The sequence below is a fragment of the Nomascus leucogenys genome, chromosome 1a, assembly GCF_006542625.1.
Source record: "Nomascus leucogenys isolate Asia chromosome 1a, Asia_NLE_v1, whole genome shotgun sequence".
NCBI lineage: Eukaryota > Metazoa > Chordata > Mammalia > Primates > Hylobatidae > Nomascus > Nomascus leucogenys.
In genome coordinates, this window is record NC_044381.1 from 73629337 (window position 1) to 73701425 (window position 72089).

At 42.9% G+C, this 72089-nt stretch overlaps 1 protein-coding gene and 1 non-coding gene across 4 annotated transcripts; one reads left to right on the forward strand and one right to left on the reverse strand.

Moving 5' to 3' along the window:
• Positions 1-32065: 32065 nt before the first annotated feature.
• On the reverse strand, positions 32066-42633 carry OTX2 (orthodenticle homeobox 2). Of its 3 annotated transcripts, none has more exons than XM_030815225.1 (5): positions 42530-42633; positions 42310-42373; positions 37521-37736; positions 36350-36501; positions 32066-34522 (listed from the first exon to the last, which is right to left on the reverse strand). In XM_030815225.1, exons 3-5 carry the CDS (start codon positions 37615-37617, stop codon positions 33902-33904), a joined length of 870 nt encoding a protein of 289 aa, XP_030671085.1. In that variant the 5' UTR covers positions 37618-37736; positions 42310-42373; positions 42530-42633; the 3' UTR covers positions 32066-33901. The 3 variants fall into 3 exon arrangements, with proteins under 3 accessions (XP_030671085.1, XP_030671086.1, XP_004087190.2); XM_004087142.2 differs by having other exon boundaries at positions 32874-34522; positions 36350-36525; XM_030815226.1 differs by lacking the exons at positions 42310-42373; positions 42530-42633 and having other exon boundaries at positions 37521-37828.
• Positions 42634-57142: 14509 nt separating this feature from the next.
• LOC115836260 lies at positions 57143-57249 on the forward strand. Its single transcript, XR_004031222.1, has one exon. It is a non-coding gene; the product is annotated as a U6 spliceosomal RNA (small nuclear RNA).
• The last annotated feature ends 14840 nt before the right edge of the window (positions 57250-72089 follow it).

A 72089-nucleotide genomic window follows, 5' to 3' on the forward strand; every position in this document is an offset into this window, starting at 1 on the left:
GCATGGACTGTCACCAGTGCATTACTAATTGAACATGGTGGGTGCTAGGTTATTAAAGAGAAAATTGCACTCTACTTATGAAATGCTGATTGGCATAAGCAGCACATGGGCTTGCTTTCTCTTGCCCTATTCAATAAACATTTCATTCGAAAAATGAATTCTGTCACTTGGGACATGGAGTTCTAACTCAAACTTCTTACTTGGCATGTAATATTCAGAGGAACTTGATATATATCCCATGGTTTGTGCATTGCCATATTTATTTGAAAAAATTCCCCAAGCAAATCTTGATATCTTTCCCTTTTAAAATAGGCGAAGTAGGCCGGCGCAGTGGCTCACGCCTGTAATCCCAGCACTTTGTGAGGCCGAGGCGGGCGGATCACAAGGTTAGGAAATCGAGACCATCCTGGCTAACACGGTGATAACCCCGTCTCTACTAAAAATAGAAAAATTAGTCGGGCGTGGTGGCGGGTGCCTGCAATCCCAGCTATGCGGGAGGCTGAGGCAGAAGAATGCCGTGAACCCGGGAGGCGGAGCTTGCAGTGAGCCGAGATCAAGCCACTGCACTCCAGCCTGGGTGACAGAGCAAGACTCCGTCTCCAAATAATAATAATAATAATAAAAATAATAATAATAATAGGGGAAGTAAAAAAAGACAAATTATTTAAGGTATTGGCCCAAGGCTGTGAAGAGCAGCTGACCCAGGCCCCTTGGGCAACAGACCAGAGCCCAGCTTCCAGGAGACCTGGGAGCCAAGGCAAACTCCTCTCAGAACAGCTTGGCACAGGCCAACTACAAAAAGCCTAGAGGCACCTAGCCCTCAGCTCCTGGCCTCATCTCTGGCTACAGGTGCAGCAACTTTCCAAACTGTGAATGCCTTCCACACCCTGCCTCCCGCTTCCTCTAAATAAAATTGAAGGTAAGCAAGTATAAAGGAAATTAGGTGAATAAATAATGGACTCTTTCTCCTCTGCTGTAATTGATAGCTTTTGGTGTGTCTGCGTAGCTCACAGTGGTTCCCTCACTTCTGGAAGTAGTTCTCCTACCCTGCCTGTCAACATAGTAAGGTGGCTTGTACTTCATTACCCACCAGGACCTTCATGGATTGGATTAAGGGTGGGAGCATCTGTCCCAAACTAATTTCATTCCTTCCTCAGAATCTGGAAGTGGATCAGAAAGGCAGCAAACTAAATTCCACTGATACTTGGAATCATAGCATATACACTCAGGAACTGTGAGGAGGCCATATTCCACAGACCACAGAGAGAAAGAGAAAAAGAGCTGGCCAAAGAAGAAGCAAACAAGAAAATTATTAAGTATAAATACCCAGAAGAAAAAGAAACATAGAAGGCCTCAGGGCTTTGCACTTCAGCTTTGTGACTGCCTCCTGCATCCCTGACTTGAGTCTAAAAGAAAACCCTTAGATCCTGAAATATCCTTCCCACTTTGTTTAAACTAGTTTTAGTTTCTTTTCCATGGAATCCATGAGTCTTGACTAATTAATGTAACATTTTTCTTCCAAGTAGTTCAAAGTGACTGAAAGAGAGTTCCAGAAATCATCAATATCTATGAGAAGCTAGGGCCAAGAAGTCCACAAAAGTTTAGAAGATGAAAAGCAGATGGCCAGGCAGTAACTCTCTCAGCAAAGCAAGAAAAAAAGGTTATTAATAGCACCTGCAGAGGAGAAAGACCAAAATCAAAATCAAACAAAACAGAATAAAAGCAATGTTTATGCCACAGAACCCAATAAGGGGCCAGGATTCGGAGGCACCAGAAAGAATAAAATAGGGGTGGGACCTTTCCACGGAAGAATACATCCTGTAGGGGTCACATGACCAGCCCTCCCTCACATCAGCAGTAGATAGGAGAGCTACTTTCAATAAATCAAACCAGGGCGCTCCAGACATGGGCTTTCCAGGCAAGGAGGAAGGCAGGGCGCATTAAAAGACGGAAGGGGCTGGGCACGGTGGCTCACGCCTGTAATCCCAGCACTTTGGGAGGCCGAGGCGGGCAGATCACGAGGTCAGGAGATCAAGACCATCCTGGCTAACACGGTGAAACCCCGTCTCTACTAAAAATACAAAAAATTAGCCGGGTGTGGTGGCGGGCGCCTGTAGTCCCAGCTACTCAGGAGGCTGAGGCAGGAGAATGGCGTGAACCCGGGAGGCAGAGCTTGCAGTGAGCTGAGATGTGCCACTGCACTCCAGCCTGGGCGACAGAGCAAGACTCCGTCTCAAAAAAAAAAAAAAAAAAAAAAGAAGGGATGACAGTTTGCAAGCTGAGTCAGGACCATTCAAACTTCTTTTCTTGCTTTTCCAGAATGCCAGGGACATGCCTTGTTTGTTTCTTTGTTTTTGTTTGTTTTTTGAGACAGAGTTTCGCTCCTGTTGCCCAGGCTGGAGTATAATGGCGCAGTCGGCTCACTGCAATCTCCGCCTCCCGGGTTCAAGCAATTTCTCCTGCTTCGGCCTCCTGAGTAGCTGGGATTAGGGGAGCCTGCCACCACGCCCAGCTATTTTCTTTGTATTTTTAGTAGAGACAGGGTTTCACCATGTTGGCCACGCTGGTCTCAAACTCCTGACCTCAGGTAATCCACCCACCTTGGCCTCCCAAAGTGTTGGGATTAGAGGCATGAGCCACCACTCTGGGCCATGCTTTGTTTTTTAACATGTTAAATGCAGCCAGTGTAGCCCGGGCACCAACCAAATGGAATGGACACTGACCTGAACGTTGAGGCAAGGTCCTGCAGGCTTTAACCGCTTTGTTACTAGGCTGTGGGAAAGAGGTCTCAGTGTGGCTGGAATGAGGCAGTCTGAGCACTTGAGGCAGTGGTTATAGGCCACTAGCAATAGGAGTTTCAATATGTTAACAACCGGTATGGCTGCACTGGTGTGTCCAGTTGACTGTCACCTCTGTTCATCACCCATAGGCAGGAAATTCGAGAATTCTTCTCTGGAGAAACTGAATAGGCCCAGAGAAAAAAATACTGAAAACTTAGAGTCCCCGAGTATAAAGACCAGGTTATGCCCAACCGTCCTATGATGGACTCCAATAGTCAGCAAAACTCTACCTATGCACATAGAGCTTCCAATTGGCTTTTAGTGCCCCATGTTTAAACATAAATGGACATCCAAGGATCGCTCTGCTTTAAAGATGGAGAGCAAACAAACAACAAAAATACAGAACTCAGAGGAAACAGAGACAAGGCAGAAAAAGTGGGGAGGGAAAGCCCCAAACTTAAAAAAATGAAAAATTAATATCTTCAGAGAGCTGAGTGAAAAAAATGCATACCTAGAACAAAAACAACTAAAAAAACACATTCATTCATTCAACAACTATTTATTGAACATGTATCAGACACTGTTCTAATGATCACAATCTATTTGCTACCTCTGAAATTGTTCTCTGGCTGGCTGCCCATCCACCACTCCATAGTTATAGCCCTAAAGCAGTCTTCATCACCTCTCAACTGAATTTTAGCAGCTGACCTCTAATTCTGCTCCTTGCCTCCAGTCTTGCTCTCCTATAATCCACGATTTATATTTAGTATGTGAACTCCCAGAGTCTATGCGATCTCCACAGCCCAGAGAAAAGAGCGCAGAAGACTTAGCCCTACAGACACAGCCACTGTTTATTTGGCCTCTGTCGCTGCTCCAGCCTCATTTACCACTCTCTCCTCAACTCAACAACATCAAAGCACTTGAATTTCCCCTAATATCTTTTGACATTTTTGCGGTTGTGTAATTTTAAGTTTCTTCTGCCTGAAATTGCCTCCCCAAACTTGTCCATCCTTCAGGCCTCACTTTGAGAGACGCCTCCTCTCATCTCACCCTAACACCAGGCAGCATTGAACACCTGCTCCTCACTGCCTGCACAATTGATGTTATGCTCTTCTCCTTGCATGAAGTGGTTGGCTTCCTGGTCTGTTGCCCCATCTAAACAATGTACTCCTAGAGGCCCAGGGCCTTGTCTCATTTGTCCTTTGGGTCCTCAATAGTCCAGGGCTCAATGCCTGGTGGAGAAGTGTTCTTTGAATGAATGGATAGGTGAGTGGAAGAATCCAAAATGGGCACAGTGAAAATGCTACCCTCCTTAGAACACAGGCCAGGTCCTAGGCAGAAGAGAGTCCATGGAGTCTCTAGAACGAGGAGTTTGATTTAGATATGCCACAGAATAGGAAGCCATTTTAAAAATGATGGTTTGTAGGTCTTCAAGTAATTAAAGCTATGAGTTAGAATGATGAGTCTGTCATGAAGTCGAGCGTGGATCCAAAAAATTGAAGGGGGAAGTGTGGAGAAAGCAACATGTATGAACCCCATCTGTGTGTGTCATGCTTTACACGATACCTCAGGCAAGACTCATTCCAATCTGATGAAGTAGGAATCATTACCCCCCTTTTAGAGATGAAGGACCTGAAACAGAGATGTTAAGTAACATTCCCAAGATCAAGTAAATTATGATAAATTTAAATCCAGGTCTAGTTTGCCAAGGTAACACACCATGAAGATCACATTCTTTTCAGAACTTTAACTGGCATAAAAATCTAGGTCATTTCCATACTTGACCCAAAATATGTGAAGTGCTCTGAAATAAACACCATTTAAATGAATTTCTGGCTTTAAGATCGGGTTTATTTCACCTATAACTAAGCAAGAAAACACATGCTGCCATCGCAGGAATACTGCCAAAAAAAAAGAATTAAAAGAAAAAATAAAACACATGTCTGCACATGTCTACTTAACTTTATTGGCCATAGTTTACTCATCTATAAAGAAATAATTACCTCATAGAGTTGTTATATGATTAATGAGTTAATAAACTTAATGTACTTCAACTTGGCTGGGCATGATTGCTTACACCTGTAATCCTAGCACTTTGGGAGGCTGAGGCGGGTGGATCAGTTAAGGTCAGGAGTTTAAGACCAGCCTGGCCAACATGGTGAAACCCTGTCTCTACTAAAATTACAAAAATTAGCTGGGCATAGTGGCATGCTTCTGTAATTCCAGCTACTCAGAAAGGCAGGAGAATTGCTTGAACCCAGGAGGTGGAGGTTGCAGTGAGCCAAGATCATGCCACTATACTCCAGCCTGGGTGACAGAGCCAGATTCTGTCTCAAAAAAAAGTACTTTGCCAGGCATGGTGGCTCATGCCTGTAATCCCAGCAATTTGGGAGGTGGAAGCAGATGGATCACTTGAGCACAGGAGTTCAAGACCAGCCTGGTCAACGTGGTGAAATGCCGTCTCTACTAAAAATACAAAAAACTAGCTGGGCGTAGTGGTGTGCACCTGTAGTCCCAGCTAAAAAGGAGTCTGAGGTGGGAGGATTGCCTGAACCCAGTAGGTCGAGGCTGCAGTGAGCTGTGATCACACCTCTGCACTCCTGCCTGGGTGAGAAGTGAGATCCTGTCTCAACATCAACAAAATAAATAAAAATAAAAATAAATTTAAAAATAAAATACTTAGCTAGTACTTGATATATATCAACACTTGATAAATATTAGCTACTATTGTTATATTTCTTTTATTAAACTGATACCATTCATCTAATAAGAATTCTAACCAACCATTTAAAATGTTCTCTTTGAACACAAAATTTCTTTACAGCTTGCATTAGATATAAGAATTATTTTGCAATGTAACATTTTAAAAGAAATTATAGGAAATATATAACTGAATCTTCTGTGTATACTCTTACTATAAACAGCTGTACTACAAGTATGTTAAAATTACACATTAGAAGTCAGTCCATCAGATTGATTTTTAAAGATATTGCATGAAATATGAAATCAGACACATAATGATGTACTGCTTTTGAACTTCTTATAAGCCCAAAAGGTACCACAACTTGTTTACTTGACAGCTCAGCCATTAATTTCAGAAAGGCTAAAATGAATAACCACCCAGGTTACAGTTGCCTTGCAGGAATCCCTGTGCTATAATCTCATAGTTTTTTCACCTAATTAATTTCCCCTTTCCTTGTACCAGAGTTTCATGAGTGTATCTTGTTTGGAGGAGATTAAGAGTCACACGCTTCATTAGCAAGGTGTAAATTATCAGCGAGGCCCTCTCCATCCACCTGCTTAATCGGGTTAATGAAGCACCTCTGCAGGGCCTTGCTGGGGCCGCCCTCGCCGAGCTCTCTACAAGTTTTACCTCCCTCAGCTGCTTGAAAAACAGGGAACTGTTTAAAGGTGCTACTGGCCTGCTCTGTTTCCAACAAGGGAAATCTTGTCTCTAAAGTTTAGCCTCGCTTTGGTCTTTGAAAGACAAAAGTGTTGCTTGGGGAAAATTACCAACAGGTGTTTTTGCTTTTTGCCTTCTGTCCCTTGCTTTTTTAGTTAATTTGCCACAAATGGGGCTTGAGTCAGCTTTTGAGATTAGACTTGTGATCATTTTGTATACAGTCCCAACTTCCTTCTAGGCCTTTTGAATATCAGTGCAAATGTCAGGAAGGTAGAGCCTTCATCATTATTTCTTCTGGTCATCTCAGTTTTTGAGAATATCAAGGTACCTTTTCTTTTTCATTGCATTTAAGTTCGTGAGGGTTGACTTAAAACTTCTACAGAAATTTTTAAAATTGTGATACATCCCGGTTAGTTATGTTTAAGCTGGTCGTTTCTAAAATATCCTTACGCATAAAGGAATGTCCTGGCATTTCTTTCAAGCCCTCTGGGAAATCTGCACGCTGACCTGGGGCATGCTTATCTTACACCTATTTAAAAAAAAAAAAAAAATGAGGCCAGGCATGGTGGCTCGGCGAGGGCGGCCCCAGGAAGGCCCTGCAGAGGTGCTTCATTAACCCTCCCAGCACTTTAGGAGGCTGAGGCAGGCGGATCACTTGAGGTCAGGAGTTCGAGACCAGCCTGGCCAACATGATGAAACCCTGTCTCTACTAAAAATACAAAAATTAGCCAAGCGTGGTGGCACGTGCCTATAGTCCCAGATACTCAGGAGGCTGAGGCAGGGGAATCGCTTGAGCCTGGGAGGCAGACATTGCAGTGAGCCGAGATTGCGTGGCTGCACTCCAGCCTGGGTGACAGAGTGAGACTCCGTCTCAAAAAAGAAGAAAAAATAAAGAACTACAGGTGTGCAATGTAGACATTTACTGGGAGACTTAAATAGGCTTCGGGTCTACTCTCCACTGCAGTCTTTCCTGATAGGCACAGCCGGCAGCTTCACAGCTTCGTCAGGTCCATGTATAGGCTGAATGGGACAAAAGTGGTGGAAACAAACTCTTGGGATCCCTCTTTGGCATTTCCTCAGGCCAAATTTTCAATGAACTTAAAATTAATTAAAAGTCAACTTTGGATGTTAGTGACTATCTTGGGAATTTTATCAGAGAAAGAAGCCCATTCATTGTGCTTAAATCACTTGGCTTTCTGAATGAAATCTCTTTTCAGAATTTGTCATATCAGTTCCCTCGTGTCCAATGAGAAATGCTCCTCCTCCTCCTTTCTGAAACTACTTAAAGTGCAAGAAAACATACAGGGAGGGAAAAATCCTTTGCTAGATCAAGTTCGCCCTCTGACCATCTGTATACGCTTTGATTTAAAGGGAATCAGACAGAGGGGGTAGGTGGAGGTATAAAGACAGGAATAGAAAGAGATCTGTGAATACATTCAACATGTGTGCTTGTTTTAGCTACTCAGATGGAAACCACTAAGTATAAGCATGCTAAAGCCTTCAGTTTCTACTGTAGTGTTTATGCTCTTCAGTTTATATAACCCTTAACACATTGAAATTTGAGTTTTTAAGATGATGTCTCATTTGGTTAACAGTAGCCCTCAAACATAAACATACACACACATGCATAGAACATATGCAAACACTTACATGGATGACACACACATGCACAGACACACATATACAATTCTGTGCTTCACAGAAATCCATTCTTCAGTCTTACAATAGGGTAATTTAAGGCAAATTATGTGAATGACAGATTGGTCCATCTGTAATGTCAACACTGATAATGCAAATATAGTAGGGATTTTAGACCTGTAAGCTTTTTCTTTTATTATTAATGGAAAATTAATCAAATGACAGCTGAATCTGTTTCCATGCAGCCTTGTGAAACAGTGTTAATATTAATGTTGGGATCTGTTTATCTTCACTGTCAATCCTGGTTACAATTATTATGTTGTTAAGATAAGAAACCTTTACATTTACAGTAGGTTCCTCGTTCTTCTTTTATAATCACTCCCATTACAGACACAACTATCCACTTCTGATGTAATAATTTTTAACTGTGTAATCTCTAGGACAACACTCATTAACATGCACCACGCTGACCTGATTGTGTGTGAGCCACCAAGAAGCATCCGGGGCTGCTCGGCAGTCAGGGGGCAGTAGCCAGCTCTGCCACCCCAAATGTGCTAGGAAACAAATATTAATATATTGCTTCCCCTTTCCATAAGGAAAATTTTTGCCTTTCTTTCCTTTGCAAACAAATGCAGTTTCTCATTGCCGCCATCATAAATCTAAGGAGAGAAAGTAGCCTTAAATCCATACCTGGATAATGGCTGCACACAGGGCGTGTTCTCTGATCTGACTTACAGCTCTTTTCCATGTTTGTGAAGACAAACTAGCATCTCCAATCAAATTAAGTTTTCTGAACCTGCAGGCACTAGTCATGTTTGGACCATTCCCCACACAGGGAACCACATTTTGAGCCCCATGGCAACTTCAGGAACAGTCTCTGGTAACATAGACTGACAACTATAGGCATTATAAACAGTGTGCAAATAATGTCAAAGGATAAGTGAGAAACTGGATCTTTTGGGAGAACCACCTGCAATGTCAGATGATTCGTAACAATGTGATTGTGATCATTTGATGCTGAATGGCTCAGAAACTACGTAAGTTGACTCTATACTGTTATTTTTCATATGTACCTTGTATGTATGTTTCTAGCTATTGAACTTTTAATAGCCACTGGTATTTTTATGCTTTTAAATTTGTATTAATTAAATAAAAAGCAAATGCAACTTTGAAGTCTCCTCATTTTCTGCTACCCTGAAAACATATTCTGACTTTTCAGATAAGGTGATTACTTTCAATTATGATCAAACTCCCTTATATTTCTGATAAGCGAGTCTGTACTAGGAAAGAAGAAGGAAAGAAAGCATATGATTTCTGAGAATGAGACTTTCCCACTAAGGTAACTTTGCAAATGGAAACTGCCCAGCTTTAGCTCCTTTTACTAAAATTTTATAGCAGTTGCACTCAAATCATCTCCATTCATTTATTTATTCAACACTTGACAAACATTTACTGAATGCTAATACTCTGTGCTGAACACTGCACTAGACAATAAACTTATGTAGATAAAAGACAATCCCTACCTTCAAAGACATGGCAGTCTAATGAGGAAGACAGGTAAGTGATTACCACAATGTGGGGGGGGGTACTAGTATGACAGTGGTAGCCCCAGGGTGCTTTGTGAGCACTCAGACTAGGGCAGAAAGGAAATAAGGATGGTTTCCTTGGAGAAATGAAGCTAAGGATTTTAGAGTGCAAAGATATCTTAAACATCTTGTAATTCAACCTTCCTTCTATAGACTATGGAAATTCCTTCTACAAAACATAGGACCAAAATTTCATCCTGCTTCTGCTTGGCTGGTTCGTAGATGAATCGCTCACTGCTCTGCGAGTCCATTCGTTGCACTATTTGGAGGCCTCATTGTTAATAATTTATTTCTTGGGATAAGTCAAAATTGTTTCTCCTTGTAACTTCTATCTATCACCACCCTACTACCTTTCACCACAGAAAATAATTAAATCCCTCTTTCCTTTTTCAATGTCTCCTATATTTAAAGACAGTGATCATATCCTCCCTATTTGTTTCTTTGGATTTAAATATTCCCAGTTTCTTGTAATGTTCTTCAAATGAGAGAATTTACAAGTCACCGTAATTGTCAAAGTCCTTCACGTTGCACTTTTGCAGTTATAATTGGGACACTATATTTCTACTAAATCAGCCTACCATTGCATTTAATGTTCATTGCTTGACTGGGAGGCTCTCACTCTTTCTGTATTCCAGCAGCTTTAGAGCCAAACCATTTTTTTTCCTGCAACTGCCCCCTAAATCTTCTCTTCTTACTACACACTCTCTCTTAAAGGCATCAACATACTTTCAGGCACCTAGACTTGAAAACTTAAAAGTCCTCATGTGGGTATTTATTATATCTCAGTTGGACTAATTAAATGGCTGCCAACTGGTCTTTCTGCCTTAAATCTCTCTCTGCTATAATCCATTCTTCAGCTGCCACCAAAGTAATCTCCATAAGGAAGGCTCTGATCATGTCACTCCAAGCTGATATATATGCTCTATCTTCTTAAACTTCCCCTGCACTTCTGATGGTAATTTTTTTTTTTTTTTTTTTTTTTTTTTTTGAGACAGAGTCTTGCTCTGTCACCCAGGCTGGAGTGCAGTGGCGCGATCTCGGCTCACTGCAAGCCCCGCCTCCCGGGTTCACGCCATTCTCCTGCCTCAGCCTTTCCGAGTAGCTGGGACTACAGGCGCCCGCCACCACTCCCGGCTAATTTTTTAATATTTTTAGTAGAGACGGGGTTTCACCGTGGTCTCGATCTCCTGACCTCGTGATCCGCCCGCCTCGGCCTCCCAAGTGCTGGGATTACAAGTGTGAGCCACCGCGCCCGGCCTATGGTAATTTTTTTAACCAAATATATATTTTTACTTGCCACATTCTATTCGTAATCCTATTATATACCATGTGGGTAATACCTGTGCGATTATATTTACAACCTTGTTTAATACTTCAAGTTCACTTTGTTTATTACTTATATTCTGTGTATTGATATATAATTATTCAGGGTCATAAGTATTGGTTTTTACTCTCAATCTTTTTTTTCTCCCATTACTGGACATTTTTTCTAGTATGATTTTTCTTCAAAGGCCACAACTGTTGTTCTCCATAGTAACAAGGAAAAATATGTGTATCGTAAGAGAAATACAAATAAAGCGCTATGGAAGATTCAGAGTGAAAGAGATTGCCTCCAGCTTGGGGGCCAAGACAGACAGGAGGAGGCCCAGGAAAATCTTCATGAAAGAGGCAGAATTTGAGTTGAGCCATAAAGGATGGATAGGATTTTGGGACTGGGTTAGAGAAAGGGTGTTATTGGTTTGGGAATTTGCAAAAGAAAATAAATGGGGAGTGGGCAAAGAATTTTGATAGGTCTCATTGCCAAGAACATAAAGTGCAATGAGAAAAGGCAGATAAGGCCCTAAGAAGAAAAGAGGGATCAGATCACAATGTAGTTGAATATCAGATGGAGGCATTTGATGCCATTAAAATAACAAATTTTCTTTTCTTTTCTTTTCTTTTTTTTTTTTTTTGAGATGAAGTCTCGCTCTGTCACACAGGCTGGAGTGCAGTGGCACAATCTTGGCTCACTGCAACCTCCGCCTCCTGGGTTCAAGCAATTCTCCTGCCTCAGCCTCCCTAGTAGCTGGGATTGCAGGCGTGCACTACCACACCTGGCTAATTTTTGTATTTTTATTAGAGATGGGGTTTTGCCATGTTGGCCAGGCTGGTCTCAAACTCCTGACCTCAGGTGATCTGCCTGCCTTGGCCTCCCAAAATGCTGAGATTACAGGCATAAGCCACTGCACCCGGCCACAAATTTCCAATTTAGAATGATCAAAATTCCATTTGTGCCTCCAATGCAAGCTTTGGATTGCCTGTCTTTTCAAGGCCACTAAAGATATATACTACGGGCCAGGCACAGTGGCTCACACCTGTAATCCTAGCCCTTTGGAAGCCAAGGCAGGAGGATCGCTTGAGGCCAGGAGTTCCAGACCAGCCTGGGCAACATAGCAAGACCTCATCTATACCAAAAAAAAAAAAAGAAAAATAATGGATGTGATGGTGCATGCCTGTGGTCCTAGCTACTTGGGAGGCTGAGACAGGAGTAAGGCTTGAGCCCAGGAATTCAAGGCTGCAGTGAGCTATGATTGCACCACTGCACTCCAGCCTGGTGACAGAGCAAGACCCTGTCTCTAAAAACAAAAAAGATTTTTTAAATTTAAAAAAATATATAAATACTAGGTGTGGGTTTAAATTGTGTCATGTGTTCCCATTTGAATCAGTCGAAATATGTAGAGGTTAGTAGGTTTGATGACCCTTGCCACATATCAGTGTATAATACAGGAAGACGGAGACACTTCCCAATTTGCCATCACATGATGACTTTAGGCACAGATGCCTTTGTACTATTCAGTGCAGTGTCACTGATCATCATAATGTGTCTCTTCCTCCTGGGGACAGCTACAGAATTTATCCCAATTGCTGAGACTTGTACATAGCCTTTAAGATTCCTCTGAGTATGCTCTCTCCATCCTCTTCTGAGAATCTCTGGGTTCACCCTTCAAAGAAACAGTCTGTTACCTGTTGCATGGCTCTAATGCTGCCAAGTTTCTCCTCCTCCTCCTGTTCCTTGTCCCCTTTATTATACTCATTCACTACATAACTCTTGCCACTGACTTTTTGCCATTTCAGTGTATGTGATTTTTTTTCCATCTGACTTCTATCTAGTCAACCTGAGCACTCTAACCTCTCCAAAAAGGTAGTTGAGGTTCTTTGCCCTAGAACATGGATTTTTAACCTAAAGTTCACAGGGGCAGCCCCCAACACATACATATCCAAGGTGTTTGTGCATAGAATTCTGGGGGTCCATGAAATTGGATGGAAAAAAAAGTCTATAATTTCATTAACTTCTTATGGAAATTGAGCATTTTCTTCCATTTTGAATATAGGTAACAAACTATTGTACTTTTTTTTTTTTTTTTTGAGACATAGTCTCTCTCTGTAGCCCAGGCTGGAGTGCAGTGGTGCAATCTCGGCTCACTGCAACCTCCAACTCCTGCGTTCAAGCAATTCTCCTGCCTCAGCCTCCTGAGTAGCTGGGATTACAGGCGCCCGCCACCATGCCTGGCTAATTTTTGTACTTTTAGTAGAGACAGGGTTTTGCCATGTTGGCCAGGCTGGTCTTGAATTCTTGACCTCAGGTGATCTGCCCACCTTGGCCTCTCAAAGTGCTGGGATTACAGGCGTGAGCCACTGCACCTGGCCTTTTTTTTTTTTTTTTTTTTGAGATGGCGTCTCAGTCACCCAGGCTGGAGTGCACTGGCACGATCTCAGCTCACCGCAACCTCTGCCTACCAGGGTCAAGCGATTCTCGTGCCTCAGCTTCCCAAGTAGCTGGGATTATGGGCATGCGCCACCATACCCAGCTAATTTTTTGTATTTTTAGTAGAGACAGGGTTTTATCATGTTGCCCAGGCTGGTCTTGAACTCCTGACCTCAGGCGATCCACCTGCCTCAGCCTCCCAAAGTGATAGAATTACAGGTGTGAGCCACCATACCTAGCCAGCTGTTGTAAGAATTAAATGAAGTTTTATATCTATGTAATTAGCATAGTGTCTGTTAAATAGTAAGCATTCAATAGAGAAATAATAGCTATTATTAATGATAATTATAGTTTATTATTATAGTTGATAATACTATTAGGTTCATGCAAAAGTAATTGCAGTTTCTGTTGTTACTTTTAATGGCAAAAATCGCAATTAACTTTTGCACCAACCTTCCTCCTCAACTCTGTCAAATTTTTTTTTTTTTTTTAAGAGACAGGATCTCACTCTGTCACCCAGGCAGGAGAGCAGTAGCTCCATTATAAGCTCACTGCAGCCTCAAACTCCTGGGCTTAAGTGATCCTCCCACCTCAGACTCCTAAGTAGCTGGGACTGCAGGTGTGCATCATCACACTCGCTAATTTTGTTGTTGTAGAGACAAGGTCTCACTATATTGGCCAGGCTGGTCGAAAACTCCTGGCCTCAAGAGATCCTCCCAGTTTGGCCTCCCAAAGTGCTAAGGATTACAGTTATGAGCCCCTGCACCTGGCCTAAGAAATGTTTTCTAATAGACTTTTTTCTTTAGAGCAGTTTTCAATTCATAGCAAAATAGAGCAGATAGAGATTTACCTCAAGATATGTTTTTTTGTCTAAAAACATTCATCATTAAAAGTATTCTGCAAAATAGTGATAAGGAGAAATTCAGTTCAATTCAATTCAACCAATATTTATTAAAGAATTATTGTGTGCTGGGCTATATACTGTGTGCAAGATGATGATGATGATGATGATGATGATTATTTTGAGACAGGGTCTCACTGTTGTCCAGGCTAGAGTACAGTGGTATAATCATGGCTCACAGCAGCCTCAACCTCTCAGGCTCAGGCAATCTTCCCACCTTGGCCTCCGAAGTAGCTAGGATCACAGGCACACCACCACCATGCCTGGGTAATTTTTTTATTTTTATAGAGTCGGGGGTCTCCCTAAGTTGCCCAGGCTGATCTTGAACTTCTGGGCTCAAGCAGTCCTCCCACCTTGGCCTCCCAAAGTGTTGGGATTACAGGCATGAGCTACCATGCCTGGCCAGTGCTGAGATTATAAAATGGATAAGACCTGGCTTTCTGTCCTGTGTAGCTCATGGTCTAGCTGGAAAGATAATCATGTAAACAAACAGTTATGATAACTTGTAATAAGTGCTAAACATTAGAATTTGCAAAGTGTTGTGACGACTTGGTAGACAGAAGGATTCTTTGGCCAGGCCAACGAATGAATCCTTGGAGCTGGAAGGCCTCGGAGATGAAGCTGTTTGAGCTGTCTGGAGGGATGAGTAATGGTTTATTAGGCAGAAAGAGTACAGAGAATTGCCACAGAATGCCAAGAGCAACAGTGTTTCTAGAATGTAGGGTGTGGGAACATATAGAGATGAACCTGAAAGGGCATTTAACCCCTGGGCCAGGTCAAGTGTTGTAAAACTTGCTACTCAGTGTGGTTCCAGGACCAGCAGCATCTGTATCACCTAGGAGATTGTTAAAAATGCAAATTCTTGGCCCGGTGAGGTGGCTCATGCCTGTAATCCCAGCACTTTGGGAGGCCAAGGTGGGTGAATCACTTGAGGTCAGGAGTTCGAGACCAGCCTGGCTAACGTGGTGAAACCCCCATCTCTACTAAAAATACAAAAATTAGCTAGGTATGGTGGCACATGTCTGTAATCCAAGCCACTCAGGAGGCTGAGGCATGGAAATCACTTGAATCAAGGAGGTGAAGGTTGTAGTGAGCTGAGATCATGCCACTGTACTCCAGCCTGGGTGACAGAGCGAGACTCCATCTCAAAAAAATTACAAATTCTTGGGCTCCACCCCCGTGTCTACTGGATCAGATCTGTATTAGTGAAATCTCCAGATGATTTATATTCATATTGAGGTTTGAGAAACACTGCTGTAAAACCTTAAATGCCAGGCTAAGATGTTAAGCCTTTATTCTGTGGTCCATGTGTGTTATAGATCTGGTTTCTAGAAAGTAAATCTAATAGCAGCACCAACCAACAGATTGGAAAGTGGAAAGCAGAAAGCAGGAGGCTAGATAATAGACGCTTTCCACAATACTCTATGATAAAGTTTTTACTGGCCATCTTCCCCAGGTGAAACTGGCAACCAGTCCTGGTTTCATGGCTGAGCTCTGCTAATCCGAAGAGATGGGAATGGATAGTTAATGGGGGCTTAGAGCATCATCATATCAGCCATTAACTGGAGGAGAGGCAGTTTTTCCTTGATACTGCAATTTCTTGTCCCGTGCCTGGAATGTTTAAACTCGATATCATTTTGTATTTTATCACTGCTATTTTAGAAAAATAAAGAACAACAACAAGAAGAAGAAATTTTGCAACACACTTTCTTCCATCTCCATTAATATAAGAACTAGTTTGTTAGGCTAGGCACGATAGTTCACACCTGTAATCCCAGCACTTTGGGAGGCCGAGGTGGGAGGATTACTTGAGCTCAGGAGTTTGAGACCAGCCTGGGCAACATGGTGAAACCCTGTCTCTACAAAAAAATTTAAAAATTAGCCAGGTGTGGTGGTGCATGTCTGTAGTCCCAGCTACTCGAGAGGCTGAGGCAGGAGGATCATTTGAGCCCAGGAGGTTGAGGCTGCCATGGGTCATGTTCACAACACCGCACTCTAGCCTGGATGATACAGAGAAACCTTGTCTCAAAAAAAAAAAAAAAGAATTAATTTATTAGATGTTTGATGTAAATTTCAATGGCCTAATGAATTAGTAGCATTTAAAACTAGTAAGTATTAATAATAGTGACAATTCAAAATATATTAACTTTCATTTCTTAGCAGAATACCTGTTCTTCTAAAATGAAAGAGTATTTATTATCTTCAAGAAAATCTCCCTTCTTGACCAACATTGCATCCTAATGTATACCTGTGATTCTTTCTTTATTATTGGTGTAGCCAGCAGAGTGATGTCTTAGAAGTATCCATAACCCCACATTTTATAGCAGAAACATATCAGAAGGAGCCCTACAGCAGTTTAGCCAATGGACACACCTATCCACTCTTCCTACCTGACTACGGACAAGTGGGAGAATTAGAGCTTGGTTACTAAACCAAGTTCTAAATATACCATCACCACCACTCTCTGTCTCGCTCTTGTTCTGTCTCTCTCTCTGTCACACACACACATACACACACACACACACACACACACACATCTTTCTTCAGAAATTTCTCCATTGGTGTCATCTGTGAACAAGGCTAGCCCCATAGCAGATGCAGAAGAAATGAGGACATACATACTAAATTAGGAAAAGAGACAAAAATATAATTTCACTTTATTATTAAAGAAAATACAAACGTGTATAGAAAACCACCTTGTAACTTGATTTGAACATTAAGTCCATTGTTACATAACAATGTATTGGAAGTATGGAGGGAGCATGGCCTGTTGACAGGGTTCAAGAATGTCACTACAGATTGTACCACTTGAGAAAGATTTGGGAACAGACTGGGCACTCCCTCTCCGAAAGAGCTATGGAAGCTAGACAAAGCTTTCTAATGCTAGTAGCATGCCAGGTTTTCCAGGAGATATATTTTCACTTTTTTGTTTTCCTAGTAGGATTATTACTAGTAGGATCTACTAGGATTACTACTACATCATAGAAAAACAAAAACAAAATCAAACCCTGTACTATTTTTCCCAAAATCAAATAGTTTCTAAGTTTAACTAGCAGGTTAGAACTTTGGCATTTACCTGGCATATCACTTACTACTTATAATACCGTATTTTCTCCTAGTTTGATTTTTTTTTTTTTTTTTTTTTGAGATGGAGTCTTGTTCTGTTGCCTGGCTAGAGTGCAGTGGCATGATCTCAGCTCACTGCAACCTCCGCCTCCCAGGTTCAAGCGATTCTCCTGCCTCTGCCTCCCAAGTAGCTGAGATTACACCACCATACCTGGCTAATTTTTGAACTTTTAGTAGAGACAGAGTTTTACCACGTTGGCCAGGCTGGTCTCGAACTCCTGACCTCAGTCTCCCAAAGTGCTGGGATTTGGTGCCCAGCTTCTAGTTTGAACTTTTAGTAAAACTCACCACACAGATTAGTTTAAACATATTCAATATTTTACTAAGTCAGCTCACTTCCAGTGAACCAAGGGTCTAAAAATGACTACTGAGGTTTAAATTGGGACATAAGAATAGTACTTTTTCCAATTAACTTTCTAAGTAGAACAAAGCCATTAGCCACTCTGCTCCTGTCCTTACCTCCCTTGTCTTGGTGACCAGGGGAAATGCCGAACATCCTCTGGTCCTGACAAAGACAGAGTGGGAGAAAGGTGATGAGCTACGGATGGACTGGCAAGTCCATGCCAGCTGTAAAAAGGGAAATTTTAAAGCCACAGCAGTCTTTTTGAGAATCCACTGGTGCTAGGCACCACAAGAAGGAAACCTGCATTGGCAGGTTTTATTTTTTTAACTTGACCCTGACAATACCTGCTGGGTTACCTGCACTTTCTGCCAAAGACGTGTCAAATGAGGGAGGAAGTTTGCACACCTGGTGAATTAAACCTTACAATACCATTTGGAGAGATGAAAGAGAGAGAAAGGCAACTACAGAAAAGAACAGAGCCAAGAAATAGAAACTAGCAGGGAGGAGGAAGAGTAAAGAGACAAACAATTTGAAGGAATTCTTCTATGACATTTTCCAAGATCACATTACACCACAGGGACAGTAATAATTAAGTATTATAGTAGCCCCAGAGTGGGACAATTCACTACTCTGGGTTTGAGTTTTTGTACCTGGAACTCAAAAGCAAACTGCATCAGCCATTATGTCTGTCTCAGATTTTGATGACCTGTTTGGCTGGGCTGCTTCTCTATGGTGTTTCCACATGCATATAATTAAACATTTAAGTGGTCTCTTAATGGACTGTCTTTTCCAAAAGGGCCTTTGTTTAATTTACAATCAGCATGTCTGTAGAAAACACTAAGTAATTGCTTTTGCCCATTCCAGTGACATTTTGGCCATTCCTTTAACAGCCCTGTTTTTCTTTCTTTCTTTTTTTTTTTTAATCAGGAGTCATTTGAGGCAATTGGAGAGGGTGAAGGAGCGGGTAGTTTCAAAGACATTTAGCCAAAGCCAAGCTTGTTAGCAGCAACTGTCACACAACAGGGCCAGGACACATGACACCATATGGAGCTTCAGCAGCCACAGACCCCGAGACCCACATGTGTTCTCAGTGTGGAGCACTTCGTGTGCACCAACCTCCTTCCACACATCCGGGACACCCAGAGAGAAACAGAGACTTGAGTAAGGAGTAGCACACACTGTGCTTCCTTCCCTCCATTAGAATGCTGAATTCTGTTCAAATGTATCTTAAAAAATATGTGTTTTTATTCATTAGAGTGCTGACCAACATGAAGCTTCTGATATTATTTCCATTTCCATACACCTTTAAACCCACTGCTGTTTCCTTTGGACTCAGAAGTTTCTGGCTTCTGTAATCACCACCCATCATTATGTTCTCCCTTAACAAGAGATGTGAATTCCAGGGAAGCTGAAACCTTGTGTGTTCCATACATTGAATGCTGTGTGGTACAGAGAAGACCCTCAGATATTTGCTGAATGAATAGATACATCTTTATCATGGCCTAATTTTCCTAAATTCCAAAGAAAGTTTAAGTGGAAACTTAATTTTGAGTATGTCTGACACCTGAGAACCCTTTCCTGTAGCCATTCTAACATACATTTTAATGTCTCTAGGGCCAGAAAAACATGATTTTTTAACTCATATAATTGTGAGTAATGCAGTTAATGTCTGCTATTTGCAGAAATTTACAGAAGACACGAGAAGTTGGCATGTGTTTGGTTATTCTTTTCAATCTCCTGAGGAGGTCAAAGCTGAAGTATCTTCAAGGCAAATGCTGACTCTTAAGTAACTACATTTCGCATGTAACAAATGCAAATCCACATGAACCTACAGAAATCCCTTTGGCAATAACACCATTAGTGACACAGCTGTCAAGATAATTTTTAAAATAAGTGTTTAAGAAGTATACTGTTAGATAAAATGTAGATAGAAACTCACATCTAACAGGTCATTTAATAGTAAGCCCAAACCTCTGTTAATGCTGGACAGTTCCCCATGGCTTACTTCCAAGAGTTCTTCCTTCCCTAGTTTTGAATGTTCTAAACTGAAGTTTCTGTCACTTGGCCTTGAGGGACTCTTCTATAGCTTGTGAGAGGTCATCATTGAGAGATTTCTTGTTTTCATCTCTTTACTCCAAATTAGCCCCTTGGATGACCCTGGACAATTCTTCTGCCTGCCTGGTGGATGGTGCCTTTTCAGACACTCATAGGTGGTTATCAAGTCCTTGCTCCATTGCAAACATCACAAAAAAGATCTTGCCTCCTGCCTGTGCCCTGGGACACGTTTTGATTTTGCAATCTTAAACAAATTGCTTGTTTGCACAGACCTGTGTGCTGAAGAACTGCTGAAGCTAGCAACTAAAGAAAGCTTTGCTTTTGGCAAATGTGGTCCATTTTGCCTATTCAGAATTTCTTGAGATATTAGCCCCTCTAGCCACCTACTCATTTTCTCTGTAATTCCTTAGAGAGCTGAATTGCCATCTTCAGTAAATTCATTTGAACAAATTCATTACCCTGTTCTCCTTCTGCCGTCATCCATACTAGTTGATTTGCATAAAGTCTTTTTTATTCCCAATTATTTTCTTACTTCATTTATAAACCAAGAGCCCATTTACAAGTCTTCATTACTTTATTACTAAACTGCTTTACACCACTTTTCTTATTAAATGCCAATATTTAGGGAGGAAAGTATGAAATGTGTTAGCAGCTCTCTTTGAGCCACATTTAAAAGGAAATTAAGACCATGTTTCACAGTGTTTTTATAGATGAGAAGGGTAATAAACATTGCCCATAGGCTGAATTAACCTACATTATATGGTAATAAACATGCCAGTGTCATTCTCAATTAAAGAACAGGTTGTTGTTCAGAGTGCTTGAACTAGAGCTACTTGCAGTGATGGAGAAATATTTTAAATCTTAGATGGAGAGGACTAAAGTATGATCTAAAGACAGTGAGGTGGTTTGTTTGCTACAACTTGACCCACTTGTAAAATTTGTCTTTGTTCATACTTCCTTTTTTCCTAATATATTTGCAGATTTCTAAATTCTTATGGTTTCTTTGATTGTTCAACAAAAGATACAGAATAGATGTGACAAAGACAAATACAATACAAAATGAATTTAGCCATGCAGTTATGCTACATATGTAGCTTGATATATGGTATATAATACTATATCATCTCTCTTCTTGAATTCTTCCTACCATATCAGTGTTCCTGTCCTTTTAGTAAAATGAAAGAGTCAGCATTAGTTCATCAAGATTTCTGCTCTGACTCAGTGTAGCTGGCTAGAAACTGACTACAGTGAGAATGACAATAACAATGATAACTCTAGCAGGCAACATGAATTGAGCACTTACAACCTGCCAGACACTTAATCCTCACAACAATCTGGAAATTAGAAAGTGTTATTTTTCCTATGTTGTAGACAAAGAGCCTCAGGCCCAGAGGGCTTAAATAATCTTCATGTGGACACATCTACCATGTTGTAGAGAACCTTGGATTTAAAAACAGACAATCCAACACTAGAGGATGAATGCTTAAACACTGTCCGTAACTGCTCCCCTGGTGAAACTAGAGGCCAATATTTTAAATAATTTTTTTAAAGTACCAATTTACATCTTTTTTTTTTTTTTTTTTGAGACAGGGTCTTGCTGTGTCACCTAGGCTAGAGTGCAGTGGCACGATCTGGGCTCACTGCAGCCTTGACTGCCTGGGCTTAAGTGATCTTCCCACCTCAGCCTCCTGAGTATGTGGGACCACAGGCGTGCACCACCATGCCCAGCTAATTTTTAAAATTATTTGTAGAGACAAGGTCTTGTTACGTTGCTCAGACCAGTCTTGAACTCCTGGTCTCAAGCAATCCACCTACCTTGGCTTCTAAAAGTGCCAGGATTGCAGATGTAAGCCACTGGGCCCAGCCCTAATTTACATGTTTTAAAGCACCTGGAAATCTTATCTTCTTATTAAATATTGTTGTATGAGGGTTTCTATGATGTTGGGAGCCTAGAGATATAGACCAAAACAACATTCAATTTTTATATGAGGTTGGGATAAAATAAACCAAGGCTCAGGAAAAACTCCAGATATTCAGGAAAGATAAGCAGGATGAGCCCAGATTGCACTTCTATAAGGGAAGGTACAGACTTCTATTGGCACCATACCTAATAAGTTATCAATGAAACACACAGGTGTAAAAGTTCTAGACCTAAAATGAAAACCAGCCTCTGGAAAGTGGTAAATTTGCCAATTTGGACATATCTTGGAAAGGCTAAGTAAATCACCTTGTCCAGTGCTCTGCTTATTAGTTAAGATATATGCAAATCATTTCAGTATAGGGGATCAATCATATCACCATCATCACCATCATCATCATCATCATCATCATCATATCACCATCATCATCATCATGAAGATGTGGCAGCACTAGGCCAAAAGAACAGAGGCCTAGTCTCCTCTCCTTCTAGGCTCCGGGCTCTAGCCAGACCACCTCTCATGGAGCAGATACTAAGGAAAGACAGTTCTGAAATTGTAATCCCTTCCAAATACTCTAACCATGGTAGTTTACCTCTTATCTTACCAGGCAAATGCTGTGACTCTCTTTATGCCGAAGCTTATATCAGCAAGACACTGGAGCCAAAGCCAGTGTTAAGCAGGGACAATACTTCAATGTTTATTCCATGCCCTGTTTCCTCACAATCACTTAGACAATCATACAGCGTTACAAAATGCACCACGTTATCAGTCAATCAGTGACTTTTTATCATAAGGAGTGTTCCTTTACCAATTGTATACATGCACCCATACTGTGGCTACTCTGTTTTCCCGTTAGTAATTATAGCTTGTGTTTATTGAGTGTATTATTTTTGGGAGAAGATACCAAACAATGGGGTAGGGTTTGCAAATACCAGTTAATTAAAAAGGTAGGGCAGCAAACAAAGAATCTAGGAATGAAGTTATTGAACAACATAGTGGGATGTCGTTGTGACATCGTTTGCTGAAGGCTAAAATTCTATATATGACAACTTGGTCTTTGATCCTATCCAAAAGAATGTTTTGCCTATTTTTTTTTTTTTACTTCTAACATCAATAACCAACTTCCAACACATGAACCTTAAAAAATGTATTGTTAAAATCGCTGCAGTATTTTGACACCTCTTCAATTTATTTTTTATCTGTAAATCCTCTCTAGAGCAATCTAGCAAATCAAATCAAATCATTTAAGCTATGATATTGGGGTAGCAAGGGCAGAATAATTCCACCAGGCAGTAAAAGCACATTTCTATAACTTCAGGCTAGAGCTGAATACCCTGGGATGTGAGGCTAAAATTGTTCACTCTACATATTTGAAAAGTGCAAATAGTATCAGTTCCCCTGCAGGCCACTTAACCTGCTTTCCCTGCAGGCACCAAAACACAGGACAGTTTTTGTTCACTAGTACTCCCCTTTCCTTAATTCTCCACTGTTCTCCCCACTTTCCCCTTCCCCTTCTTGCCCTGAACTGATGCTAAATGAGCATATGGTGATCTGTACTGACCCTGCCGGTTGCAAAAATAAAGCTGTTTTCAAAACAACACAACCAATTCTAGATAGGACTTTGCATTTGTTTTAAGGTGTATTTTCCCTGTACTGTTTGGCAAAAACATCTACTTCCACGGGCTTTTTCTGGTCATAGTCACAGTGATCTCGTTCACAGTTTATTGGGCAGGGAACACACACAGTTACCTTTCTAACCCTTCTAATTTGTACTGGATTCTAAGCTCCCACATCTTGGCCCTCGGGCATTTTCCTTGATAAAGCCCTCCTACCTTATAGTCCAACGAAGACCAAAGACTTTGGATATGAAATTTTTAAAGTAACCAGTGAAGAAGAGGCTTCAATTGTATTGGCCCAACTGGCAATCTGTGGAAGGCCACATGAATTGCTTAGAGATAACACTCTTGCCTTTCACCTTGTGGTCACCAGTTTGAATCAAGCAGAGATTAACAGTGTCCAAGGGTTGTTATCATCTGATGATGGCTTGGGAGCTGATATGAAATAAATTGCTAGTATATTGCGTCTACTTGCCAGAGGTCACCCAGTTCAGACTATTTTGGGGACCAGATCCAAATCTTAGCTACAAAGTTTACTCTAAATGGAAGCCTCTGCACAAGGATCAAATGCTAAATAAATGCATAGATGATGCTACCTCTTGCACTAATGGAAGATATCCTCCCAGACAAGGGTGGAAGCCAGGGAGTGATGGGTGGGGGCAATGGGCAAAATTTGTGTATTCTGAACAACAGGCTTCTGAATATTTAATTAAAATTCTACCCTGTCTCTCTTAAAGGTGATTTTACCATTTGATCTTGATTTCCTCACCTGGACGGTACAGCCATGCTCTCCTTCTGACTCAGAGCTCTCACCTCTTTTACCTATTGTTTCATCCACCCTTTTTTTTTTTTTTTTTTTTGAAATGGAGTCTTGTTCTGTCACCAAGGCTGGAGAGCAGTCGTGTGATCTTGGCTCACTGCAACCTCCACTTCCTGCATTCAAGAGATTCTCCTACCTCAGCTTCCTGAGTAGCTGGGATTACAGGCACGCACCACTACACCTAGCTAATTTTTGTATTTTTAGTAGAGATGGGATTTCCCCATGTTGACCAGGCTGGTCTCAAACTCCTGGACTCAAATGCTGCCTGCCTTGACCTCCCGATGTGCTGGGATTACAGGTGTGAGCCACCATGCTGGGCCTTCATCCACCTTTGAGAGTCACCAAGCTTTAAAGAAAATGAAAATTTTTCAAAAGAAAAATTTGGGCACTTAGGCATAGTTGGTAAATTTATGTATGTACAGAGAAAGAGAGAGAGAGAGAGAGACAGAACCAATCAAATAAATTTTCTTTTTTTTTTTTTGAGACAGAGTCTCATTCACTACAACCAGGAGTCCGCCTCCTGGGTTCAAGCCATTCTCCTGCCTCAGCCTCCCGAGTAGCTGGGACTACAGGTGCGTGCCACCATGCCCAGCTAATCTTTTGTATTTTTAGTAGAGATGGGTATGTTGGCCAGGATGGTCTCAATCTCCTGACCTCATGATCCGCCCGCCTCAGCCTCCCAAAGTGCTGGGATTACAGGCATGAGCCACCGCACCCAGCCAATAAATTTTCTTAAGCTTTTAATTAGGGCCAGGTAACTGCTTTTGTTGTTATTTTGGCTAAAGAGGGTTTTTAGTCTGAATCATTAAAATACTTGTTTAAATTTTCTACATTGCATTTCATGTTGTTCAAAATCACTCTTGTTTAGTGCTTTTATTAATTTTAAATTTGTCATACATAAACAGCCTCTTTAAAAATAATTCAAATTAGGTCTCATTGAGTAAAATTTAGAAATAAAATTCTCTTTGGGAATTAATTTATTTAAATGAAATCAAAGTCTCAAAAAGTATAGGGTAGATTTACATTTTATGGGGCTGCCATCTTTCCCAGTTTTTGTTTTTTTGCCTTTGTTTTGTTTTTGAGACAAGGTCTCTGTTTCTCAAGCTGGAGTGCAGTGGCACCATCTTGGCTCACTGCAGCCTCCAACTCCTGGGCTCAAGCCATCCTCCAGCCTCAGCCTCTGAGTAGGTGGGACTACAGGTGCTGTGTCACCACACCAAGCCAGTTTTTTGTAGAGACCAGTTTTGCCATGTTGCTCAGGCTGGTCTCCAACTCCTGGGCTCAAGCAATCCTCCCGCCTCAGCCTCTCAAAGTGCTGGGATCACAGGTGTGAGCCCCCACACCTGACTTTTCCAGTTGTCACCAAGAACTACAAAGTTTCTATCTCCAAGTTCACCCAACATAAGTATCATAAAGACAATGGCTCTTAATTCTGGGTTGTTACCAGTCTCTTTGTGAATTTGATGAAAACTGTGGATCTTCTGCCTGGGAAGACTACACTGCAGAAATAGAGAAAACAATTTTTTTTCCATACAATTGAAAGAATTCACCCATCCTATAGAACCTATTCATGGACAACTATCTTCAAAAGATGCCTGAACCACAGGTTAAGAATCTCTGAAAAAATATCAACTCAAGGATCTTGTGTTAAAAATGTGTACATAATCCACATTCTTATCAATACATATGAAGGAAAAAAGGAGACAAAACAAGGTGCATACCCAAAATGGGCAGGAATCAAGGGTAGTGATTTAATCAGCTAAAATCATCGGTGAAAATGAAGATGGTGAATGCATGTTTCTCCCAAGTTTTCCACTTCTCCCCACCTTAAAATCAGAGGGCTGGAGTGAATGGACTGTTTTACGACTAAATGAAAGCTATGTTTTTGGTTAAAGGTAATTAACAAATAGACTGAGAGCTTGTTAGCTTTCTAAAGCTTCAAGTGGTCAAATTAGACTAGAATTAAAAATAGAACCAATTTAATCAGCAAGAAGAGCAGTTGAAAGATGCATTTCAATTAGACTTGCATCAATTTAAATGTAAAAATAATAACGTGATTCCTCTTTCCAAAATTGCCCTATTTCATCTTAGACTTATTTGTTACATACATTTTATATCTATATATGTTTCTTTTTTATTTTTGCCCATATATCTGCCTCTCAAATAAAAAAAATTCCCTAGCATTAAGCAATAGCAATAAGGTTGGTTGGAAATCTCGAACCAAATGTAACTCAAAGGTCATGAAACTAACTCGGATTAGTGGCCATGCAGGACTTGCGGGGGTGGGGTGGGGTGTGAGGTGAGCTTTATGTGTGCAACTGTAGTGTTCAAAAGCTCTAACTCAAAATTCATTTTAGGCCAATTCGTTAAACCAGCCGTCTAAACGGGCCCTGGCACTGGGTATCCGACCGCTCCACGTACCAGCTGGTGAGGCCTGGAGTTGGAACCGGAAGCCGTCTCCAGCCAGCCTCCTAGGCCCTGGGTGCCCGGGTGGGCACACTTCCGCGAGGGCCAGGGGACAGCGCCGGCCAAGTTTTGTGGGCAACGGCACACTCGGTTCCGGGAGGCAGGTACTCCAGGCTGGGAGCCTTGAGGCCAAGCCTGTCTCAATTCCCGCGTCAAGAGGAAGCCTGGGCTTCGGAGCCCACCCTGCCTGGGGCCGCGGTCCGGGAGCGCGGAGGGAAGAGCGCCCACGTCGCCTCCCGGTGTGGTTACAACCACACTCACCACACTCTGACCCCGCAAAGACCACAGAGGAGTGGGAAGAGGGCTGCCCTCGTACTCCCCAAGCCACCCCCGCCTCTAAGCGCGGCGGCACGGTGTCCTGGGGCTCGAGCCCTCGCATCCGCCGGGCCAGCGCTAACCACCGGCCGCCGCCCTGAAGGGGACCCGGCGGCCCCGCCACGTGCGGCCGCGAGTTTCAGGCCCGCTTCCAGGGGGCGGTGGCCGTCGGAGGCGCGGGTTGGGGGGTCGTGAGCCGGATGTTCCCCGCAGCTGGCCAGAAAGCTGCCCCTGAGCCTCTTGAGCAACTCCCTGCCTCCTCTGGTAGTCTCTCTGGACTCTCCAAATGACTTTTGCTGGGGGCACCGGGCGCGGGGAGGGCAGGCCCCCGGGGTGACGCAGGTGTGTACTTTAGAGCCAGAGAAGGCCTAGCTTTCAGGGACATTGGCTTAGTTTGTTGGGTGAGACGTGGGGGTGGAGAATGGGAGCACTGTCTCTTTGCCAAATTTTCCGGAGAAACCCCGGGACTAGCTCTGCCCCTGGTACCCCGGCCACTGCCAGCGGGTCCTTAGCGCTGTCGATTGCGCGCACCGGAGCCCGAAGTCTTCCCCACCGCGGGCAGGAGAGCCCCGCGAGCTCTCCCGGACGTGTCGGGTCCTAAAGGGGAGAGCTGAGCAGCCACTTCAGGGATTGCACTCCGAGGTGGCCCGAGGCAGGAAGGAGCGCTGGCCCCGCGAAGGAGGCCCCAACCTTAGGACAACCCGGGCGTCCCTGGCGAAGGTCTCGATCTGCCGGAGCCACTGCCTTTCAGGCATCGCTCCATTAAAGCCAGGGAGGAGAGGGGCATTGGCCAGCGACCCGCCCTCCTTAAGTCCGGAGGTCACCCCACGCCTACAGGCAGGTTTTTCTGTCTTCTCTGCGGAACACTATGTGGTTGTTACATCGATTAAATGAAGAACACAGAAGTCTCTGGCTCTGCCGGGCAGAACGCCTCTTAAGAATATTGCAGCTAAAAAGTGGGTTGTCTGTAAGCTGATAATCAGGTAGCTGTGGTCAGACACCCACTCCAGAACCTCTGCTACTCAGAGACCATGTTATCACACGCGACGTCCATTAGGCCCCAGTAATCCGCTATCAACGCATTTTAGAGCCATTTGAATGTTAAGGAGATTTTTGTTAATGGTCCATGATCCTAAAATGTGACTATTGGTTCTAGGAACAGATTTTAACAACTCAAGGCTGTGATGAGTGATTTTCTGGTTTCCGTGCAGCCTAAAGCCTCAGGAGATTTCATTTGGGAGATTGGGGGCAAGACCTAAGGGAGCGAGCCCTCACCCCACCAAGGACCTGTCTCTAAAGGGTACGTTCCAGCTTTTACCTGGTGAAACTGAGATAGAGGGGGAGCAGGCCTGTGGCTCCTGAAGGCAGCGTTTGAAGGTCCTTTAATGGGGAGTCCAGGCGGACAAAAAAAGCAGTCGACAATTGTATGGCTACTAGAAACTGGCATCTTATTTTTAAAGAAGCCCTCAGCTGGAAATGTCACCTAGTGATGTCAAGTAGACTAAGAAATTCTTAATCAAAAGGCCCCCTTTGCACACCTGCAGTAGGCAAACTAAGGCAGGAGCAGTAGAGGTAGCAGGTAGCAGAGGATTCTGATTCTTGAATACCTTTTTTCCTTGTGGTGCTGAAACAGAAGTCAATCCAAACTTTGCCCACTTACCATTATATTTTCAGTGGGATTCTTTTTTGTTTTCTTTGTTGTTGCTGTTGTTTTTTCTTTCAAAATACCGTGTTTCCACTAAGAATTAAAAGAAAAGGGGTGGGGAGATTAAGGAATAAAAGTGAGTCATAGACCTCATGCTGTTTGACTTTCCCTCTAGGAGAAAAACAAAATTTGAAGCGACCCTCCCCCTAGTGATAGCCTGGCTTCCCTGGCACCTGCAGTTATCTTTGACCAAATGGGTTGGACTTGGTAGGGATCCTTTATTTGAATTTGCTTACTGTTTGTTTGCAGTTGACAGCAGGTTGGTTTTTAAACATAAAACACACTACTTGCAAGAGAGGAAGTCTGGCTGTTTCTCTTTAGCATTGGGGGGCCTCCCTTGGTTGTGAGGACTGCTGCATAGTAGAAGGCCTTTCAAACGCACGTCTGCTCCCTCCTTTACAGCCACTTCAGTGTACAAAACTTCCTCTAGTTTCTCATTTGGTTCCGTTTCCTTCCATCTGCTGCCATCAGAAAAACTACCCTTTCCAAATAGTGCCTAGATTTTGTTTCCATCAGGTAAAAAACAAAAAAAACACCCCCCCCAACACATTATTATTGAAGGTCTCATGTTGCTATTAACAGGCAGTTTGAAAGACATGCTCCAAGCAATCCTATACAACGTGTCTCAATACACCGGAGCACTACGGTTTCACATGTAATGTTAATTCTGTCCGAGACAAATCCTATAATCTGTGCAGTTTCAGACCCTAATACCAAAAAACATGGGGATGGGTTTTGTTTGGGGTTTTGCTCTCCCCATTCCCCGGGAAAGTCCCAGGGGCTCCCAGTCTTTTCTGTCACACCAACCCGAGGGCGGAAATGGGGCGACTAGGGGAATCAGGTTTTATCAGAGCACCCTGCGCTGACAGGCTCGGGTGGTTTAGAAGAGAAAATCAGAGGTGCTCAGGGCACCTGGTCACAAATCTGGGCATGCAGATGCCTGATGGGGGCTTGGACCCTTTCGTGGCACGAAAAGGTTAGAGACTGCTGTTCATCTTAAAAGTCTCGAATGAAGGCAAAAACCCAGGCGGAAGTCATGGCTGACTCTGATCCTGCATCTTCGCCTTCTGGTTGTTTTCCACCGCGTCTGCTCCCATTTGTTTGGGATGCGCTGGTCTCCTGCCCGACTCTTTTGTGTTCCTCTTTTGCATTATTAAAAACACGTTTCTGTATGCAATAAACCATCACCTAGCACTGACACGCCTGGTTTTGGGTTACAGCTTTGTCCGGGTAACAACAGCGAGGTTCTCCCTGGGTGTGAGATGCGGGTTCGAACATGTGGTGTGCGTGCCAGGGCTGGCCGCTTCCGGTTAAGTGGACGCGGGGACTTGACTGCGGCCCCTGCCCTGCAGGTAACTGGAATGGGTTGCCTGGCAAGTTGGCCCTGCCCGGCACGCCGAAGGGACCGCTTCCCCATTCCAGAGCCGGCCTCTGGCCTTCAGGGCCGCTGAGTACTGCGACAGGTCCAAAAAGAAAGAGAAGGCACTCAGTTTTAAAAAAGAGATCTAGAGGACTGGGAGAAAGGGGATGAGCCAAGGCAAATTGGGAATTGCTTGGCCTTCCCCCGAAAGCCTCAGCTGAGTGCCGGGGGAGACCCCAGCGGAGGGCCAGACTCCCCCAAATCCAGTGGCCGAGTACCTGGATTTCCTGGGAGGATCCCCGGGGGCCTGAGGCAGGCCCTGCTGGGCCCCGTCTGCTCGGGACGCGGGAGGCCACAGCCGTGGCGGGAGGCCCCGCTGTGGCGGCCTCGCCCTTCGCGGCCAGGAGAAGCGGCCCCCTCCCAAGCCGTCCGCGGCTCATCCTACCGGGAGACCTGGAAAACTAGCGGCCGCGGGCCCCGCTGGGCTTTCTTTCGCCGTCCCGGCCCCTTCTCCCCGGCCAGTGGACCCCGCTCGCCGTCCCGTCTGTCAGGCTCGGTTTTGGCTCCTTCGGGCGCAGGGCGCTCGCCTCCCGGCCGGGCCACCCCATCCTCCGATCCCCAAGGCCGACCCGACCCCTGCACTCCGCCAGGCTGCGAGGTTTCCCAGCGACGGGCGCCCCGGCCCGCGGCCGACCTGGAGGCCTGACTGCAGGGCTTGGGCGGGGCCCTCGCTCGGCTCTGACTGGCCGCCCTCTCCCGCGGGCGCACAGGCCTCACCACCGGGCCTCGGCCTTGCCGCGGCCCACAGCGCCCTGGGCCCGGCGCCCCCGAGGCCTGAGGACTAGGCCCAGCGGGGCGGGCTGAGGCTCAAGAGAAGTCCTAGGTGCGGGCCAGGGACGGAGCCAGCCCAGAGAGAAAGGGGGACACCCGGCGAGGCAAGAGCTTCAGTCCCGCCCCTGCCTGGCCCGCCAGGCTGTGAGTGGGGCCCAATGGGCAGAGCCAGGCTGGGGAGTCCGGCGTCTGCCCCGGCTGGGGACCCTCGGGGCAGAGATGTGAGTGCTGTTCCCAGCTAACTCCGACTGGGCATTGGGGAGTTAGAAAAGCCAGCTCTTTAGCCAGAGCTCCGAGGGCGCGGCGGAGAGCGCGGGCAGACCAGCACCACGTTCCTTCTGCCAGTCCCTCCCCAGCCTCCCAGCGTCTTGCGCCTGTGGCGGTGGCAGTACGGGCCTGGGGGGACACCCACAGGAAAGGTGAGATTAGCCGCACCATGTGGGAGAGGGGTTGAGGAAACCCACCATTATCTAAAACTTGGAGGTTTCGAAAGCCGGAACTTAATTGAGTTGATTGAATTTCTCTTCTTATCTAGGAAGGAAAGAAACACTCCCAAGGTGAAATACAAAGGGCCAAGAATCCCTGTGGGAAAGATAAAGGTTTGGGGCAACAGATCTTTGTAAAGCAAACTACCCCCACCCTCATCAGGACCTGCCCTCCAAACCGAAGCTTATATTGCCGGCTCACTTGTTGTTAATTGCCGATACGCAGCTGAAGTAGCTCCCTGACCTCTTTGGAGGACGGCATCATTTCAGTACCAAGTATCACCATTATTGGGCTTATTAACTTCATTAAAACAGGTCTTGACTAGGAGTGGAGATCGGAACTCTCTGGATGTCTTTAAGCCAGTGTTCACTCCCTGCCTCCTTCCCTCCCTCCGTTGCCTTCGGTCAGGGGAATTCATTTCTACTTCCCCTTTGATTCAAAGGGATTTAACTGCGTGGTCTTAGTTAAGAGAAGTTGTGCAGAGGTGATGGAAAAATTAGTTTCAGAGGGTGCTCAGTGCCTCTTCTTTCTGACCTTTTTAAAAAAGTTTCAGGAGAGAAACTGCCAACTGCGTTATTTGCTGAGTAGCCCAATGTTTATCATCATTATTGTTTTTAAAGAAAGGGTAATTTTTCCCTGCCCCTTGCGGGACATCCTGAAAACTGAAGGCAATGGTAGAAAATGGTTATTTTGGTTCTGCATTACTGTTGCAGAAGAAAAGCTGGGCGATTAAGACCCTGAATCTGGGTAAACCTCAGGCCCCAATTTAACTTCGTGTTAACTACAGTATGTTGAAGGTTATCAATAGGTGCTGAAAATTCTTGCCATCAAATTTGGCCTCAAATTTTGGTTGCAAACTATTGCATTTACTTTACCAGTGAACCAATTTACTTATTAGGAAAGATTACACAGAGTTCAAGAGAGCATGCGCAGCCAGGGACCGGAAAAATGAAATAGCCAGAAAACAAAATGGTTGCAACTGCTAACCTTCATTTAAAACGTTACAATCAAGAGTCACTTAATTTTGGTCAGCTGTAAGAGCTTAAGCAGCTTAGAATGAAATTAAATATTGCTTTTACCTGAGGAGCACCATGATCATTGGCCCATTTGTCTTTTCTGGTGAGTGGTTTACAAAATGCAGGTACAACTGTAAAGGGACCCATTTTTTCCCCCGTCGGCACTTTCTTAAACACACACACAAAAACTGACCAGGGTGCCTTATGTTCAACTACTGAAATTATAGGTTTTAAAACTTTTCTGAAACTCTTTTGTTCAGAAATAATTTCTGCCTGAATTGCTTTCAGATTCTGATTACACTCCCTCTCATGTTTACCTCAGTTTTTGGAAGTTAAAAAAAAAAAAATCCCCTTAACCAAGTAAGAGAATAGAAACAAGAAATTCTTGTCATTCGCATGTTTTCAGAGATACTCCAATTCTCCTCCCTCTTAAAAACTTGATATCTTTTGAAACATACTAATAAAGTGCCTAAGAAATAGTTCAGGTTTGAAGCAGGGAGGGAAAAGCAAGGAAAACAAGATCTTATTGATTGTTAGGCTCTCCAAACTCAATTTCAGAGCAATCCTGATGAAAGTCACAAAAAGTCTACATAACACTGTCATTCATATCTAATTTATGCATAGATTAGCAAAAAAAAAAAAAAGTAAAAATAAGTTTGCTAATTTCCTCTCTGTCCTAAGAAAAACGTGTTTTGGGGAGGAAAGGCTGAATGTAGGCTTCTCATTCGTAAATAGTGGTGTAAAATTAAACTGGACCCAATGTTGTGCTAGAACCATTTTAATATAATTATACATATCTGCCAAATCCAGGAAGAAAAGGTTTATGCATATATAACTTTTCCAGTTAACATCTGCAAGCATAAACGACAATGATCTCAGTTTAATAATTCATCAGGGTCAGAGCAATTGACCAATGTCTCTTTACTGCTAGGCTTACCAACAGTAAATTACAGATGAATTAGTGTCCTTTTGCTTCTCTTCTCTGACTCTCCTTGTCCAGAGACATTTTGTCGTAAAGTTTCAGTGCAGCTCACCTCCAGCCAAAGGTAATCTTTTTAGATCAGTACTCAGTTGCTCTGAATTTTGCTTATAATTATAACCTATTTAATCACAGAAGAACCCCTGCAGAGGTGGAGTTCAAGGTTGCATACAATAACAGGAGATCACAGTTTTGAAGTCTAGCACAGATTAAAAACCACAGATGTACCATTTATAAGACACACACTGATTGTCTCTTAAACTACATATTGACTCCTTATGAACATTATTTTTTAAATAAAGTAGTGCATCTAGGACAATCAGTCACACAATTCACACAGCCCTGAAAAGTTTTTTCAGTGCCAACTACCAGTTGGTCATGAAACGTGAATGAGCTTGAGACACTGTTCATTCCTAAGATTCAACCAAGGATTGGCTAAAACATTGGAACACCTCTGCTTAAGAAGGCTATGACCTTCCCTCCCTTCCTTCACAACTTAGTTTTGTTTGATTTTATTTTTGGTGGTGTTTAGTTGCACATGGCTAGAATGCTTTTGATCACTTTGCAAATCAGGATAACCAATGATCTAAAACTATGACAGGATCTTAAGTAGATTGGTTTGTCCATTTCGGGTTGCTGGTTGGTAGGCCCCTCTAAGGCCCTTCGTTTTTCCTTCTATGCCTCTCGGAACTTTGATCAGATGAGTCTGAGCATCATCCCATCTAACTCTTTTAACCAATGCCTGGCTAAAACTGGAATGTCCAGCCCAGTATATTTAAAAATCACCCACAATAAGAGGTTCTACATGTCTTCACAAAACCTGGAATTTCCACGAGGATGTCTGATCTTTATAATCCAAGCAGTCAGCATTGAAGTTAAGCTTCCAGGAGGCAGTTTGGTCCTTATAATCCAAGCAATCAGTGGTTGAGTTAAAACCCAAGCTTGAAGCTCCATATCCCTGGGTGGAAAGAGAAGCTGGGGACTGATTGAGATGGCTGGTGACTGCATTGGTACCCATGGGACTGAGTGTGGCCCCTGGTCCGGGAAGCTGGTGATGCATAGGGGTCAAATATGATCCACAGTCCATGCCCCCAAAGTAGGAAGTTGAGCCAGCATATCCTTGACTATAACCTGAAGCCTGAGTGTAAGTCATGGGATAGGACCTCTGCATGCAGGAAGAGGAGGTGGACAAGGGATCTGACAGTGGGGAGATGGAAGCTGGGCTCCAGATAGACACAGGAGCACTGCTGCTGGCAATGGTCGGGACTGAGGTGCTAGAAGGGGGAGTGAATTGGCCACTTGTTCCACTCTCTGAACTCACTTCCCGAGCTGGAGATGTCTTCTTTTTGGCAGGTCTCACTTTGTTTTGGCCTCCATTCTGCTGCTGTTGCTGTTGTTGGCGGCACTTAGCTCTTCGATTCTTAAACCATACCTTGGAAGGGAAAGAAACTTCTTTAACATGGTTTTGATAATTTCTTAAGGACAAGAATGGCTCCCATATTATAAATCTATCCTACATGGGCGGATCAGCTTAACACACGATTTCCCCTGCCACTGAAGACCTATTAGTGGCACTCTCATATAAACTTCTGGACTTGTAAGAAAGTTGGGGAGGCTCTGTCTAAAAACACTTGAGACTGCCTTATTTCTTGCCCAGAATAACATTTAAGATAATCCCCCAAATCACAGCCAAAACTCCACATCACTTTCCTGTCTTATTTCGCCTCTAACACACACATACACATAGACCCAGCTATATTTTGGAACACTCTCACAGAGGAATAGAATGTATCTATGTCTTTTAGAGGGAAACACATGAGAAGTGAGAGAAAGCAATTCTGTTGTTACATGCTAACAGGAACAGCCTAACTTCATTTACAGTTCATCTTCCAGGGAGCAACTGCTAATATGGAGGTTGGTTGGTTCCATCACCCTTCTGTCTCTCTTAGAAAGACTCACAAAACAAAGCTCCAAGGGGAAGACATGATCTTGTTGAAGAAAGAGGTCTGAAAGCCACTATTTGCTAAAAGCTTCTTTGTGGTAAAAGGAGTGACTTACATGCACTCTGCTTTGAGCTGGAGCACAGACCTGCTAGTCTCTGAGACTCCAGTCTGTGTCTTTAGAGTAGTGCCACTCAGCACACAGACTCAGTCTCCTGTGCTGTGTTTACTGACTTACCACTTCAACCCCCTGCTGCAATCTTGACAATTCTCTTTACCAGCCCTGTTCATATTCTGCAATGAAGGAGCTATGATTGGTGCACGAGGAGGCTTAGAAGAGAAACTACTGGCATTTTCTGGAGGACAAATCCTTAGCTGAACTTTTGAATGAGCTCTCTGTATGGGTGCCGTAACTGCTGTAAAAGTGATGCCACCAAGGCCAAGCTCAAGACGACCAACCATTTGGAGCCATTTGTTTTCTCCTAGTGAGGACTTTGGTTCAAGCCTTACAAGTGCTAAAACTTCCTCTAACCTACTTTGAAAAAGCCCCTTTCCCAATTTGCAACTGATACTGATGTCTGTCGCTTTCATAAACATATTCTAGCTGAAGGAGAGGCCCAGGTGTGTATGTGGTTTATGTGCTAAACACTTTGCAGAGAATTCTGTACAGGGCTCACTCACAAGGCAAGCTGGAGTTGACCTTCCCTCTCCAGTTTAAGGTCAAGTTTAGGGGAACTAAAACAAGAGGGGTGTCACTGGAGACATTATGTAGATATTTATCTGTTAAATGGCTCAGAGCTAGAAAATTCTCTTCAATCCCTAAGAAGTCAAGGAAAATACATTCTTTTTGTGTTGATTTATTTGGTAAAAGCACCAGCTGCGTCTATACCCTGACTCTGCCACCAAACTTAGTTATGACCTTGAGCAAGTCATTTACTCTATTTTTTCATCTGTAAAAATATTTGGACTGTCCAGGAGCTGAGCTGCTTTCACACGTACGAATCCATGAGAATAGGAGAGGATTTCTATACAGAGGAAGGGAAGGGTTACAACACCACGTGACTACTCTTGAAATCTGCTCAAGGATGGGTCTCTGTCCACCAGCATCCCAGGCCTTGAAGACCCTTGCTTACAGGATTAAGTGGTGATAGGCAGGCAAAAAGGGCAGAAGGAGAATAGTTTCCTGGCCCGTTAGTGAGTGAAGGAGAATTTCAAGCCTTCCTTCAGTCCTCTGAAAGACCTGGGGCTCTCCACAGCCCCATACTCTGGGGGAAGGGTGGCATGATCAGGAAGGATGGTTCTGCCTGCATCTGCCCTACCTGCACCCTGGACTCGGGCAAGTTGATTTTCAGTGCCACCTCCTCTCGCATGAAGATGTCTGGGTACCGGGTCTTGGCAAACAGTGCTTCCAGCACATCTAGCTGCGCCCGAGTGAACGTCGTCCTCTCCCGGCGCTGTTTCCGGGGGGTGGCTGCGGGACAAGAAGCCCAGGGCCCTTTAGGGTGGGGGAGCAGTTTCTCAGTCATAGGCGTTTCCGCGGGTTCCCCGACGCCCCTGCCCTCCACCCCGCAGCAGTCCCCCGTTCCTCACAGCCCTTCAACCGGAAGCCTACCAATGCTCTCCCCACCGTCTCCCCAGCCTTGCTCCCCCGGGACCCAGGACACACGCTGCTTCTTTCCCTACTCTTCTTGGTGTTGAGATTGCTCCAATCAGAGCATCACTTGGAAAGTTAACAAATGAAACTTTTTAAAAAGACACACAAAAAAGTTCTCCAAGATCAACCCCCAAACCACAACACAAAAAGGCTATTCCATGAAGTCAAAGGATCTCCGAGGACAGACTGGCAGCTCGAATTGATGGGGGAAATCTGGATCCTGTTCCCATGGTTTTTAGCACACCATGGGCCTTTGTTCCTCCATCTTTAAAATGGGGACATAGTTCATACTTCTGGGAGGATTTTTAAACAGATCTGATCGGAAAGGAAAGCACTCGCATTTGGAGGAAGTCACGCCTCTTGGGATTAAAGCAGGCTCTGGAGGTCATAGGGGAAGGCCTGGGCATGGAGGGAAAAACTGCAAAGCCCGAGGGTGCTAAGGACTTACGGAGGGAAAACTCAGCTTCTCCAAGAGGACACTTCTGAGGAACTGGGCATTGAGATATGGGCAGGGGTCTTTTGCCCAAATGACAAGGACAGTAACCTTCCTCATCCCACTCTGTTGCCAATCCTGATTTACTCGAATTAAGAATAAAGTGACGTGATTGTAACGGTTGCAGACCCACCTACTCACTTTTCCCAACCCCTGTTCTCTGCTTGGTCAGTAAATGCCCTGGGACTGCTTCCTCAGAAGGCAAACCTAGTGGAGACCTAGCCTGAAGCTGGGTGGGGACAGTGTGACTGCCAACTCCCGTGTTCCATGGGAACAGGGTGTTGCATCCCTGGAGGATGGGCGTGGGGAAGGGGGGTGCGGGAGTGCAGCAAGGCTCACTTACCCGGGTAGCCCACGGAAGGGTGCAGCAAGTCCATACCCGAAGTGGTCAGACTCAGCCCATTGACTGCGTAAGGCGGTTGCTTAAGATAAGACATCATGCTAAGGTTGTTTGGAGGTGCAAAGTCGGCCCAAATCGGGGGTACCCAGCTGGAAGATCTTGATGCGCCCGGGGTGGACAGGTTCAGAGTCCTCGGTGGGTGGGTTTGGAGCAGTGGAACTAAGGGCAAAGCAAACAAACAAACAGAGGGGCTGGTTTACTGCTTCGGAGGCAGCAGCTCTTCCACGTTCCACCACTAACTTAAAAAGAGCACGGGCTAGGCGAGGCAGAGGCTTTTAAAGGACTTGCAGACACTCCCCCACCCCCATCCCCACCCCCACCCCCACCCCCAGCTGCTCTGGAACTAGAGGGGATGGTGGGAGACCAGATAAACCTGTCTTCCCCACCCCCACCCTAACTTAAAAAAAAAAAAAGTACCCGAAGAAAGCAATTACAATCTGCCTTCCCCAAGAACAAAACCCCTTGCCTTCAAATGCACACATTGCATTCCTATCACTACATTTGCATAGGACTCATTGGCTGGCACTAGCTAATTGTCTCAAACAAAACTTGATTGGGGCCATTTGCAGAGACAAAGAACTCTTTGGCTAAATAAATAATGCTGATAACAAAGCCCATTGGTGAGAAACAAAGAAACAATTCAAGAAATCTACCTCTCCCCAGACTGTTGCCTTTCCAAGGCAGAGATTTTAATTATCTTAGCTTTTTACCACTTTCAACTGCTGCGAACCTAAAATGTCAGTGCGTTTAACATCTAAAATACCAACTTACTAAATGACAAACTTGGAAAAACCGCTCAACTACTATTATTCCACATTTGAAGTCATTTCCGGTAATCATTTTCACCTAATTAGTAGTCTAGGTAATTAGATTTCGAGGTAAGTAACAGATTTATTAGGGTTTTGGAGAACCTTGATTATATGTGTCTAAGGAACGAAAGCTAAACAAACAAGTATTTAACTTTTAATAGACACCCATCAAATATTTAAGCATATTGCAAAAAAGTCTTCAAGACTGTCACAGGGCTTGCCAGAAATTGTGAAGTAAAGTTAGAATCCCACCAATCAGATAATGACGGGACCCCACATTTGTAGTGCAAGCTGCTTCCATGTTGATTTTGATGTGTGGAGGCTGCAGATCCTGCGGGAGGCAAATTTTCAGACATTTGGGTCCTCGGCAGCTGCAGCAGAGTTTCCTGTTAACTCTAACTGCCTTTTGCACATTTTAGTTTTGAAGAAAGTAGATACACAAACACCCAAAGCTGCGAAACTAGTAGAATTTCTCCCTACCTTTCAAGTTTCCTACAATCCTATAAGAAAAAGAGCTCAAGGGGGAAAAGAAAGGAAGAAAAAGAAAAGTTATTTACTTTCTTCAGCTGAGCTCCCCCACTCCACCCCAGCAAAGAGATTCAAAGTAGATGTTAATATAGACTGGCAGTTTGCAAGTCTGGCCTTTATTTTCCTAAAATGTGGCACTTATATGCAAGGATCTCTACTTTGAAACTTTGACACCATGAGAGATTGCTTCAAAATGGCGGATAAAAGATAAAGGTCTTACTGAGTTTAAAGGACTCCGGGTTTTCATATTTACGTTGCTTAAGACAGCAAGGCATAAAAGTCCATAAATGAAACTCAGTAACTGCAACTTCTTTCTGATTTAAATTCAGAGCACAAAAGTCATGCTTTTCTACCCTAAGATCTATTTTAATATAATTTTATAAATGTCTTTCTTGGAGGAGTTTGTATTATCCTCAGTAAAACTAATTTAGTTGCTCCTACAATACAGACTTTATGTTTTTGCATTGTCTTTTCTTTTCAAAATGCTGTTCTTTGGAGGCTGCGAAAATAAACAAAAATCTCCAGCTTAGAGGCTGTTTAAACACATATACGACTGCTTTAAAATACAGTTGTATATGTGTTTAAACAGCCTCTAAACTGGAGATTGGAGATTTTTTGTTTAATCGTACTACCTTGCAAAGTTCTGAACTACAGTGCTATAGAGAATCGTAAAATCATATCAGATGTACCCTTGAGAAATATGGAAATGTTCTTACATGTCGAGCTCTCACCCAATTAGAAATGCCTGACACATCACACAATAAAGTAGCACATTCCAACATAAAAAGCAGTAACACACAGAAAGCACCAGGGCTGAGATCCTTCCAGGGGCCCCTTTGCCCTTACCATTGCAAAATGGCTAAAATTCTCGGAATAGACTATTTTCACTTTTGCTTCTGGATCCACCTTTAAAAGGAAAAGAGGAAAATCAAAACCCAAAACTAAGAGATTCTCTCCACAACCGGCCTAGGTATGCACTCTGCATAGAAGGCATGGGCCCTTCAATCTAACTTTCAAAGCCCTTTTCCTCTCGAAGCAGGGTCCAGAAGGGGGAAAAGAAATAACTTTTGAAAAATCCACGCCTCACTATGACTGCTCACGAGGTGGCCTCTGGAGAACTCATACCTAGAAGCTGACCGCGGTCGCGCGGCGAGTCCCGGCAGCCGGTTGGCGACGGCACCTCCGGGCGCGAGTGCCTGGGTCCCGCGTCCCTGCCCGGCAGGCCCGCAGCCCCGCAGCTCCGCAGCCCCGCAGGCCTGGCGCCCGAGGTCCCGCTCCACTGCCCGCGTCGCCCGCGCAGCCTTATATCTAACGGTCAATTCGTGCAATCTGTCGCTTCCCCCTCCCCCAAGCCTTGTTTTTTTTTTCTTCCAAGAAGTCCATCTACCAGTTGCTGTGTCCTCGCTCAACAATAATTACCTCGTCCGAGAATTAATTATAATAAATGTTTTCTTGATAAACTAACGAGATAATCCGAGGGGCACACGTCCCTTAATTACAGGCCGCCATGCTCCGCTCTGCTTCTCGTCCGAGCTGATTAATTTTCTGCATGATGGAAAGGAAACAAAACTACGCGGACTGGCGGCTGGCCTGCGGCTGGGAAGATGACGAAGAGGAGGAAAGAAAGAAAAAGGAGACGTGTGGGCACCGCGGAAAACGGCCGGCGCTGGCCTCTCTCCGGCGAACTCGAATGAAAGTTTCTGGCCTCGGGGAATCAAATAACTCTGCCACCCGCGAGGGAGGGAAGAAGAAACGTGCCAAAAGGGTTGGCCTTGACTATTAATTATCGTTGGGAGAAAGCCCCGGTGTTAGCGCTGAGGTCTGGGTGTCTACCTTACTCTGGGGGGAGGAGTTTCCTCTCCTACTCCCCTCTCTGTTGCTAATAACTTTTGGTGCCTGTAAAAAGTCCCGAGCTGAGCAGGAGAAATCCTGACCCCGAAGCTCTAGGATGGAGGCGAGAATTTCTAGGAGCGACTTCCCCTTTCCCTCCCCAAGCAATCCACCACCGCAGGGTCAGCGCCGCTCGGCCTTCGCTGACCGCGCACCAGTTCTGTCTGTGAAGGAAGCAAAAGCCAACTCGGTGGAATCCTGACAGGGGACTTGGGTTTCCAAAAATATGTCCCGAAATCGGGCATCGATTTCAAGAGTCACTTGAACGCAGCAACGCGAAGACTTCTTGGGAGTTTGCAGAGCGACCCCGTCGCCCGCGCCCGGCGCTGGCAGGGACCTTCAGATGGTTCTCACTGGGCCGACCCATGGCACAGGCTGGGCCTCGGCGAACCCCTCGGCCCCCTCCCGGCCGCGAGCCAGGACACCTCATTGTCCTGGAGCCTGGGAAAGGGGTGCGCGAGCGCGCGAGCGAGCCCTGCTTCTCCCTGCCAGAGAACAGCTGAGGGGCCGCGGTCCCAGCGGGAGGATTCCGGTCCCTGCCCCGGCCGCGGCCTCGGGCGGAGCAGGGGCCACTAGCTGCCACTTCTGCCCGCCCCAGGTGCGCGCGGAAGGCTACGTGGGGCGGGCCACGACCCGGCCAAGTCATGTTGAAAAAACACTCTTCACGTTCGCTCGGCCTGGTGACCAGGGTCGGAGACCACGACAACCGGGGGTTGGGAGGCTGCGTAATTACAACCCAGAGTGGTTTGGATTTTGGGGGGCGGTGGGTATTCAAAAGCAAAAAGATCTGGAAGCTTTTGGGAGAAACACAACCGAGCTGTGCTAGGCTGAGGGAAAGGAGGCCAAAGGGAGCGAGCAGTGAGGGCCGGGGCAGACGAGAAGCCAGCGCTCCCAGCCTCCTCGGTTATCCGCTCCGGTTTCCTCTCACGTTCATCGGGGCAGACAGGAGCTCGAGCGGCGGCCCCCGGCCCAGGCCGACCCGCAAGCGAACCGGGCTTCCGGCGCGCGGGCCCAAGGAGGCGCCTGGCTTTTTATTATTGTTGTTTCAATCCATCCATCTAGTTACATCTGCATCTTTTTGTCTCGGACTCTAAAAAGGTCCCTGGGATCCATCCAAACGACCCCAATCCAATCTAGGTGCCAAAACGCAAAGATCGCGGGAGAAGCCCAGAACGGCGTTGACATAAAAACAAAACCACAAACAAAACCTTCCAAAACACCCCAGATTACATTCGCAGCGTTTCGAAGACGTTTTGCAGAAGGGACGACCCCCAGGAGCACGCTCTCTGCCTCTCTCCCACTACCGCTCTCATCTCTAGATCACATTTTTCTTTTTGCAACGATCGTTATTACACCTCAAAATTTGTAAGAGAAAAAATACATCCGCCTACAGAACTCCACGTTCGCAGAGGGGCATCGGTCGGTCTATTGGAGGTACTGGGGTGATGGCCGACAGACACGGGGACACGTAGATATGGATATAGACAAAACAGACGGACACTTACCTTACAGCCTCATGGGAGGTTAGAAAAAGTCAAATATCCTTTAAATTCCAAATAGCCAGCTATCCTAAAAGAAATCAAGAGTATTGAGTTAGAAACCTTGCAGTCTTCACCCTTCCATGAAAAGTCAAACACAACCAAAAAAAAATTTTTTTTTAAAGAACGGAAAATGAGGAAGGCGGCTAGAGTTCTAAACACGCGTGGGCCCCTCTGCAATACATACAAAGTAGATGTGGTGAGTGAGGGCTGCTCTAGCAATTTTTATTTTTAATCACAGTGGAGGCTGAGTTGGAGCTGAGGCCGGTCCCGCTCTCAGGGAGATTTGCTGAGAAAGCGCCTCTCTGGCAACTTTTTGACGCAAACTCTCCAACCAATGGCAGGGAGAGAATGATTGACACATCTAAGCCAGAGGGAAAATAATAAAAACACACAACAGGGGGAGGAAAACAGGCCGCTGCTGCACGGGGGGACGAGCAGGCAACAAATCCAGGCCTCCGACATTACCAGAATGTTCTTTAAAGACACTGGGCTTTGCTTAAAATATACATTATGTGCCGGAGCATGTGAACTAATTGTATAATTAAAATGATGGACAGGGAGTTCTTCTCTTACCCTCTTTTCCCCTGCTTCCTTTACTCCAAAATTTCCTTTCCTCTCTTTCTTTCTTTTTTTTTTTTTTTTTTTTTGTTGTTGTTTTTAGGGAAGGGAAGAAAGGAAACCCATGCGATGTAAGATGGAAGATAAAAATAAGTAAATGCTGGAGAATGGCGGGGGATAGGGAGTGACTGGGTTACCACATTCAACCCCAGCAATAAGTATGTGGATGACAGGCAGAAAACAAGTCAGACTGAAACTCAAAAACACTACTATGCCTTCTCAGACAGGGCCAGAGCACGCTGACGGCCAGAAAGGGTAAAGGAGGGAGGCCTGGGAGTGCGATGTGGGCATGCAGGGAAAACAGAGAGAGAAAGACACACAAGTCCAAGAACAAACTATTTTCTAAAACTCAGTGTCTTCTCTATTCCCTACGCCCTTATAAATATCCTTACACATATAAATAAATGATCCCCGAGTGAGAGACCCCGGCTTCTGGTAGGCTCCTGGGGTTTTTTGGAATTGAGAAGCCCACGACAGACTGCAGGGAACACGAACCCCGGAATCTAATCTCAGGGCCCATTTAGGAGAAGTAGCTGGGGCCACATCGGGCCTCGAGGATGCGAGTGTGAGGTCGACAAGATATCAGGGAAGGGAGCGAACGAGGGAGGCCCCCGTCGGAAAGTTTCTGTGTTAGAACAAACGCCACCAAACGCCCGACACTGCGAGGCCTGGAGGTAACTGTGCTGGCGCCGCCCGAGCCCCGGGCTGCGAGCCGGGAGGCTGGGAAGTGATGGGACCTGGAGGCCCGAGGCGGAAAGTGCGACCCCCAGCCCAACTTTTTTGCCTGGCATAGAGAGCAGAGACCGGACAGGTTTCAAACGGATCCGAGTCCCTAGAAAAGGAAAAACAGACTGGGCGGGGTATGGGGTGGGGGGTGGCTAGTGGAACTGCTGAGTGTGTGTGAATAAGCTGGATGGGGGGGTGGGAGCAGAAGACAGCTCTTGCTTCACAACACCCAGTGCAGGAAAAGAAAAATAAAATCTCTTCCTAAATACCCCACCCCCCGCCACCCACCCACCACCAACTACCATCACCACCACGGCTAGTGGGCCCAAAGAAACAGCTCGCTGCCTTTAATTTGGGGACCTATGTTAATGAAGTTGGTAATTAATTCGTCGCTTTGTTGTCGGTTCTTATACTGTATGTGTAATCAAATGTGGCCGTCCTTGGGATTTACAGCAATTAACGAATTACGGGAGTGCGCACGAGGCAGCAAGCTCTCGGCAGTCGGGCTGGGCTCCGGCTCGGGCTCGGCCTGGGGCTGGGGACTCCGCGGCAGCGGCCCCTGTCACAGGTGTCTCTAGAGCTCTGGGCCCTGGCGGCCCCTCGAGCCCCCGAGGGGCCCGGAGCCCGCCCAGCTCCTTCCTGGCCCTCTGCAGCAGCTCCAGTCCGGAGACCCGCTGGCTGTCGCGTTCCCAGGAGTCAAGACTTTCTAGGGGCCCGGGCGGGGGGAGGGTGAGTACGGACCTTTTTTCTCACCCCACCCCCACTGTACTGAAACACCTGGCGGCCGCCCCCGAAGCCTTTAATGGGGATGGTGGTGGGGAGGGGGTACCAATGTCCCAGGCGTTGTGGCCCTCGTGGCGCTGGCTGTCGGAGGCACTGGTTGGGTGCGCTTGGTCAGAGTCACGATGCTTTCGATGAAGGAAAGGCAAATCCACCTCCATCGCCTGAAGCAGAGTCCCCTTCCTACCCCTAGAAAAGACAACGTTTCCCCCAGTTTGATCACAATGATGTTTAAAGCATAAAAGAGCCGAAAAAGAAAAATGGACGTTGTGGATCTGGCAGAGGGGAAGGCCGGAGGAAGGCCTTGGGGACAGTGGGCATGAGGTGGGCTGGAGAATTATCAGAACATGCGCTTGTGAGCTAAACCAAGTAAATCATTTTGGACTGGGAGATCCATCTGCTGTAGGGTCCAGTGTCCAGGGAAACCTTTCAAGCCCGATGTAGAGGTTTGCGATGTCCTCCCAGATGGCGGAGGCAGCTGAATCTCCCTAAAAATTCCCCTGTTCTATTCGACAGGGGCAGATTTATGCATGGTGGGGCGTGAGAGGGTTTTGCCCTTCCAGCGGCCGGCAGCAGACAGCTCCCGCTTCTCCTTTGCCCTCTAGTCTAATAACTTCGCAGAAATACAGGGCCAATAAACTACGAGTTGGAAATGGACAGTGTTAAATAAACAAGGGTCTCTTTAAAATTCTCATCCACTTCAGATGTCTAAAGTAAGATTGTGATGATTTTGTCACGGTTTGGTAAATTTACCCCTTTAAGAGGCTTTCATAAATCCCAGAACACACCTTCAGCCAGATTTGAATATAGATTTAGGTTTTAAAACCCAGAAGCTGGAAACACCGCTTTATCAAAGAGAATTTCCCTTTAGCTTAGCAATGTGCTGAAGCTCTTAAAAGATTGGATCTGAGAGAGAGAGAGAGACAGAGAGGAGAAAGAGAACTAGAGACAGAGAGAGGCAGACAGGGAGGGGGGGGGAAGACTTTCTTTTTCTTTCTAGAGGAATTCTGCCCAGACTCTGCAGCAGTTGGTAGCAGGCAAGCTTTCTCCTGGGTGTCGCCTTGAAAAGTTGCAAAATTGCTCTTCACCTGTAAGAACATGCTCTTTATCTTCCAGTCTCTTCTTGTCAATTTGGAAATTGCAGACAGCCCGGCTCAGGTACAGTCCCCACAAACCCTATTCTAGGTCAGGACAAAAGCCACTGGCTTTGGGGGAAGGGGGCTGGGCTCTTTTACTGAAAACCTTAGATGCTTGGTGGGAGAAAAAGACTCTTTGGATGAAAAGTCTAACTCTTGATTTTCAGTAAGTTCTTGAACTTCCAGTTTGCCTAGTATCTGTTCATTGTATTTCCGTGTTTAACTTTTTTTCTGTGTCCTGTGTCTTTAACATTTTTTTTCTATGAATCTGACTTATGGTAGCATGCTTTGTGTTTTTAAATAATTTTCATTTAAAAGTGGATGGTTTTTAATTGCCACTTGTACAATTATGTTGCTATGCATATGAGATATAAGCATTCAGAAGCTAAATTAAGAAAACCAATACGAAGGGAATCAAATTATTTGTCAGAGCTTGTGTGCAGTTTCCAGAATATGTCTGATATTCATATTTTGAAATCAAGATTCATGCATGGCACTAACTAGGCTCAATTTCTCCACCGCACAAGCCAGGCCAGTTTAAAATATTCCAAACTTTCCTCCAAGTTTATTAACTTTGGTGGGGGGGAGTGGGGGAGGGGGAGGGGAGAGAAGACGGCCCGGGATTTTTCCAGGCTAATTAAAAAAGAAGAACAAAACCCATATTCCGTGAGAACGTAGCCTCTTGGGGGAAAGGAGCCGGTTAGACTTCCTTAACACTGACTTCAGAAATATGAACATTAATTTCCAATCTTTTCAGCAATTCAGTGGACAGCGAGGGACTACGTTTTGCCTTAGAAACACCATAATACCTAGAAAGAAGTCATTTTTTCATTAGGTTTTTAGATATGTCTTTATTATAAACTTTGAGGAGATTAACCTTAATTTTTTTAACAAGGATTTAAGATTGGAAATGCAGACAAAATTTAGGAGAAAAAATAAGGCAACAGATCACTTATAAATTAAGCTTGGGTCTCTCACTCCCTGCACTGCGGTTGCCTCAAAAAAGAGGTTAAGGGAGAAAGAAACAACTTCAAAGATAGGATTGGGCTGTCTTGATAAAAGAGTAGGGAGGCAAACTCCAAATGCGAAAAAGAGGAAAAGAGGGCCATGTTGTTCCGGAATGAAACGGATTAAGATTGTGTGACAAGTGCGAGATGTGGGGCTGTGAGACATTTATGAGCGGAGTGTGAGCCGGGAGCTGTGCCTCTGTCCCTGAGAGTGTGGGGACCAAGGGTGTGTGCAGAGCAAGGTTAGGGTGAGGGATAGGAAGGGCATGTGTGGATGTGAGACAGAGAGAAGTGTGAGGCAGGGTCTGTGTGTGTGTGTGTGTGTGTGTGTGTGTGTTAGGAGGGTGTGGACGGGAATGTGGATGGATTGATGAAGGGTGGTAGCTGTCAGTTTACATAATTTTCATCTCCTGGTCCTGAAGTTTCCTTGAAATCAATTCTACTGCAGGCAGCAGCCTCGAGCTTGCAGAGCTGATATAAAACAACCATTACAGTCCAATATCTTGCCTGTTTGCAAACTTCATTTAAAACTGGGGAAAAAAAGACCCAGGAATGGTTTTGTAAGAAAGGAAAAAAAGAAGAAAAGAAAACCACAGTGAAGCTTTAAACTAGTTTGGATAAATCTCTAATCTTTTATTTGTAACCTTTTACAAGCTTTATTTCCCGTATATGAAAAGCTTCTTTTATATGGGCACGACAGACTTTTCCTTTGGATTTTTAATTAGAGTCCATCAATTGTAGCCATATTTAAGAATCAATATAAAGTAATCCTTCGAGATGGGATAAGGTTTTAATCGAAAATCTAATTTCCCACTCTTTGCAGATCATTTTAAGAGGCTGGTTGATAAAAAAGAGTTCAATTTTTAAAAGACATAACACCTAAAACCTGGAAAAGATCATGTCTACAAGAAACCAACTGATGTTGCCTTACAAAGAAAAAGTCTGGCTGTTGTTGGGAACTTATTTTTTTCTATTTAGAAGAATTTGACTTATTTTTCTCTCAAACAGTATTCCCTAATGTGGCTCCTATGAGAGTATTCACACTGAATGGAGAAAGAAAAAGACAGAAATTGTTTGTTTGAAACAGTATTTCATATGCAAAAGATAGCAACCTTAATTTTTTATTAACAAAGAAAACATAAATCTTGACAGATCCCTTTCACTACATGCTCCCAAATTCCCAAGATTAGAGAATAAATAACACATACTTTTTCATTTTTGTGCATGAATGCAAACTTTCCATTTTCGGATTCAGGAGTGAATATTTCTGACCAATTTTTAAACTTCAAAATTAGAATTTTGCAATTTTTATTTTTTTTTGCAACAATGGAAAAGTTGCTTATCTCAAAGGCATAGAATTTCAAACAGTTCTACCAGGGTCACTGGCTTTGTTTGTCTTAAAAGAGAAAAGAAAAGAAAATGAAAGCAAGGAAGAAAGGAAATAAACAAACAAACAAATAAAAACTAATTGTAGGTGCACAGTCCAGACCGTTTGTGCTGCTGAACGATTAATCTGAGATATTTGTTCAAAGGCCGAACATTATATAAATGTGCATAGTGCATTTCCAACATTCACCGCTTAGTTTGAGATCTGCAAATCATCCGTAAACTAGAAGGGACCCCCCCCCAAAAAAAGTTTATAATGTATTTTCAGGTAGTCACTGTACTTTTAAAAACTGTTGTATCTGTTAAGCTCATTTGGAAAAACGAACTCATCATGTTTGCTTTTAAAAATCTGAATGAAGCGTGTTTCAACATATTTGATAGCCATGCTTTTCTTCTATCTGCAGAAATTTCAATTTATTTAAAAGCCTGGCTTTTAATGCACTACATGACCGCATGAATTTTAGAGGCGCCCTCTTGTATTCCTCTGTAATCGTGTCTAATGAAAACCTGGGATTTTCCATTATTTAAAAAAAAGTGAAAATATAATGCATCTTCATTAGGAAAATTGACTGCTGTGCTCACGACAGTTCTTAATTGAAAAGGCAACCTATTTTAATGGTGTGGTTGAGAAGAAGATTACATACTTTATCCAAACACAAAGACAATTAATAATGAGAAGCAGGCTGCTGCCATTAACTCTAATGCAGTTGCATCAATGTCAGTGAAAAGTGCTCATACCTGAGATACACGGTGCGAACGCCCCCGGCTCCCTCCTTTCCCAATTCACCCACTTCTTAATTTGAGTTTCTTAATGTGCAAGCGCCAGGGCCGGCTGTGGTCAGGCGGGCTATTTTCTGGCAAGTGTGGCGCGGGACTGGACGCCCCTGCCGGCGGGTCGCCGGGTCTAGAGCTGCGCCGCCCCGCTGGAGGCGCCCGGGCTGCCTGGCTCTCCGCGCAAACCTCGCGCCCTTCCGTTTGCGCGCATGGAGCCGGGTGAGGGCGGCCGCGGCCACCGCGCGATGGAGGATTTGGAGGCTCTGAGCCACATGGTACCTTTTGGGAAATTTAGGAAACCAGACTGGGCTGCCTCGGAAACTGGGTTCTGTTCTGACTCATTTGCAGAAAAGTTATGGGGAAAAACATTAAGGTTATGTTTGGCGGGTACAGTCTTGAGCGCACATGGTCATCCGGCGAATCAGCCAAGTTTTCCAAAGCGCCCCCTCTCCAGCTGTCAGGCCAGGGGAGCAAAGCGTGCGTGTGTGCGTGTGCGTGTGCGCGCGCGCGTGTCTCTGTGTCTGCGTGTGTGCTCGCAAGCGAGTGTGGGTTTGGGGTGGGGGGACATCCCAACCTTTCTACACCCTAGTGCGTCCCAATTCCAGCCTGGGAGGAGACGTCTGCGGCCTCTGGTCTTTTCCCTTCTTGGACAAGGTGCTGCCAGCTAAGACCTCACACCGGCCGCCTCGGACCCAGTGCGCCGAGCTAGGGGAGACGGCGCGGGACTGGGGGACCCCGGGATCCCGCCCTCGGCGCGGAAGGAGTGGCAGCCCTTGGTACCGGGCCTGGTCCTTGAGGCTGCCTGCCCTCCCGGGCGCCAGGACTCGAGGACGCGGTTTGCCCTCGCAGTCCCGAGACCCCCGGGGCCGTGACAGCTTGGGGAAGGGGCAAACTCTGTTTGGTCTCCACGAAGTGCTTCGATGTTCGCGAAAGGGTAGGCCCCTGTTGCTCGTCGTCCTACACCCCTCGGAACTGGCTCTGCCCCTGCCTCTTCCCCAGCACAGTCTCCCACTTAAGGCTCAGACAGCCGGGGAAAGGGGCGCCCCCATCAGTATCCCCCACAACCCGCCCCAGTGTGAGCCAGGGCGCGGCTGCAGGCTGACAGGCGCACCGTGACCAGGTCGTCACTTTCCTTCACCAAAGGTTAGATGGGAAGCGTGCACCCTCTGGGGAGTTCGCAAAGCTTCTCGCTTTGATCAGCCACGCGCAGTGTCAGGGAGAGATATTGCTGGTGTCTGAGTCCGTCGGAAGTGTCTAGGAAAGAAGAGAGAGGAGCAGGTAGTCAGACTTTGGCGGCTGCCCTGCGGACACTTGCACACATCCAGCCTCGTGGAGGAGGAAGGACCCTGTCCTCCAGGGCCAACTGAATACACTCTCCTCCCTTGAGGCACAGCCTCACAGGAAAGCTCCTTCCACAAATGCACCCTTCCCTCTGCAGCCCTCGGTATGCTGGGGCCAGCTCTGTTGTCCCTCAATCAAGCATACCCCACTTTCTTCCCTGCTTCCATCGATTTATCTACAAATTTCCTGTAGACTTGCCACTTCTGTGATTTTGCCCACGGGCTAGGTAGCCTCTTCAAGGCTCTGAAGACAATCAGGCCTGGAGATTTCCACGAAGCCCCAGGTGCCTCCTCTCCCTCCCTTAGGGCAGATGAGTCTCTAGAACCTTGTAACCTCCCTTTGGTGAGAGCCAACTATCAGCTAGTTGGTGTGGTCTAGGAATCTTCTTGCCTCCTTTCCAGCTTCTATGTTAGATAAGCCTCCTTGCATGATGTATCTAGAGTTTCACCTGTTCCTTTTAAATACCTTTTCCAGATTGCAAGCGTTGAAGTACTCAGTTACTATTTATCAACCAAGCCCTGGTTTCTGCTTTTGGTGAGGCCATGTGTGTCGGCTGGAGTAAGGAGGGCACCAGGTCTCCTAGGGATAGCTTGAAGTCTAGATGTCTTACTTGCCCAACAACATAAGAGCAAAAACAGACTTGCTTCCATTTGTGGATCTGTTTCTTAGCATTTAACCTATGGATGCTTGGAGGCATCTTTATTAGCAAGTGTCTGACTTTGGATAGCCACTCAGTAATGACATTCCTAATCATTTATTGAATACCATTTAAGCTAGTTCAACCACAGACAGTAACTCTTAGCCTAAATGGCAGTTTTCTGGCAGCTTATTCAAGCAATGAACATGCAAAAAGTGAAAGATATCATTGCTTCCAATACTTAGCTCCCAAATATGACAATGAAAGCCATCACTTAAGGGACACCCAGATCACCCCAAGTGTAGATAGTGTATTCTGGGTTACTGGAAGAGCAGTAACCGTTTTGATTATGCTGTCTTGTATTTGATGGACAAAATATGTCAGATAAGCACAGAAGAAACAGGCATGGGGTATAGACCCTGAGTATCAACAGAATCATGGGCTTAAGTCTACCCTGACCTACTGTTTCAACTAAAAACCAGAAGTAGTGGTTGAAGTGGTTGAAGTCTTTCTCTAACAAAAAGACATTCTCTACATGAGATATTCACCAAGGAATTGGAGGGAAACCAAACAATTTCATTATCATCAAGAAATATTTTTAATATCCTGGTAGTTGGCATTGGGTAGATATAACTTCAGTCAACTCTAGAGTCTTAATGAAAACATTTCAGTAAAAGCAAACAACATTTTACATTAGACCATATATTCTTAAATCCAGTCGCACATTTGGATCAATTTGGTTTATTAACCAATTTGTGCACACATGGCCAGATGGATAAATTTGTTTATTTTTCACATGCAAAAATATTTATTGAAGTCTCTGATTTATCTAAAGATTTGTGATTATCAAGCCAGGACGTCTCCAGAGCATAAGTACTTTTTTGAAAGTTTTTTGTAGCATGAACTCACATTCATTCATTAATTCATGTATGCATTCAACAAGCATATCTGGGCACCTACTATGTAGTAGGCAATTGTCAGAAATTGATTATGTCTAGAGGTTCGTATTTTTCTCATTTCAAATAATCAAATAGTTATAATAAACATTTGATCAAAAAGTTTTCATTGCTCTCTTTTGGCTGAAAATTAAGCCTGGAGAGATTTGTCAATTGCTCTAGGGTGTAAGGACTTGTAATGCTCATCCACAGTAGTGTTCCTAGGGAAAGCTGCAGGAGTTGTTTGCATGAACTGACAAAAGTATATGGCTCTTAATGTTCAAATCTAATTTGTTTCTAAAAAATAAAATCACAAGGCAGCTGAGTGTATGATTTATTATGTGTTTAGATTATGTGCTCCTCTGTAAAAAACTTTTTTTTGATAGGAATAAAAACAAACTTTAGATTTAACTCTATATTCTTTTAGTTCATCTCTAAAAGATAGAGACTATATTTGCATATATGCCATCATTACATTCTTATTTCAAAGAGGATGCAAAAAAAGTATTCAAATAATTATAAATACAATTTATTTTTTAAAACCCCCTTTCTGGGCTAGAAGTAGTTACTGTTATTTATTTTTGTCCATTTTAGCTTCAACTACTTGCTAGTCCCAGAAATTAATGGGTTTAAATTCCCCTCGAATTTAGGAGTTTTCTAGTAACAACTTACACTCAAATGTAGTCTTTCTTATAAAGATTCTCCCCCTCTCTATTTTATTTGCTTTCCATTCATGACACAGACATTACCATGAAAGTTTTCATAGGTTATTGATGGAGTTATTGAATGTGGTGATCAAATAACAGATTAAAACTGAGTCTCCATGAGGTGACCAGTGCATGAAGGTTTCTTTTTTTCTGAAGAATTCTCACAGGAAGAATTAAATGCTGCCTCTTACAAATCAGTCCTACTGATCTAGTGTGTGTTCGGACACACTAGAGTCTTTGAGCCACATCCTCACCAATAGTACTTTATCTTCTGGGTATGAATTGTGGGTCATGGTGCCTGTGCATAGCCTGTGGTCTGTAGAGAAGCCATATTGATTAATACTTTTCATGCAAATTATTCAGAAGGTTGAGGGTTTTTTTTTTTTTTAATCCCCAAACCTCTAAAAACTCATTCTTTAGTTTTCAAATTTGGTCTTTTTAATTTCCTTCGCAGCTAAGAGGATATGAGAGCCCCTTTGTTCTGGAGCTGCTGATTCTGGTATTCAAGGTGTTTGTTTGTTCCAAGGACTGCACTTATGATTTTAAAGTGCCATAAATTCTTCATACTAAGCTCCTATGGTCTTTATACCACCTTACCAGCTTAGATTATGTGATCCTAAAAATGAAAAAAAAAGTTTTTATGAGACTAGGTAGCTATTCATATTATAAATATGAATTTATTAAATTTAACTGGCAAAAAGATCTATTATGAGTAAAGAAGGTGAAAATACAAGCTTAAAATATTCAGGACTGAGAACAGAGCATTTAATTTCTGATTCTCTCTGTAGGTGGGGTCTGAAATAGAATGCTAGTGTTGCTGATGCCAGCATGCTTGCCTATTTTTACACTTCCGTAAGAGATGTGGGCAATGGAAAGGGATACTTATGGAAGTACAACAGGGTTTATGTAAAAGTTCATTAGGCTTAAGGAGGGCAGTATTTGCCTTTGGAAGAGAGTGGGTCTCTTGATGCCCAAACCGTATATGAGAAAGACAGTGAAATGAAAAGGAGATGAGAATCCAGACACTCCATCAGCAGCCTTACCCTGTGACAGACCCAGAGGCAACTCCAAAGCCACCAGGGCAACTGCCTGTTCAGTCTGCCAAAGAGCCAGATGCTGTTGCTTGGAAGAATCTCTTCCACAGCTTGATGTCTGGGTCCTGTGATTGCCATCCAAAGAACAGTGGTGGGGCATGCTGGGATGAATGCAATCCCGGCATCCCACTACAGTGTTTTCTTTTTTAAAAAGAGTCATTTTAAATTAAACAAGTTTTAAAACTCACGTATTATTTTTGAAAATGTAAAAAGGAAATTAGAGGATAATAGCACAAGGCAAGGCTGTCTATTTGAAAAAAAATCCTCTTAAAACTTCACTTTGCTTATGGGTCATTTTAAATTATCCCATGAGGAATGGGACATTTAGAAGAGACAAAAGACCATCCACCATTCACAGTGATGAAATAAAAATCACTACAATCTAGAAGAATGGTGATACAAATAATACTTATTATGTTATTCACCGTGATCATTTACAATATTTATATAAATAAAATAAAAGTAAGATATTCAATATTGTATTTTGTAATATAATTTTGATTGTGGGTGCCACTGAACATGTGCCTAAATAAAAAAGGCAGTAAGAAAAATTATCAGTGACATTTAAGGGGAAAAATCATGCCTGCCTGAGTGTCTGATGAGTCACTAACATCTCTTCTTAAATATTATCAGTATCGTCACATGAAGCAACATCTCTCCTTTTCAAAATATGTGTTAATATTTGCTGTGTTGTAGCTAAGTGAATAATAGCTGCTGTATTTCTTTGAGTCACTCAGACTACTTCAACAAATGAATGTCATTTGATCCTAGCGTACAGCCAACACCTTTGCTCTTTCCGTGTAATCTTTTATTTTTTGTAATTATGGGAATTTTTCCCCTTATATTCCCAGACTTTGTCTAATAGCCTAATGGTAAGTGCCTGAGCACCATAGTAAATCTATAATTTCTTTAATCATTGTGATCAATGTGAATCATGGCATGATTAATGTGGCCAGGGTAATAGGTAATGGTTAAACAGATAATCAAAATATTTGGATAGTAATAACTCACTATACAGCAGTGTTTCTCAGCCAGGGACAATTTTGTCCCCCTAGGGGACATTTGGCAATGTCTGGAGACGCTTTTAGTCACCACAACTCTTATCTACTGGGTAGAGACCAGGAATGCTGCTAAACATCCTGCACTACAGAGGACAGCACCCTACAACAGAAAATTGGCCCAAAGTGTTAATAGTTCCAAGGTTGAAAAATCCTGGTGTAGAGAATGGATAACATGTATAATTATATTGACATTTTAAAAAGTTTGGTGACTACCAAAATATAGATAGCTCTGTAGTGTCGTTAATCTAGATGAAAAGAAAAAATAATCAGTAACAAATATTTTCAAATATCTTCACATTTGGGATCACATCGACAAAGTATAAAGGCATAATATTGTTGTCACTTTCTGTAAAATATAATTCTCATCCTCACTTCAATTATTATTTAAGCACATAGTTAGCTACGACTGGATGACATCAACAGCAGCTTGGGGATATCGTGTTCCTATTTCATAAACAGAATAATAATTCAACAGGAAAAATATATAAAAGAATTCTCAGTTTTTAAACTTTTTTCAATTCCAAAAGTTCTTTCCAAATAATTTGAAAAATGCATAAGCTTATAAAGAGGAAAATGAAAGTCATCTTTAATCCAGCCATCTTCAGTTTTTAGTTTCTTTAAACGTAAACTTGTGTCTATGGACATTGATTTCTTAATATAGGACCAAATACTGTTTAGAAAAATATTTTGTTATGGTTAAGTTTTCATGATATTAACTCCTTTGTCTAGCACATGTAAAGTGAAATTTATCATTGTTTTCCTAATTGTTCTGTCCATACCAGTTTGCCTCTTTTTTTCTGAGTGTGGATTTATTGGAATTTTTTCTTTCTTTTCTTTCTTTCTTCCTTTACTTCTTTTCTTTCTTTCTTCTGTAATGTATTCAGTTATATTAAGTGGAAGACATCTCCCCATAGGGAAACTGGCTTGTACCTCATCTGCATTCTCTGTTTATATCTTGTAGGACTAGAATTCTCCAACACTATGTGTGACTTGTCTCCTAGTCATTTTTTCTTAAGTCAGATGTTTAGAACTAGTATTCTCCAACACTATGTATGACTTGTGTACTAGTAATTTTTTCTTAACTTGGGTGTTTATGCTGCAGAGCTAAAGTTGTTTAACAGGTAATAGCTTTGCCTCAGTTAAATCTATGGGTGAAGATATTGCCACTGGGCAAGACTAAGGTGGTAGTTACGATTTGGGCAGGGAGATAGGCACAGAGCCCTTGTTAAGAAATGAAACCCAGACAAAAGGGAGGGGAGAACTGCCAGAAGATAGAGCAGGCTAATATGGACAAATTACAGAAGGAAAGAGGACAAGTGGAAGATAATGCAATAATGCACAGCCTTTAAATAACACATTGAACAACAATGACTTTGCATTTAGCATTTGGGCAGTGCTAGCATCTGAATGTTTGTGTCCCTCCAAAATTCATGTTAAAATCCTAACCCCTAAGGTGATGCTATTACGAGATGGGGACTTTGGGAAGTGATTAGGTAATGAGGAGGGAGCCCTCATGAATGGGATTAGTGTCCTTATAAAAGAGACCCCAGAGAGACCCTTACCCCTTCCATCTTGCTGTGAGAACACAGCAAGAAGGTGCCCTCTATAAACCAGAAAGCAGGCCATCACCAGACAGCAAATCTGCCTTAATTTTGCACTTCCCAGTCTTCGGAATGGTGAGCAATAAATTTCTGTTGTTTTAAAGCTACCCAGTTTATGGTATTTTGTTATAGCAGCCCAAGTAGTCTAAGAAGGGCAGTTATATGACAAGACTTTTGCTTTATTTGAGGCATTAATCTTTGGTTTCCTCCTCGGACCCATATTATCAGGTTGATGCAAAAGTAGTTGCGGTTTTTGTCATTACTTTTAATGGCAAAAACTGCAATTTCTTTTGCACCAGTAACTCTTGTCAGGGAAGCAGAGAAAAAATTGGAAATGGTCCCACAATTTTCAGGGTTTATTTTTTCCAGGATTTTTTTTTTTAATAAGATACCATGTTGTCCAGGTTGGAATGCAATTGCTGTTCACAGGTGTGATCCCACTACTGATCAGCACCGGAGTTTTGGCCTGCTCCATTTTTGATCTGAGCTGGTTCACCCCTCCTTGGGCGACCTGTTGGCCTCTTGCTCCCAGGAGGTCACCATATTGATGCTGAACTTGGTGCGAACATCCGATTGCTATAGCACAGAACTCCTGGGCTCAAGCTATCCTCCCACCTCAGCTTCCCAAGTAGCTGGGTCTACACATGCATGCCACCACATCTGGCTTTTTCAGGAATTTAAAACAGTGACTAGCTCTCAAGCTACCGCAAGTTCTGCCTTGGGCAGTTGACAATGCCAATTTTATGGAAACCTCCCCAATGTATTCCTCCCTAACCTGCAATATAAAACAAAAGCTTCACTCAACAGTTTGCAGAGCAGAACTTCTTTTCTTCTTCACAAAATCGGTTTCACCCTTGGGTAAATAATAGGTGGCACATGCAAACAGTTGTCTGGGGAAGCTGTTTATTTGTTTGTTTTTATGTACTCTGAGCAGCAGAATTTAGAAGCCAGCTCTCTTGTGTCCACCAAGTTCAGGCACATGAAAGGGAACATAGTGCTTGCTTTGGCAGCGTATACACTAAAATTGGAACAACAGAGAGAAGATTAGTATGGCCCCTGCATGAGGATGACATGGAAATTTGTGAATCGTTCCACATTTTTTAAGTTACAAAAATAAAAAAAAAGAAAGAGAACATAAGTAGGGATTTTTTAAAAGATTGCAAAGGTTCCGTGAAGAGAAATGAAATATACCATAGAATAAATAATATGCCAGTTAGTAAAAAATATATGAGGGTTCAACTGAAGTATGGATCCTTTCCACAATAATGGACAGACAAACCCTTTTGTCCTTAAGACTACAGAATCCTTTGTTCTGATTCTGTGTTTGGTCTTTCTCCTCATCAACTAGCTGATTATGGGTCTCTGCTGGGTCTCCTTTAGGTCCTGTTCATATCTAAAGTTGGCCTATGCCATCCCGGTCACTTCTTTGAATCAGGGCTGACTTAGGAATTACAGAAAAATCTTGGTCTATAGGTGTTACTTGAAGTTTGAAATTTAATGTCAAGTTACTTCATCAACTTTATGTCTACAGGTCTAGACATTTCTGCTCCTATTATCATACAAATATCAGAGGTAGCTCCTCATTTAATTCTGCAGTTGTCTGTAAATTGTTATGACTGCCAATTATAAAACTCATTTTATTTTGTTCTGCTGCTGTAGAGGAAGGGGTTTATATATCCGCCCCAGTGTTGATAGGAAGGGAATGGTAACTACTCTGGCTACTACCTGGAGTTTTCTTTTCTTTTTTTTTAGAGACAGCGTCTCGCTCTGTCGCCCAGGCTGGAGTGCAGTGGCATGATCTCGGCTCACTGCACACTCTGCCTTCCAGGTTCATGCCATTCTCCTGTCTCAGCCTCCCGAGTAGCTGGGACTACAGGCGCCCACCACCACGCCTCATTAGTTTTTGTATTTTTAGTAGAGATGGGGTTTCACCGTGTTAGCCAGGATGGTCTCCATCTCCTGATCTCATGATCCACCCGCCTCAGCCTCCCAAAGTGCTGGGATTATAGGCACGAGCCACCGAGCACGGCCTGGAGTTTTCTTTTTATTTCAGTCACTTACTTGTACATCCTTGGCTGAAGGATACTCTTTTTTCATATTCTTACATGCACTTCCATCATTAACTAAAAAATTAACTAAAGAACCACGTGCTTCTTTACTGGGTTTTTGTGTTTTACATGACGACATTTGTGTGTGGTTTGTCTATACAACACATTCTTCTCCCAAGAATGCTAAAAACAAAGAAAAGGGAAGGAAGGAAGGAAGGAAGGAAGGAAGGAAGGAAGGAAGGAAGGAAGGAAGGAAAAGGAAGAAAGAGAAACATAGCATGCAAGGCCGAGGAAGCACTCTAGCACTCTATTCTCGAGACTTGGGCTGAGTACAGAGCCTATTTTGGTCACTGTTCTTTAAAAGACAAAGGATGTGGACAACCGAAAGTGAAGAGAAAGAGCTATTATGATAGAAATGTTTTATGGGCATCTCTATGAGCATAGCACATCAAGGACAGGTTTGTTAGCCTTGAAGAAGAATGGCTAAAGAGATAATCCAATTATTGTCTTGAAAAGCATGGATATTTTCTGGAAGAGGAATTTTTATAGTAGTTCTTCATGCCTTGAGAGATCCAAGATGATGAAAGAACTTAACATAGGAGCTGTTTCAGCAGAAACACACAGACTCACATCCCCAGCTTAGCTATCCTAGTGCTAAAACATGAGAATATGTTCATTGGTGGCCATTGTGGAATCTCTGCGTTTGGAGATCTCTGAGAAGAGATTTGTAAGCTTTGGTTAAATACCTTTATGTACACCTGCCTGAAGGTAATCAAATGATTCTTCAAGTTTCCTTCCAGTTCTTATTCTATGAAGCCAACACAATTTTACAATTATTTTTATTAATTGCTGAACAAAATATTTATTCCCAACTAGTAAATCCTAGGAAAGCTGTCTCATCTTTTGAGATTGTAAGAAGTTTATGTTGTGAAGATTTGCTAGCCTTGAAATTCTCCCTTAAAAAAGCTCAGTCCCAGATTGCATCTGTGATAGATTGGTTTGTGATATTTGGGGGGATATACTTTAAAATCTTTTTTCTTGTTCTTTATAATCTTAGCATTATTTATACTTTAAAAAAATGTTTATTTTATGCCATAGGTTATATTTTATCCTTCAGAGCCCAGCACAAACATTTAAAAAACTAAACTATTTATTACATCTTGAATATTAGTTTTGACTGGGCGTGGTGGTGCAATGTAGCCAGGCAATGTGATGAAGACACCCAATGCAAAAAAAAAAAGAGACAGTTAATTTTATTATTTGAATTATCATACAGTAAAATGGACTTCTTTTGGTGTACTATTCTGTGAATATTTTAATGTACATATAGATTCATGTAACCACCACTACAATCTGGATACACCGAACTCTTTTAACATAAGATACTCTCCATATTTTAATAGCTTTGTCACTGAAATCCATTCTCTAATATAACTGCTCAATGAGCAAAATACATAGTAGAATATATAATACTTACTACAAAATGTAAAGTAGTGTTATGTACAATAAAGTGCTTTACTGAAGATATTCTTAACAGATCCAAGTTGCTGAATCAGACCCATTGTGTTCAAATGAATTTTATGCAATTCCTTGTTATTGTAACAGCTGTCATTATTAACAGATAATAGCATATGCACATATACGTATCAATATGAATATCAATTCTCCATAATTTTGAAGATTTAATAGTGTCTCATAAGGTTTTTTAGTTTTTAAAATCTAATTTAAACTGTGACATAGATCTACAATCAGATTATAACTTATAGAACTTTCTGATTTACAATCAGATTAAAACTTACAGTACTTTCACTCAATTACTTGTTGTAGAATCTACCCTGATTATGTTTTGTTTTATTTTTTCTTTAAAAGTTGCTTAGAGGCTGGGTGCGGTGGCTCATGCCTGTAATCCCAGCACTTTGGGAGGCCAAGGCGGGCAGATCACTAGATCAGGATATCTAGACTATCCTGGCTAACACGGTGAAACCCTGTCTCTACTAAAAGTATAAAAAATTAGATGGGCATTGTGGCGGGGGCCAGTATTCCCAGCTACTCGGGAAGCTGAGGCAGGAGAATGGCATAAACCCGGGAGGTGGAGCTTGCAGTGAGCCGAGATCACGCCACTGCACGCCAGCGACACTCATCTCAAAAAGAAAAAAAGTTGCTTAGAACAGATTGCAGAAAATATGACTTCCATCATAAGCCATCAAAACAAAACAAACTCTTTGCCACACCAGATTTTTGTATCCTAAAAATATTACACTCAAGATTAAAGAAATAGGTTTGGAGATTTTTTTTTTTTTTTTGAGATGGCATCTCACTCTGTCGTCCAGGCTGGAGTGCAGTGGTGCAATCTTGGCTCACTGTAATCTCTGCCTCCCGGGTTCCAGCGATTCTCCTGTCTCAGCCTCTCAAGTAGGTGGGATTACAGATGTGCGCCACCACGCCCGGCGAGTTTTTGTATTTTTAGTAGAGGCAGGGTTTCACCATGTTGTCCAGGCTGGTTTCGAACTCCTGACCTCAGGCGATCCGACTGCCTTGGCTTCCTAAAGTGCTGGAATTACAGGCATGAGCCGCTGTACCCGGCCCAAGATTTGGAGATTCTACCCAACTTTTATGACTGAATTGGATATAATAAAAAGCTTGGGTCATTCTGACTTGTCTGAACTTCCTAAGAGGAATTAATACTATAGACAGAGTCTTTTTGATACACCATTATGAGTCAGATCTTTTAGCAGTGTCAAATTTGCCTACCTGTTTGTAGATATATAGCATATTAATAATTTACTGTAAGCCAAGTTTGTATATACACAGGTAAATAATATAGGTAAGATAGCATTGATTTTTGGTTATGTTATCTCTATAGATAGAAGAAAAGATAGGTTTGGAATTTTTAAGTAGCTAAGTTGAAAAAGTCAAGAATTTGTGCTCCAATAATTAGAGTCAACACACTGAATCGTATTCTGTTAAACATAGCCGTTTCTTTCCATCTCTTCTTCAGAAAGGGGGTTTATTATAATAATCATAAACATAATACGATTAAAAGTACCTGGAAATTTAGTACCTAGTGTCAGAGAAGATACCACAATAGTCTAATGTAATGAGGTTGGATCGCATGTATTCTTCCAATTTTAGTCATTTGCTTTCAAAGCTATTATTTCGCCCTTACTGATAACCTCTCTTCAGTTTAAAAAAAAAATTACCATTAACATTCACTCACTTTTTGCAGGTTTTGAACAGTTTTTTAATCCAACAAGCTATTTTACCTTACACAATAGATGCGGTCTTAGCCAATAATCTTCATTGTTAATAACATTCAATGGCTTTTTAACAATTATATGACATCCATTGTGTTCCATTTTCTTTCTATGGCAGTAATGCCCTGTAAAGCATTCCAACTAGTAAGGTACGCAAGTATCGCTTTCATAAAGCTATGCTAGCTGTCTCTAATTCAATTACTTACCTCAAAGACTTCCTTCAATGCTGCAAAATTGTCCGGATACTTCCACATTTCTGATGTTCACAGGAGCTGTTTGCGGTTGCTTGGATTGTAAAATGTTTATCTATTTTCCCTTTTTTAATATACCATTTCACTTGTCATGAAGAAATAAATGTTTCAGATTTTTTTAATCCTAAAGAATGATCATAGAATTTATAGTAGTTACATAGTATAGTAGCGTAAGTGTAAAGAAGAGCATCTTGAAGGAAAAATATCAGTATCTCTATCCATGAAGAAAGCCACAGTGTTAAAGTTCAAACTGTACCACCCACGCCACTGCTCATTGCTGCTCACCACTCTTCTTCTCCTTATTTCTAAGAGGAAAGCTTATTTTGGATATTTGATTACTTACTTATTATGTCTAGAGGGTGGGCAGTGGGTGGTGCTGCTCAAACAAGTGTGGTTCAAGGAGCAGACTTCCAAATACACTCGAAATGCAATAAAGATGAGAAACGACAGTATCTCCCTTAATTCACACTGGTTATGTTCCATGATCCCCAGTGAATGTCTGAAACTTTGAATAATACTGAACTCTGTGTATACTATGGATAATACTGAACTTTGGATAATACTGAACTCTGTGTATACTATGTTTTTTCCTATACATACATACCTATGACAAAATTTATTAATTAGTCATGCTAAGACATTGACTATAACATCTAATATTATAGAGCAATTATTAACAATATACTGTAATTGGCCGGGCGAGGTGGCTTATGCCTATAATCCCGGCACTTTGGGAGGCCGAGGCGGGTGGATCACCTGAGGTCAGGAGTTCGAGACCCGCCTGACCAATATGGTGAAACCCCGTCTCTACTAAAAATACAAAAATTAGCCAGGCGTGGTGGTGGGCGCCTATAGTCCCAGCTACTTGGGAGGCTGAGACAGGAGAATTGCTTGAACCTAGGAGGCAGAGGTTGCGGTGAGCCGAGATGGTGCCACTGCTCTCCAGTCTGGGCAACAGAGTGAGACTCTGTCTCAAAACAAAACAAAACAACAACAACGACAACAACAAAACAAAAACCAATGTACTGTAATCAAAGTTTTGTGAATGTGATTTCTCTTTTTCTCTGGAATTTTCCATTTAATGTTTTTGAACCCTGGTTGATCTCAGATAACTGAAATCACTACAGGTAAGAGGGACTTGCTGTAGAGAGGATTAAACCCCTCTACATTTTGCAGTGATTGCTAAATTTATCTTTTGAAAACCCACTGGCTTTACCCCACAATTTCATCCTGGGAGAAAGTAGAAATAATGTTGAATACATTTTCAGAAGGGTCAGTATGCAGTTCTTTGCCAATAACTAATCATGAATCATTTCTCTCATAAAATAAAAATTTGAAGTTAGTTTGTGATAGTTTTTTTTTCTTTCTCTCTGAATTTTTAGGTATGGAAACCATAGATGCAAAATTTCTCATAGGTTTAATTCCATGGTGACTGAAATGATGAAACATTCGGCTGAAATAATTTTGCCTTTTTTTTAATCCCTCAATGTTAATGGTTATAACTTTGATCCACCTATACCACTGTTAGGATTTTGAATAGTAGGACCTTGGTATTCCCACCACAATCAACCTGCTATTGCTATTCATTAACCTAGCAAACTACCAAACGGTTATTTCTTCATGGAATATTGGCTATAAATGCATTAATTGCAATATTATTCTTGGTGAACAATCATAGTGATGCTAAAAGGGTACTAATCAGATAGTGGTACTGCTCAAACCAGTATGGTTCAAGGAGCATGTATTTTGTGGTCACAGGCCATCCTCTGACTCTGAAAGACAAGGCAGAAGAGCTTGAGGGTTGCTTAAGAAAGACCACTGAGGAAGGAAGACCAGGCTTCAGGTATCTGAGTTTACTTTCGAGAGGTGACAGCCTCTCGAAAGATCACTGCTCAAGGAGTCATTTAACCTGTTCTCCGGGTTATCTATGTACACCTATCTTTTCATCTCCACTGCGCAGAACTAACGTACTTCTTTTCTCACCCATGTGTGATAGGCATGTGCCAGGTGGCACCTAGGATATTCAGTAGAACAGGGTGTAGATAAGCAGGTGAAAAAGCTGATACTTTCTCAAGTGATTGACAGCTTATGTATGCATCAGATCTACTTAATTTTTACCCATTAGATTGAGATATGCAAAAACATGTCCAGAAAAAGGACTGAAAATAGGAGGGCAAAGTCTGGTATGACTGGATCATCAGTAAAGAAACTCCATTTAAAAAAGTGAAAAGCAAAGAAGGAGAAAAATAGAAGTTTCATTTCAACTAACCCAATTTATCGGAGTCCAACTAATTTTTTCCCCAGAATAAGTGGGACTAAATATGTGAACTATTTTAATATAGGTTAATTAATATCATAAATACAGATTCAAAAAGAAACACTATGAGAAAAAAAGAAATAGCACTGTGTTTGGTTATGTATAGGTACTAGGTGAAGGTGAATCTTCTCATTAGTTGAGGAACCATAGTGCTTAGAGATTCTTTTTCTTCTGTGAATTATCCATTGTTAATTCAAGTATGGTAGTTCACCCATGGTTTTATTCCTTCCTTCAGCAAATGCTTATTAAGCTCCACAGTGAGCTAGATGTTGTGGGGGCTATATGGAAGCATAACCCATGGGTATACATAGAAGCAAAATCCACAGTTGCTGCCCTAGCAGTCAGGATCCTGGCACTCAAGGATGGTAATTGATGGTGTACTCAAGCATGGCAGTTGAAGAGATAGTAATGAAGGGAGTATTTACAAATGTGTTGGCAGGGATAAGGGAAACCACAAGGGGTGGTGAAGCACATGAGACTAGCAACACTGGGGAGCCATTACCACCCATAAGCCTGAAGAGGTCAAGGAAAGGGCTGGGAACTGGAACCCAAGGCTAGCCAGAGCTGTGGTTGTGGCTGTAGCTGGAGGAGAGAGCCAGGTGATGGATGCGGTGGCCTTCAGGAGATAAATGTTGACCCAGTGCATCCCAGCATGGTGGGCACTGGGCAGCAAATGCTACACACCCTCTCCTCCCACCCACTGATTCCTGCTAGTGGCTTGTACTGGTTAAACTCAACCAAGAGCCAGAAAACAAGGGAACTCGTTGACATAATTCAGAAGGTCGGTGTCCTGCTATGCAGAGCAGGGTAGAGAAAGGTAGAGGATGGTTCTAGAGGGGCAAGTGGCATTTGCAGCATGCTGCCTTGAGACATACATGGAACAAAACATAGCCACAAAATAAAGCTGAGATACAAAAGATGTCACAAGACGACAGTGAGTGGTATAGACAATAGGTCCAGGTGAAGGATGTGATATAACTTAGGGAAGATCCCTAGAAAGAAAGGAATACTTTTTTGGGTTGGGCCTTTAAGAATGAGTAAGAATTAGATTAGCAGAGAGGAATATGGAGGACAGGGCGAACAGTGGAACAAAGACATGGAAATAGAAATAAATACAGTATGGTTGAGAGGCTGTATCCAATTGGCTGAAGCACAGAATAGGCAGATGCAGGCATGAGTTCGAGACCAGCCTGGCCAACATGGCGAAACTCCATCTCTACTAAAAATACAAAAATTAGCGAGGCATGGTGTGCACCTGTAGTCCCAGCTACTTGGGAGGCTGAGGCAGGAGAATTGCTTGAACCCGGGAGGTGGAGGTTGTAGTGAGCCGAGATCGTGCCATTGCACTCCAGTCTGGGTGACAAGAGTGAAACTCCATCTCAAAAAAAAAAAAGGATTCAGTTCCTTGGGAGTGATCCAGTTCCAGAAGGCAATAATTGAGAGTTTGACTCAGCCTGAATCTCATCTAGTTTAGACAGGAAGTAAGTGAACTGTGCTCTTCCAAAGCAGGTTCTGATGAATCCACAACAGGTAGTCACTAAATATTTGTTGACCAAATGAATAAGTAATTAAAATGAAGTACTAGAAATTTCTATGTTTTGAAACAGTGCATAAGATGGCCGTTTATATTGATTTCCAAAATCTAATCATCAGGCCAGGCACGGTGGTTCATGCCTGTAAACCCAGCACTTTGGGAAGCCAAGGCGGGTGGATCATGAGGTCAGGAGTTCGAGACAAGCCTGACCAACGTAGTGAAACCCCGTCTCTACTAAAAATAATTAAAAAAAAAAATTAGCCGGGTGTGGTGGCGGGCACCTGTAATCCCAGCTACTCGGGAGGCTGAGGCAGGAGAATCACTTGAACCCAGGAGGCAGAGGTTGCAGCGAGCAGAGATCATGCCATTGCACTCCAGCTAATCATCATGCAGACCCACTGTGAAAGCAGGAACCTGGTCTACCTTGTTCTTAAAATAATCCCATCTCCTAGCACAGAGCCCAGCTTAGAGCTACAGCACCATCCTATATCTGTTGAATAAATGCTGGCATAAATTAATAAATGAATGCATACTTGAATGCATTTATCCTTTTACAGTCAGGTTGCTTGGGGTGATGATCTCTCCCTACCCTTTTCAGGTATAGTTACCGTCAAGGTACATTAAGTAGTCCGTCAGCCTTTTAATGACTACTTGTTTTTTGTTTTTGTTTTTGTTTTGTTTTTCTTTTTCTTTTCTTTTTTTTTTTTTTTTTCTGAGATGGAGTTTCACTCTTTTTGCCCAGGCTGGAGTGCAATGGCACGATCTTGGCTCCCTGTAACCTCCGCCTCCCGGGTTCAAGTGATTCTCCTGCCTCAGCCTCTCAAGTGGCTGGGATTACAGGCGCCCGCCACCATGCCCAGCTAATTTGATATTTTTAGTAGAGATGGGGTTTCACCATGTTGGCCAGGCTGGTCTCAAACACTCCTGACCTCAGGTGATCTGCCTGCCTCGGCCTCCCAACGTGCTGGGATTACAGGTGTGAGCCACTGCACCCAGCCAACTACTTGTAAGTGCTTCTTAATTTTTCCTCACTGTAATTTCTTGTGAGTCTCAGATGTGCAGTTGTTTAAATAGCTTAAATATAAGAGTGGGTAAAAAAAACCTCAGGCCCTGAATCACCTTTGAGAGGCAACCCACGAGAACAACCTATTTCAGATGCAGGGCTTCTGTCAACAGCCTCCAGCCCAGGGTGTGCGCACCTGCAGCTGGCCTCAGTGCCACTTGCTGCAGCGGAGGTGGCTCCTGGGCTCCTTTTACCTTTGTTCCTTTCTTTAAGCATTCAACTTCTTTCCCACTGCCATTAAAATCATATTAAGTAATTCTGAAGTGCTTCCCATAAACACCACATGAGAAGTACAACCGTGAGAACAATTATCTACCTGTGTGGAATAGGTTATTATTTTAATTTGTAATCTGAGTGACATTCATTTTAGAGAAGAGAGTATTGGGGTGTGCACCTTCCCTACATGCCCCATTTACTCAACAAAGAGTGAGGCACTTTTTTCGTCTTCCTTAATAGGTAGCTTTAACCTCACTGCCTTGTTAATTATGATACCTGAGGGTAAATTCCTGTTTACTGGCTTTTAAACATTACAATTTTTATTTGCCATCGGACACAAAGAGAGAACTAAGTTCAAACTTATTTTATGGCTCATAGAAGCTGAAAGTCAGACAAGGTTAATATTGTCAGATGATGTAAATATGTGGTAATTTTAACTTTAAAGTGGACAGCCCTCCTTTTACGGTGAATTACATTTGCACAACCGAATTTCTCATTGAGTTGAATTTCACTTTAACAATTCCTGCCTCTGTGAGGAGATCCAAGGCTTTCAGGTGTCTCTAAGATCTGGGAATACCTACTGCAATCCAATTGTGGGTGAGGTGCTCTGTGCAGCAAATCCTGGTGTTTATATTTAGAAAGAAATAGAAAATGACTGTTAGTGCTGATGGCACCCTGCTGACCTGAAGAAGGAGTTTGTGATGAGGGGGTTTTCAGAATCTTGTGCCTGAGATAGGATGAATTCTTTTCACTTGAACAAAAGATTATTTATGATGAAAACCTTGACCTATACACTGTAAGACAGACTGAAATGTAAAAAAGGTGAAAAGACTCTGAAACACATGGATGAAAATATGTTTTAAACATGTGTGCTAGGAATACAATTATGCATATGATACCTTCAGTTCTGAGTATTTGTTCTAATTTGTGAATATTTTTCTTGTTTTAAAGATTTTCCCTCTGCTAAATATACTTAGATCTCAATGTGCAGATGTCTTGGCCAGCATTCAGTTTCCAATATATATGTAATATTCTAAGCAAGTTTTTAGTAGAGATTATGAAATTAAACTGATACATTTAGTTTTTTTCCCTAATAATATTGTGGATGCTACATAGAAATAACACAATAGTACATATTTTGAACAGAGTTGAGACCACTGTAGCATTCCAATTGGTGGATTTATTTTTTCTTTTAGAAGTTCATGAAGAAATGAAAAAAAATCTGCTTTGGTCTGAAATATGAGACATGAAATCTCAGTTGAGGAGTATAATTTGGAATTATTTAAACATTTTTCAAATGTCTTCTGAACCCTAACAAATTTCAGATTGACAAACAATAAAATTAACTAGGTTTTTGTTATTTCCCATCACCTCTTTCAGTAAGTAAGAAACAAAGAAACTTTTTCACCGTATTGGGCAAGCCGTAGGCATTTTAGCAAATAAAAAAAAAAAAAAGACATGGTGATTTAGGATTTTAAAATTTAATTGATGGGCTATAATTATTTAATTTAATTAATTAATTTATTTATTTTTGAGACAGAGTCTTTCTCTGTTGCCCAGGCTGGAGTACAGTGGCGCGATCTCGGATCACTGCAACCTCTGCCTCCCAGGTTCAAGCAATTCTCTGCCTCAGCCTCCCGAGAAGCTGGGATTACAGGCGCCTGCCGCTGTGCCCAGCTAATTTTTGTATTTTTAGTAGAGACGGGGTTTCACCATCTTGGCCAGGCTGGTCTTGAACTCCTGACTTCGTGATCCACCCCCCTTGGCCTCCCAAAGTGCTGGAATTACAGGCGTGAGCCACCGTGCCCAGCCAATAATGTTAAATAAAAACATTTAAAATAAATCATCTGTAATTCCATGTCTGATAGGGTAGGCAAGGCTGCACTAACAAAGACACCCAAACAAGTCATGGCTCAGGACAATGGAAGTTTAGTTCTTGCTCATGTCAGAGTCCTGGGAATATAAACAGAATCGCCAGCAGCTCTCCTTTACACACTCATTTAGGGTACCAGGCTGACAGAGACTTTGCCATCTTCAAATTATGGCTTCTATAGTCACTATGGTTATTTCATCACAGCCAGCTGGAAGGGAGAAAGAGTACAGAGGAGTGAGAATGGGAGGGCATTATGGGCCAGGCCTGGGAGTGGCACACAAGACTTCTGTTCCCATTCCATGTGGCTGGAACTTAGTCACATGGCTACCTAACTGCAAATGTATTCTAGCTCTGTGCCTAAGAAAGAGGGTATATAGATTTTGGTGAGTAGCCAATAGCCTCTGCCACAGTCTAGCACCCTCCCGGCCTAGGAGAGTGTGTGATATATAGTATTCTATTAACATTTGTTGAATTGCGTATGTATATACTGCTTTCCAAAAATATGTAGGTTTCTATGATGACACAATGGGATAGTCATGCTATTTCCTGTTTTGCTACTGTGATTTCATAGTTTATTACTTGTTTAGGTAGTTACTTATGTCCCAATTTGTTATAAAAAGAATTAAAGATACAATAATGTGGCAACATAAAATAACTTGTCATTAACTAATAAATATTTATCTATGCTTCTGAATAGGCTTAATAATTGCAATGCTACAATTAAATTTATTAAGGCTTATTCCAAATGTTGGCATATTTTTGCTTTTATACATATGATTTTCTCTTTTCTTTTCTTTTCTTTTCCTTTCTTTTCTTTTTTTTTTTTTTTTTTTTTTTGAGACGGAGTCTCGCTCTGTCACCCAGGCTAGAGTGCAGTGGCACTACCTCTGCTCACTGCAAGCTCCGCCTCCTGGGTACACGCCATTCTCCCGTCTCAACCTTCCGAGTAGCTGGGACTACAAGCGCCCGCTACCACACCCGGCTAATTTTTTGTATTTTTGGTAGAGACGGGGTTTCACCATTCACAGGATGGTCACTATCTCCTGACCTTGTGATCCGCCCAACTCGTCCTCCCAAAGTGCTGGGATTACAGGCGTGAGCCACTGTGCCCGGCTATACATATGATTTAACATAACTGTAAAGAGATTATTTTTGTGCACATATATATTTATGTTGGTTGAAGTAGTTGCTTACAATAAATCCCAGAAGTGAAAATATCGGATCAAAAGAAATCAACATTTTCATGATTTTTGTGAGGTATTTACAGTATTGGCAGAAATGAGTGCAAAGTTCTAGTGAGGCTGCAACCTCATTAGTATGAATGGCATTTGAAACACATTTCAATGCCTAAAATGTGCAAAAATGATACCAATTGTTTTAATTTCTATTTCTTTGATTGTTAGTGAAATTTCCTTGCTACTTTTCTCCTCTTTGGGGAAGTAATTCTTATCTCTTTAGATTTGATGACTTATTGAGTCATTACACATGCTACTTGGAAATAAAATTTATTTTTAAAATTTTGCCAGGGCACGGGAAGTGGAAAAAATGGGGAGGTGTTGGTCAAAAGGTATGAAATTTGAGTAATAAGATGAATAAGTATCTAATTTACAGTGTAATGACTGTAATTAATGCTGTATTGTATACTTGAAATGTTCTAAGAGAGTAGATCTTAAGTGTTCTCACCCCACACCCCACCACACAATGGTAACTATGTGTGGTGATGAATGTGTCAACTAATTTGATTGTGGCAATCATTTTACAATGAACATGAATATCAAATCATCAGGTTGTACAGCTTGAATATATACAATTTTTATTTGTCAGTTATACCTCAATAAAGCTGGAAAAATAATTTGTTTTAAATGGGATATAAATAATGTCTGTAGGTTTTGCTTGGTTGAGAAACAAAAAAACACTAGTTAATTGGAAGCTCTTTTTTTCTTTTTCTTTTTCGACACTCTTGCTGCCCAGGCTGGAGTACAATGGCACTATCTCAGCTCACTGCAACCTCTGCCTCCCGGGTTCAATGGATTCTCCTGCCTCAGCCTCCTGAGTAGCTGGGATTACAGGCATGCCACCACACCCGGCTAATTTTGTATTTTTAGTAGAGACGGGGTTTCTCCATGTTGGTCAGGCTGATCTCAAACTCCCAATCTCAGGTGATCTGCCCACCTCAGCCTCCCAAAGTGCTAGGATTACAGATGTGAGCCACTGCACCTGGCAAGAAGCTCTTCCTTTTAATTTTATGTTATTAAGAATCTATGGCTCTATGACTCATAGATACTAGCTGTATGTGACTAATATTTCTTAGTTTTAGGAACTTTGTACAAAAGATTAAACAATAATGTGTTGTTATTTTTTAAGAATATTCCAAATATCAGAAGACACAGGAAAAAATAGTGGGAAAAGTGAAAAAACCAATTAAAATAACAAGAGAAAGCCCTGGGTTCATGGTAAAGTTTAGAATTAAACTGAATTACAGCTGGAAACAGAAGTAAAGAAGAGGCAGAAACACAAAGTAACATGGGAGAAAGATGAATAGTTTTGGTCCTATACTTATAATAAATGAGGATGTAAATTATTATATAGTGATTTTCATCTCTTAAGTAGACATACATCCCACTAGAATGCAAGCTCTATAGTGACAGTAATCTTGCCTGATCTTGACGGTATTCCCAGCACTTAGAAGAGTGCCCATTATAGTGGTGGGCGTTTAATGATAATTTATTAAAATAGATTTGTAAGCCAAATAATTTCCAAATGGGAAAAATATACACCTTGAAATCTCATTGGAAAGGTGGCAAAAAAACAATACAAGATGGTACAGTGACCAGTGATTGTTTGATTCGAACACTGTATTAGGTCCATGCAAGTACTGTAACCACCCGGTTACAAACGGCTCACAGTCTTTTAAGTTGAGTGGCCATACCAAAAGAAGCCTTGGAAGGGGAGGGAGAATTTCACCCCACTATAATCTCAATGCCATCTCTCCTTCAAATAGGTGTGCTCTAATAAGGAAAACTGATGTTGTTATTAGTCTTAAAATATGAATAAGGCCGGGCGTGGTGGCTCACGCCGGTAATCCCAGCTCTTTGGGAAGCCGAGGAGGGTGGATCGAGAGGTCAGAAGATCGAGACCAGCCTGGCCAAGATGGTGAAACCCCGTCTCTACTAAAAATACAAAAATTAGCCAGGAGTGGAGGGGTGCACCTGTAGTCCCACCTACTCGGGAGGTTGAGGCAGGAGAATCGCTTGAACCTGGGAGGCGGAGGTTGCACACCACTGCACTCCAGCCTGGGTGACAGAGCAAGACTCTGCCAAAAACAAACAAACAAACAAAACAAAACAAAAAACAATAACAAACAAACAAAAACAAAAAAACAAGA

Bases quoted from the DNA above. Each gene is read 5' to 3' on its own strand.
- OTX2 (XM_004087142.2), bottom strand. From the start codon at position 37,617: ATGATGTCTTATCTTAAGCAACCGCCTTACGCAGTCAATGGGCTGAGT. The intron at 36,526-37,520 runs GTAAGTGAGCCT...CCCACCCTAAAG, and splicing joins CCCTTCCGTGGGCTACCCGG to GGCCCTGGGCTTCTTGTCCC. The intron at 34,523-36,349 runs GTAGGGCAGATG...TTCCCTTCCAAG, and splicing joins TGCCCGAGTCCAGGGTGCAG to GTATGGTTTAAGAATCGAAG.